Source organism: Vulpes vulpes, chromosome 9, assembly GCF_048418805.1.
Source record: "Vulpes vulpes isolate BD-2025 chromosome 9, VulVul3, whole genome shotgun sequence".
Classification (NCBI taxonomy): Eukaryota; Metazoa; Chordata; class Mammalia; order Carnivora; family Canidae; genus Vulpes; species Vulpes vulpes.
In genome coordinates, this window is record NC_132788.1 from 46,097,341 (window position 1) to 46,169,429 (window position 72,089).

The window sequence follows — 72,089 nt, forward strand, 5'->3', positions numbered from 1 at the left end:
TCAGTCAGGGCTTACCTTTAATTATAGTAGCCTCTAGGCATTTGTGAATTTACCATTTGCCATTATGGTTTTGACCTCAAAGGTTGATGACATGTGGAAATTTGCATACCTTATCCCTGAGGTTTGTGTATGGGAATGTGTCACTTGGCTCCTGCGTGCACCTCACATTGGCCTGGCAACCACATTTTTGGTTTCTGATTCTCTGCTCTTATGAAATGACAAACTCTCTTCCTTTGTGAAAAAAAAAGAGAGAGACTACAGGAAAGCGAACTGCTAGTCCTAGATGTGAAAGTAGAAAAAAAGGAAGCTTTATTTACAATTTATGTTTTGCATAAAATACAGAGTGGAATGTTGAGCTCAGTGTTGGCTCAGTTCTGTTGCAGAAAGCAAGTGTCCACTAGTATCCTGTACAAATAAAAACAAGAAATAAATATGATATTTATTTTATAAGCAGGAACATTTTAAGTGCTATATAAATCACTTCAGTGCTGACTGGTCATTTCAATATTTCGGTTGTATTTCACTTTATTTTATGCTATAGTGGTATTTACACATTTGTGTCTTTAAACATATTTTGCTTAAATGTCACAACCCTACTATATGTAATTTTGTAGTTTGTTTCATTCTTATTGTATTTTTCTTGCATCCATGTTTATTTAAATTTAAAAAATCAGAATATAAAAGAAGTTTTAAAATTCCTCAGAAGGTGGATCATGGAGGTGAAGAGATGAGCTCATGAAATTATTGAGGATGTAAGAAATAATAAGCAGCTGTCTCCTGCAATACATTTTACTTTTGATATTACACTATCAAGTTAGAGTTTGGATACCTACCTCAACAAGTTTCTCAAAAGAAGCATTCATTTTAGCTCAATAACCCCTGATGTATTTTTATATTTTGAAAGATACAGTGAATTGGCAGCCAAATGCAAGCCAGGAAGAGAGGCCTCACCAGAAACTAACCCTGAAGTCACCTTAATCTTGGACTTCTAGCCTCCAGAAGTGTGAGGAAACATATTTCTGTTGTTTAAACCACTTGGTTTGTGGCGGTTCTTATGGCAGCCCTAGCAGACCCATGTAGCAATGACAACACCATGTTTGTTTTCTTATACCTTTCACATATCTTACATTGCTCTTCAAAATTAAAAAAGCAATTCAAGCTCTGAAAGGACAAAGCAAGGGAAGAGGGTAAAAGAGGAAGAACAACTGGCAGTCTTCCAACAATATGTTACAGTTAATGATTTCATTTTCTATTCTGTCACTGTTAGTAATTTCTCAAAAAAAGGTCTTACATTTACTGGACCTATAGATTTGCAGATACAAATTATTAATTATTTAAGGTATCTATCAAGTCAATGGCTGAGCAAAGAGAAGAAAAGCAAAATGAAAGAATTTTCCCTTTCTTTGCATACTCAATGTGACAATGAATAGGGGTAAAAAATGATATCTGAATAAAATGTCTATGTAGACTATCTGTAAATTTTACCTTACTATCTCTAATTTATACGCTAATTTATAAGCTAATATTTAACATTAGCATGATTATTTCCAATTAAAATATCTTCTTAGCATTCCTAGCTCCAATCTCTCGCTAAATCTAATTTTAATTTTTTTTTTCACACATAATATAGATAGTAGTTTGGCAGTGTGTTTGGTAGAATTTTAAAGACGTTCTTTTGAGATTCCCATCCCCTGGTTATCCAATCAAAGACTAATCTAGGTACTTCTGTAAAGGAACTTTTGTAGATATAATTAAGGTGACTCATCAGCTAAGCTGCAATAAAGATATTGTTTGGGATTATCTTGGTGAGCACCATCTGATCATGTGAACTCTTAATAAGTAGAATAGAAAGATGTAAGCATCAGAGAAATGCAGCAGAAGAGGCAGACAAGAGAAATTAGGCAAAAGGACACAGAGACCTTGAGAAGGACTCAACTGCCATTGCTGGCTGTGAAGGGAGCCAGACTCAGGGGTGTGCAGGTAGCCATGAGAACAATTCCCACTGACAGTCAAACAGTAACCAGGGCTTGAGTCCTACACCCATAAGGAACTGTATACTACCAACACCCTGAATGAAACTGAAAGTGGATTCATCTTCAGAACTTCCAGAAAGGAACGCAGCCCTATTAATTCCTTGATATTGATTGGTCCTTTAAAACTAGAAGCAGAGAACCACCTGAGCTGTATGAGACCAGATTTCTGATATACAGAACTATGGGATAATAAATAGGTGTCATCTTAGGCTACTCCATTTGAATGATTTGTTACAACAGCTATATAAAACTAGTATAGGCAGTTACAATTATAGAACTTTCTTCAGTTTCATAATGGCATAATTTTTACCTATTTAATATTTAGCAGTATATATTATTGCAAATTATAATCTCAGTCTCTCAACATACATAATTCAGGAATATGACAAGAAGAAAAAAAACAAACAAAAGATCAGCAATATAATAAGAAAAAGAAAAGGAAACTGTTCTACCTTTTGAAAATTACCATTAACAAAATGAAAAGGCGAGCCACATATTGGAAGAAAACACATACAACACATCTATTTCACAAAGGACTGTATCCACAATATATGAAGAATTCTTACAATTCAATAAAATAAATCAACTCAATTAAAAATGAGCAAAAGATTTGAATAGACCCTTCACAAAGATATGTGAATGGTCAATAAGCACATGAGAAAAATGCTTAATATCACTAGTCATAGGAAAAACAAAACTTAAAACTCCAGTGAGATCCCACTTTTACCCCCATGATTAAAAACAAACACACAAATAGATATGATGCCAAATGTTGGCAAAGATAGGAGCACCTGGGACACTTACACATTTCTGGTGGGAATGTAAAATGTTACATAGAATTCCACACTGGAAAGCTATTTGGCAGTTTCTGGTAAAGTTGAATATACACTTAACTTTATGTGAGCGATTTTACTCAGACATTACTCAAGACAAATGAAAACAGATGTCTGCTAAAGGTTTGTACCTCAATGTAATGTCTTTATTCATATTAACAAAAAAATTGGAAACAACCCAAATGTCCATCAAAAGGTATATAGATAAATTGTGTTATATCCCTCTAATGGAATGTTTCTCAGCTAGTAAAAGTAAAAACTATTGAGGCATGGAGCAGTTCAGATGAATCTCCAAGTATTATGCTAAAAGGAAAAAGTCAGACACAAAAGGCCACTTACTGATTCCATTTATATAAGCCTCTAGGAAGGACAAATCTATAGTGATTGAAACAAACCATGGTTCTTAGAACTGAGGATGGGGATGGGAATGGAATGGGAAGGATCACAAGTGAACTGTTCGGTGATAGCAATATTTCATTTCTTCATGTGAGGCGTTTACACAGATGTTACAATTTGTCAGTATGGACCTATAAACATTTTATGATATATAAATTATATCTCAATATAGTTGCTTTTTTGGAAAGAAAAATGGGAACCAAAAAATAATAGTAATAGTGACCCCTGAATTGATACTGAATAGAATTCAAAGCTTGACTTCCAAGTAAAATAAAAATCTGACCATAACTTTAAGGCAGGTATCTTGCTGCATTGTTCTATTCAGGCAACCTTTGTACAGTATGGAGAGATTGTGGTAATAAATTAGAAAGCCTTTCTTTGCTTCTTTACCAGAAATTAGGCTCTTTTAAATCCTCTTCTTCTCTCCAAACTTTTCTAGATTGACCCCTACAACCCTTAGATTTGGTATTATGAAACTGTGTGATGATTGTGGGTCACATAAAGGGAATGATGTCAGGTTGGAGCAAAGATTCCCCAGGATTTCAGTTTAGACTCTTACCTGGAGCTATTTGCTGTTGAGATCCTGCTGCTGTCATACCCAGAATCAATAGAATAAAACTGTATCTGGGCACAGGACCACAGGCGTGGGTCTGGAATGCTCCCAATTAGTTTCTGGCCATACATCTAAGATGGTTTCTGGCCCTATGCACCAGCTCTATGTTGAGTCATCAGCTTGGAAATAAGTTTTCTGGCTTCAAATCTTGTCCTGAAGCTGACACCATTTCTTTTTCCTTTAGATTGCTTGTACTTAGTGTGAGCATGGATAGATCTGGCCTTGCTAATACAATGTCAGCCACTCTAGCAGTATTAAAAGTACCTTGTACCTTTTCATCCGTTAGCCTCAATTCTAGTATCATCTCCTTAGGGAGGGCTTCTAGGACTGCATTAGCTAAAAGAGACATCCCTCACCCCATGCCACAATGTGACACACGGTCACATTACCCAGCACTATTGTATTCATTACACGCATCAATGTCTGAAATTATACTGGTGCTTATTTTTTATCTGTCTCTTCCCACTGGAATGATCCCAATGAAAAAAAGGACCTGGTCAGCCTGTTCATGGACTCCTTAAAACAGTGCTCAGCTTAAAGCAGGCACTCAATGAATATTTTGGAGTGAATTTATACAACAGAGGGGGAAATATTTAAAAAGTTACATAGAATCCACATTTAATTTCTCTCAAACATTTCTATTCATACTCTTGATGAGTAAAAATTATTTAAAATAGAAAATTATATTGCATGCTACTTGCCACCTACTGATGAGAGATCTATAAACAAAAGTTGCCAAAATCCAAATTGCTTTTCTTTAAACTTTAATTCCCTTTAATAGATCTTTTAAATACTTAAAGTAAAAGTAAAGTTTAGTCTCAATGGATGTATTTAATACTATTTAGCTATGAAGCAGATATACACTTTTACTTATGTAAGCATCAAAGAACTTTAGTTGATTTTTTGCCCTTTTTACGGTTCAAAGGTTCCTATTTCAAAACTATAAATAAAAGTTAACGGAAATATGGAAATATACAGAGTAAAGTCACCTAGTGAATAAAATTGCAATATAGAGAGAAAAAGTTGTGCAAGCAAGGTAGGCAGCATTCTGTCTTGATTTATTGCTATAAGGGAAAGAAAGAAAGTAATGATGACCCAACAATTCCAAAAACCTTTATCATTTTAAGCTAATGAAAAAACACATTTTTATAGCAGAAAAATGCAACATGTAGAAAAATATAAAAACAGGACTGTCTCCATCAGCTTAAAAAAGAAATGTGAATAAAATACTCCAAGATCATTTATTTTCAGTAGACTTTCCTTTTAGGTTTGTGGGTTAGATCCATCAACCCAAATTTGGATCTCATGGTTTCTGCCACCCCTTGACATCACAGAAGCTTGGTGTTCTACTTGTGGCAGTTGTTACAGTGGATAGAATTCTGTCCTTCCTAATTATGTCCATGTCTTATCTCCCAGTACTGGTGAATATGACCTTATTTGGAAATAGGGTCTTTATACATAAAATTAAGTTACAGATCTCAAGATGAGAGAATACTGGTTTGGGGGTGAGCCTCCAATCCAATGATGAGTGTTCCAATAAGAAAATGCAGGAGGTTTGAGACAACCAGACACAAAGAACCAGAGGGAAGATATGTGAAGACTGAGGCAGAAACTGGAATGATGTGTCTGCAAATCAAGGAAGACAAAGGATTATGGGCAAACTAGGAAAAGAGTAGCTAGGTGAAAGCCATGGAATGAATTCTCCCTCTGAGCCTCCAGAAAGTACCAGCCTTGCAGACAATTAGATCTCAGACTTCTGGCCTCCAGAACTATGAGTGAATACATTTCTGTTGCTTTAAGCCATCAAATTTGGGTAAACTGTTATGGAAATAACAGGAAACAAACAGTTGTTTAATGTTTGAAATAGTTTTTATTTTTTGATTGTAATTGACATATGCTTGACATATAATATTAAATTAGTTTCAGGTGTACAGTGTAATAATTCAATATTTATTATATAAATAATTCATGATATATGTATTACAATATTATTGACTATTACTCCCTATGCTGTGCTTTCCATCCCCGTGACTTATTTAATAGGCTTTTGTGTTTAAAAGTTCGACAAACACAATGTCTTGTTACTTTGCAGATCACTGTGGGGCACTATAATCTGTGTCTTTGGGAAGCAAACTTTTAATGGTCTTTAATTCAAGCTTTCATAGGTACTGCAGCAACAGAAAATTTACTTTGGGGAACTACAGTGACAAGTTCAAGACTAGGCTAAAAGAATCTCAGACACCCTGGGGCCAATTGAAAACTCTGATTTTTCATTTTGTAACAGTTAACATTCTTGAGGAAAAATAATCATTTAGTAACTAGGTCCCTTGGAAGTGATAGCAAATTTTCTTTGAAGTGGTTGCTTAGCAGAGCTGTTCTTCACTCAGCTATTCTGTAATATTTTGATTTTAATATGCTGTAGGAAAATTTATTCTTCTAATTACTAATAAGACAAGTAAACAGAGGAGAGGCAAGGGTGAAAATGTGTTATTTAAGTGTTTAAACCATTCACTAAGGGCTTGGACTATAATATTAAATTTATAATATACTAAGTAAAAATTTAGGAAGAATTCAATATATTTAAAATGAATTTGAGGGGTACCTGCATGGCTCAGTTAAGCATCCAACTCTAGATTTCGACTCAAGTCATGATCTTTAGGGTCGTGAGATCAAGCCTCACATCAGGCTCCACACTTGGGTGGAGCCTGCTTTAGAGTCTCTCTCCCTCTCCCTCTACCCCTTTCCCCTAAGTAATTTTACTTGGTTAATTAATTAAAATGCATTTGACCTTTCACAACTTGAGAAATAACTTTAATAGTACTCAGTCATGTAAACAAGGATTTTAGAAACATTTTAGAAACATTCTGGCGACTATGTCTCTCCACCCCATCCTCCCATTCTCTTCTAAATACCTTCTCAATATCCCACCTTAATGCCACTCTTAGAAGAGGCTCTCATCTTTCCAGGACTAGACTTTGACAGTATGTTTCTTACTGGTCTCCTAGTTTTCCTTGTCTATCTGTTCCAGTCTGCCATCCATGCTGCTTCTAGGGTTACATGTCTATTTTAAAGAAATCACATGAATTAAATCACATGTGAATGCAAATTTCTCAGCATGATACAGAAGACCTTTCCTTATCTGGCACTTGCCTAGTTTCCCTTCATTTCTCCCCACTCCCTAATCCTCACACTATGCTTGATTTGGCAGATGCTGGTAGTTGCCTAATGAAAATCTAATCTCTCATTTTTCCTATTCTTAGATCACCAGTTTATTCCAAGGCATAAATATTCCCAGTTTAAAACATACACACATACACACACACGACATTTCTCATCTTTGTTTTAGCCAGGAATCATCATCTGACAAAATTCTGGCCAGAGAGACCTAAGCAATTGCATGTGGGAAAGCTATGGGAAGAGTTCAGTTTCTTGAAATAGTACCTGCTCTGCTTGTCTAGGGGTAGGGGATTTTGTTCAATTTCCTGGGTCCACAGTACCCCCTTCTTCTATTTACTGGTTGTTTTTTTTTTTTTTTCTTCTTTCTGTCTAAGTGGATTGAAGCTTGGAGGTAGAACAGCTTACCCCCACCACCACCACCATGAGGCAAATAAGGATGGTGGCTACCAGCTAAAGATGGTAGTATGGAGAAGAAAGGAGCTTGGGATGTGGGGGACAGCATGATGTTGCTGCACCAGGCCTGGGTTGCCTGCCTCTGGTCTTTTTTTGTGAGAAAAATCAATCTTTGTTTGGTTATGCCACTAATTCAGATCACATTGACATGTAACCAAATCCAATCCTAGCAGATACAACCATAGACAATATATCATTCATCTTTTCTTGAATAAATCTTTGTTATCAAGCCTCTCTTCCTCAGTAGATTTCTCTCCTGGCCCAGAAAAATTCCTATTCATCATTTAGCATCCAACTCAAGTGGTACCACCTTAAAGATGCATTTCACAATTTCCATCCTAATTACTTAATATTCTACATCAGTCCCCCTACCTTTTGGGGGCATACCCTAAAATGAGCAGGCAATACTCAGGCATCGTTCTGAGAGACATGCCACTTCCCTTGTAGTACTGCCTGGAATATAAACCTTACTTGAAATTGTAAGTGGGTCCATCTGATTTCAGTGCTCTTCTCTCAACAAAATCTGAAAAAAACTTGTAACTGATAGCTTATAAGGTCAAAGAAAGAAAATAATTTTTTCAAAAAGTGCTTTTATACCAAGAAATTACTATAATATATACAGTTAAAGGGAGCACAAACATATATATCGATTAATGCACATGAATATACACACATATGTACACATAGTATATGTGGTGTGTATGCATAAGTACATACAATATGCCACTCTGCACACAAGAAATATAAATTCTATATAAATAGAACAATAATTCTGAATTAATATAAGATATTTTAATTGAGGTATAGGTTAGTGTTTCTCAAACTTGTATATGAAAATTCCCTGGGGCTCTCCCTGAAGTATAGACTAGGAGCACCAGTGTGGGGCTTGTGAGTCTGCACTTCTAACAAATTTCCCAGATATTATAGATTGCTGCAGGTTCAGGTACCACCCCTTTAAGTAGCAAGGACAGAGGGAAGACTTAAGCTACTTGTATCTTAGGAGAAAGCCTCTATCTTAAAACAGGTATGGCCCTCTTTTGTTTCCTTTTTTTTTTTTTTTTAGGATTATGCAATTTATGCACAGTAACAAAGATTTGGTGAGGCCAGTTGGCTATGTGCTCTTTAAGCCCCTTTTTTCTTATACTGGAACATACAGCTGGGCTATTATTCCCAGCTTTCATTTGAGTTAGATATGGCTATATCACGAAGTCTAGTCAATGCGATGTGCTATATCCTACTTCCAGTTCTGGCTCTGACACACTTTCATATGTGATTCTACATGCTCTTTACCTTTCCACTGGCTTGATTCAGACAAACATGGTGACCTTGGAAGCCAGCTGGTGAAAATAGCAAAGACTAAAGATTGAAGGAACTTGTGATCCTGTAATGCTTTTTGGAAGAGCCACCTGCTTGTCCTAGGATCACTCATTTTTGACCTTACATAATTGAGAAATAAAGTTGTAAGATTTTTGAGCAAAAAATTTTTGAGCAATCTTTTTGGGGGGTCTGTTTTTACAGTAAACTTCCTACCCTACTTAAAGCAGTAGTAACTTTGTAATCTGGTGGAAACATACCATGATATTAGTGCAAATTGATATTGTTTGGGACTGGCTAAGGTTTATAAATATAAATTACTGTTAAACTTGGCTTCTTTTTATTTATATACCTGTGGTCACAGGTGGATGATGAAGCTAATTGAATGTCATAAACACCATGCTTTTTTTTTTAATACATATTTAAGTTTTCTCAGCTTCATCTCCTCACTTAAAACATTTTCTTTCTTTCTTTCTTTCTTTCTTTCTTTCTTTCTTTCTTTCTTTCTTTCTTTCTTTCTTTCTTTCTTTTTGAGAGAGAGGCAGAGACACAGGCAGAGGGAGAAGCAAACTCTATGCAGGGAGCCTGACATGGGATTCGATCCCGGGTCTCCAGGATCATATACTAGGCTGGAGGTGATGCTAAACCGCTGAGCCACCCGGGCTGTCCTAAAAACCATGTTCTAATTTGAATAGTAGCTGTTTCATTTAGAATTAAAAAAAAAAAAAGACACATTATTTAGGATGTGTCCAGTTTCACCAGTGAAAGCACAGAAATTACATGAACAATTTTTTTATAATAGTAACAAAATTATAAGCAAGTTCAATATATTAGTGACTCTTAGGAAAATAATTAAAAATATATATGCCCTTAAAGCCATGAATAAACAGAACTGCTTTTTGAAACTCTGTTTCTAATGAGTAGTATTCAAAAGCACCATAGAAAAGGACCTAAAAATTCAAAATTCCCTTCATAGTAAGTAGTTCCTACAAAATCATTCCTAAATTTGAAGGTAGGAGAGATAAGGAATTTAGCAGAATATTTGGCAAGAAAGCATCAGAGACATAAAAAATGTGTGAGAAATATAAGGAAAATCAATAGGGTTCTATTAGAAGTCATTACTAATCCTTTGCATTTTTACTTGTATAATCAGTTGTTCATAATAAAAGCTGTTTATATTTCATAGGATTATAGCTATTGGCTATAACATATATTGTCCATCGCCTAAAATAAATGAAACTAAAGAGATTTCTGAGCCTTTTCATTCCAGAAATGAGACAGCAAATTGATTTCTATATAGCAGATTATTGTGTAAATAAATTACTAAATGGTCAGATGGGCTTTGCTTTCCATCTCTGAGCATGATTTGTGGACAAGCTGTTATTTGTAGGAAACTGTGATTAGTCTTCAAATGTGGAGAATGTAAATAAATGTATTTTCTTATACACATGTTTATGAAAGCAAGCAAGCAAATCTCCTTTAATGTGTTAAGCCAGAGTAGTAGCCTTCCAGATGACAGTTTATCAGCTGCTGTCAATTCACAGTATTAACAAGCAGGAATGTTTGCATAATGGCAATCAGAATGGAGTCTTCCCTTCACTTTTAAGTCAACTGTTCCAGCTTTGGCCTGCCCACAGGTTTCCCTACAGTCTCAAACAATGGGTAATAAATCAAGGGGGAATAAATCAAATACTGCTTAATTTGAGTTTTGGTTCTTTCTGGAAGATTTGAGCAAAATGTTACAAGGTCTAAGCAAAGTTTGCAAGGCAAAGAGTGCAGGCTGAATCTGGCCTGCAGATGTGCTCTGTAGTAGGCCTCAACAATGTCATCATTTTTCTCAGGAGATTAGAAAAAATGTCTGAACCAGGGCTTTTCTCAAAACATATGAAATTCTATCACCAATGGGCTGGGATCTTGTTTGGAGGGATCAAGTGAAGCTGAGGGGCTTTTGATAAGGACAGACTTTCTGTGTTCTCTTTCTGTTTTGCTCTCCCAAAGCCTGGATCATGTAAATGCCTGTCTGGCCCCTGTTGGCGTTTCTATTTGTAACTTCTATGTAGAGGAATGGGGGTGGGGTGATAGTGATATGTAGAAACAATAACAAAGAGCAAGTTTTCAAAACTCCATACTTAGATCTTTATTCAAAAAAAAAAAAAGGGAATTGATGGTGCTAGAACCACTTCAAAACAAATGCATTAGAATGGACTGGATCATTAGAGCAGCTGAACAAAAATACTTAAAAAAGAAACTTTTTAGTTTGCTGAGATTCCTTGACATACCTGTATTTTTTGGGTTTTCTTTTAAAACGAGCTAGATAAAATACTGAAACAAAGAAATAACAACTGTTAATTTATTATAAATGTACTTGCTTTTCTTTCTATACACACTATGTGTGGAGGTCTTCCTGTCTTGTTCAATCAATAATATACAAATTGAAAAAAGTATACCTCCATCTTTAATGAATTTGAAGTTTTCATGATGAATCTCTAAATTCTTTTTGTATGTGTGTGGTGGGGGCGGGGGGCACAGCAGCAGAGACACAGAGAGAGAATCTTAAACAGGCTCTACAGCCAGCACAGAGCCTGACACAGAGCTCATTCTTACAATCCTGAGATCATGATCTGAGCTGAAATCAGAAGTCAGACACTTAACCCACTGAGACAGCCAGGTGCCCCCTGTGATGAATCTTTAAATATTTATTAAAATATAGAAATCTTAAGTGAATAACAGATTTATGATCTCTCTAAACTCTTTGTAATATCTTACAGTCAAAATAGCTCTGCCTTTAGATTTACATTTCACATATTTTGAATCATTTAAGCTGTCTTCTTCTATCTTTCTGTTTTTGTTAATGGCACTATGCCTAGTGCTTCTTAAAATGATAGTGTAGCAGCCCCAAGTGGAATAAAAATAAAGTCTTTCAAATGAAAGCTAAGGTGTGGATACAGAATACGTAGGTATTGCATATTTCATGTTCTTTTCTTAACTATGATAATCTAAGAACAACTGGGAATTCTTAAAGGAAATTTTCAACTACTAATGTTTGTCGGCTCTGCTCCTAGGCTCCCAGGGAAGCTGTGCTCTAACACTTACCAAGGTCAAAATTACTGCAAAATCTCAAAGCAAGGGGCTCTATTTCTGCCCCAAGCACACATTGTACATCTGCTTCATTAAAAAAATAAATTACCAAAAAGGACCATTCTGAAGATAGAGGATGAGAAAAAGTAAGAAACTTCTCTGGTTCCCATAAGATTAAAATCATACAGCCCTGCATGTAATAGAAACTTAAGGTTTGCTACTTTCTGAAATGTTCTTTGTCTAATAATTTGTAATTTTTTAATGTAAAAAATGTACAATACCTTACACCAAATGTTCCCTTTCTGGAGCACTTTCTTTCTTATGAAGATTGTGTATCCCAGGCTGTCCTAATCTGGGCTCAAATAAAACTCTCTTCCTTTTTTTTTTTTTTTTTTTTTTTTGAAATTCTGAAAGGTTTGTTCATTTTTTGTCAATAGAATCATAGCACCTTAAAAAAGCAACAATGGTTTTTTGTATGGCAGGACAAAAGAGATTAGCCTTTAAGTCACACTGTTAAATACAAAAAAGCAGGACAATATCATCTTTTATAAATTTCTTTGCTTTTTCTACTTAGTTTTTCCTTCTCTTTCGTCTTACCATTAGTGGATTTCAAAAGAAAAAACAGAACCCAAAACAGTGCAAAACAGCAACAACAACAACTTTCTCCAGTGTGGCTTATCCAGCCATAGACTCTTTGGGGTTCTAGTCAGGGCCTGCTTATGGCTGGTTTTCAGAGAAGATTTGATTTGATTAGAGGAAATTTCAGACTACTGTAGCCTTAAAAACGCCGCATCCGGAGAACAGCTGTTGCCAATAGAAGTAATGATTCTCTCCCATTTTTGAAGAAAGAGCTCTTAAATGAGCCACCCTCTTGACCCTTCAAAGTGTTTGCTCCTGTTGTTTGCTGTTTTGTTTCGAAATTGCCAATGTGTGGATTATTTGTGTATTTATTTATAAACACTCTGCCATATTCCAAAAGATTTCAAGTGGTTAGACATGTAACTTTTAGCAAAATAAATCTTAAAGGAGGTGAAAAATTAGGCACCAAAAGTAGGAATATAAGAACAGAGAGCATATACAATATGCATATCAAAAGCTTTGATGGGCAGGCAAGAGGTGGGCTGCTCACTCTTCTCTACTACCCATGGGGATGTAGATAGCTGTGGAACTCACCGCCCCTGTTCATTGCTACAGACAGAGGTACTACCAAGAGGGGCAGGAAATGGAACAAAACCTTAATGATTTAAATATTGCTACCTTTAAGGCGGAGGTTGAAAGGAAGGATTAAAAAGAGGCCCTGGTTTATTGCCACCTTTCAATTATTCTCCTTAACTCCGCAGCAACCCCCTGAAGTTTATTTATTTATTTATTTATTTATTTATTTATTTATTTATTTATTTTCCCCCTGAAGTTTAAAAGGTGAATCAATACTGCTCAACACAGCTGCTCTAGAGTCCAGGACAGAGTCCTTTTCAGCCTGAATAAAGCCTAGCTTTGTGTTTCCTGCATCAAGTTTCTAGAGGATCCAAAATGAGGCCTTTTCCCTCTCTAGGGTGAGCTGCATTGCCGTGTGGGGTCTTCCCCCGAGGAGAAATGTGACACGAAATCTCACCCTATTAACATTAATACATTAATGACGTTAACTCGAAATGCTCAAATGCCACTGGATTGCTTCCAAGAACTAAAATGTTTTACAGAGTTCCTTTTTTACACCCCACATTCCTAGCTATTGTAGAGCTTGAAATGTGTTATATCTTATGTTGGTGATAAGCTGTTATCAAGACAAAGCTAAGCTGGTGAGATCTGAGTTGCCAGGTGTCAGGGTCACCCATTAGGACAGTAAGCCAAAAGGAAAGTAAGCATCGAGGTTTTGATCATTGTGGTAGCATAGGTAAGAAACTAACTAGAAGAAAGCTCTGTACTTCCTTTCCTTACCCACAATGTTCCCTTTTCCCCTGTGGAATGCTGCTGGGTGGGAGTCAGGTGGAGCAGGCAGGTGAGGGGATTGCCTCGTTGCCAGGGGAGTCCCATACAAGAGGCTCCCGCTGCAGGTGATATATGGAAACCAGAAAAATCATCAAACAAATGGGGTAATGAGCTGCCATGATTACAGGAAAAGCTTAGAATGTCGCTAAAATTATCTAGGTGATAAAAATGTGTATAATGATGATAAATTTCTAAGAAGAAAGAACTATTTTTGAAAACAATGTTGCAACGAAGTGATCTAATAATAGGCTGACCTGAAGATCATCCTAGATCATCATTTCTGCATCCCATTTCCTAAACCAACACCCACTGATACTGTTATTCGACTTTGTAGAAACATCTCAAAAAACGGAAGCTGAGGAATTGCTAAATATCACATCAAAAAGAGGAGTTTCACACAAAAGTGTGAATACTTGGAAGAACTAAGTGCTCTTCCTTCTGGCAAAAGCAAAGAGGAGTGCAAGGAGCTACAGTGTTGGGGCTTGCAGGGCACGTAGAGGTTGTTACCCCCAGGCAGCCTTTCACTTTGTGGATGAGTCCATTCAGGCCTGGAGGCGGTGACCTGCCCGAAGTGAAACAAGAAGGCAGAGACAACTCAGGGCCAGGCTGAGCTGTGTGGGGACTCCCAGCAGAGAGCTGTCCATCAACAAGCAAAATCCCTGGGAAAACAACTCAGGGTTTTAGAACTGCAGAATGTTGCACTTGGAAAGAACCAACTTAATTTTGTTATAGACCGCTGAGGTAATTAGAGGAAACTTAGGATATAGACCAAAAAATCCTTATTAAAAAGCACAAGGGTCGCCAAATAGACTCTTCATTGGCCTGTCCTGCTGTTTGTCCTGGCTCTCTCCTTCATGTTTATGCCTCTCCCACCTACAGGTTTTTCAGTAGGAGCCCTGAAACTTGCCCATTCAGGGCCTATGCAAGTTTTGGTCCTTTATCCTGAAATACACTCTCCTCCCTTTCTGGCTGATTCCAACTATAGCTTCATTCTAAGTGTTACTCTTCCAAAGAAACCTTTCCCAAATGACCTGTTTGGGTGGCCCTCCCTAGAAAGCCTGCTGCTTTGTTGTTGTTGTTTTTTTTTAATTAATTAATTGCACGAGTGGAGGGAGGCGGGGAGAGGCAGAGAGAGAAGGATAGAGAGACTCTCAGACTGCGCTGAGCATCCATGCTGATGCAGACTCGATCTCACAATGCTGAGATCATGACCTGAGCCAAAATCAAGAGTCAGACACTTAATCTGCTAAGCTACCCAGGTGCCTCTAGAAAGCCTGTTTAAAGTTAGTATTGATATAAACAATTTAATATGTGTTGCAGTAGAGGCCAGTATATTCTTTGGGCTCACTTTGTATTAATCATTGTATTTTTTACTTAACTTTTACTTTTATCCAAGGACATAGTAAGAAAAGTCAGAAGGTTCCTCACAGTTTGATATGAAAAGTGGTACCTGCTACCCCTGTTCTCTGCCCCACCAACTGATTTCTGCTTCCTGGAGGAAACACTTTCAATTCTTTTAGTGTGTGTGTGTGTATGCACATGTGTGTGTGTTTGTGTGTTGGTGAGTGCATGTGTGTCCATGTGTATGTATTAGTATTAACTCCATATTGTTTGATAACATACTCATCCTGCTCTTTTTTTTTTATTTTGAAAAGTTAGTTATTGATTTCCTGCTATGGAAAATGAGGTCTATCTCTCTTCCATCTGTTTTTTCTCACATACTTCCTAGTGCATTTATATCATAATTTCTGGTTAGGTAAATATATGGTGTTTATATTATTTTGATTCCATTTAAGCTATTTATAGTTCAGCCGCAAGCTATATTATAACATTTCCTTTCTTAGACACTACATATTCCTTTATTCAATTTTATCTTTCTTACTGTTAGTAACTGTCTTGTTATCTCTTTGGCTTAATTTTTAATGTATCTATTGCTAATTTACCCCGAAATTCTCTTGTATATGTGTAAACTTCATTTCAGTATTTGTGAGCACATCAGGTGTTAATTTCATCTTCTTAAGACAGTTGTCCTTCCGCTTTAGCCTAAAACATTCATTTTCCAAGCTTGTCTGTCACTGTTGCCTGGACCTTTCTTGCACTGGAGCCCTGGAATGTCCTCTTGCTCTGCCCCACTGTGGGATCTCCTGTTTTGAGGTCCCTCTCTCAGAGGTCACAGATTGATCATTTTTGAAACATCAAGATGAAGTAATACCAGTGACAATAGCCACAGGACCTCAAAGGACTAAAGGCTCTTTCTTATGTTATATTAGACATTTAATCACATTTTGTGTTTTTAAGTTTGGTTTCTGATGCCATTTCATGTAAAATAAATTCTCCCTTTTAACATCTATGTGTGACTATTTTTGCTTTTAATATATTACCTTTCAAGAAGGTAGCAAGGGCAATTGAAGAAGTATTAAATATATACAACAGTTAAATCATGTAGAAAAAAGTGCTTTTTCACTTTGCATTTTTTGCTGCTTATATAAAGGCTTGAGTAAAATGGGGTGATGGGTTTGTAATGTGCTCAGGTGGAAAAAATATATTTTGTGATTTCTAAGACCAAGAAGATGGAATCCACAATGTTCAAATATAGACTTAAATGCTTGTAACCAGTAATCCCCAAAAGAATCCTAACCAATATTTTTTGTGAAATTGACAAGCTGATTCTAAAATTTATATAAAAATGCAGAAGAAAAAAACTGGCAAAAGCAACCTTGGGTAAGAAGAACAAAAAGAGGGATGCCTGGGTGGCTCACTGGTTGAGTGCCTGCCTTCAGCTAAGGGCGTGATCCCAGAGTCTGGGATCGAGTCCCACATCGGGTTCCTTGTGGGGAGCCTGCTTTTCCCTCTGCCTGTGACTCTGCTTCTCTCTCTCTCTCTGTCTCTCATGAATAAATAAATAAAATCTTTAAAAAATAAAAAGAAGAACAAAAAGAGTGCAACTACCAGAAACCAATACCGATTATAAAAGTATAGTAATCAAAACAGTGTGGTATCTGTACCTAGATAGACAAATAGACAAATGGAACAGAATACAGACTTCAGAAACAAATCCACACATATATTGTCACCTGGTTTATGACAAGGTGATCCTACAGTAGAGTGGAAAAAGTTCTTTTCAACAAATAATGCTGGTTTGGGGCACCCAGGTGGCTCAGTTAGGCATCCAAATCTTGATTTCGGCTCAGGTCATGATCTCAGGGTCATGAGATAGAACTCCGAATCAGGCTCTGTGCTCAGCAGAGAGCATGCTTGAAATTCTCCCTCTCCTTCTGCCCTCCCCCCTCTCAAATAAATAAATCTTTGAAAAAAAATAGTTCTGGTATAACTGAATATGTACATGGGGAAAATGTATCTCTATACTTACATCATACACCATACAAAAAAAATTTCAGTGGATTTAAAATCTATATGTGAGAATGAAACAGTAAAGCCTTAAAAAAACCCCATAGGGGAACATTTTCATGACTTTGGAGTAGGTAAAGTTTTTAAAAAATGTATGCACTGGACTGTATTAAAATTAAAGAATTTCTTTTCATCAAAATAAACCATCAAGAGAGTTTAAAGGCAAACCACACATAGAAAAGAGATATTTACAATACATATGCTTAAAAAACAAATCAATAAGAGACCCAAAAATTGGCAAAAAGATTTGAATAGGCATTTTACAAGAGAATATTCTAATCACCAATCCAACATGATAAGATTCTCAACATCATTAATCATTAGGGTAATTATTTTTTTTAAATGAAGGTTTTATTTTGTTTTTATTTATTCATTCATGAGAGATACAGAGAGAGAGAGAGAGAGAGAGAGAGGCAGAGACACAGAGGGAGAGGCATGCTCCCTGCAAGGAGCCCGACATGGGACCCGATCCCCATGGGATCATACCCTGAGCCAAAGGCAGACGCTCAACCACTGAGCCATTCCAGCATCCCTCATTAGGGTAATTAAATCATGTTTCTCTACAAACCCACCAGAATGGCTAAAAATAAAAGGCTTGCTGGTTAGTGAGAAACTATAACCTTTGTGCATTGTTGGTGGTAATGTATAATTGTGCAGTACCATAGAGAACAGGTGTTTTCTGTTGTTACTCAAAAAAATCAAACATAGAATTACCATGTAATACAATTACATATGTGAGTATATAACCCAAAGAAGTGAAAGCAGGAGCTTAAGCAGATATTTGTATACAAATGTTCCTTGCAGCATTATTCACAAAAGCCAAAAGATGGAAACAACCCAAGTATCTATTGATGGATAAATGGAGGAACAAAGTATGATATAAACTTACAATGGACTATTATTCAGCCTTAAAAAAGAATAAGACTATTACATGCAACAAAACAGATGAAAGTTGAAGACAATATGGTGAGTGAAATAAGCCAGACACAAAAGGACAAATATATAATTACACTTCCATAAGGTACCTAGAATTGTCAAATTCACAGAGAAGAGAAGTAGAAGGGTGGTTTCCAGGGCCTGGGGGTTACCACCATGGGAAATTACTATTTAATAGGTGCAGAGCTCTAGTTTGGCAGGATGGAAAAGTTCTGGAGATGGATGGTGATGATGGTTGCACACCAATGTGAGTGTGCTTAATGATAATGAACTGTAGACTTAAAAATGGCTCAAATGATACATGTTTTGAATATTTTACCACAATAAAAAAAGAAACTTGTTGAGGAGGATGTGAAACATCTGTCTTTTAGTTTTTGCTGATGGGTATGTAAAATGGTACAAGTGTTTTGGAAACTTTTGTCAGTGTTTACTAAAGCTAAATATATGCCTGTCCTTATTACCAAGGAATTTCACTCCTAGATGTATACATCCAATGGAAGTTAGTACATATCTCAAAAATATATGCAAGAATACTCAACAAAATTATTCTTATTAGAAAAAAACATGAAGTACCCCCAAATATCCATCAATAGTACAACAGATAGTAAATTAAGCTATCTTGATCAGGTCTGTTTACACAATTTACAGGGCAATTTTACAGTGCAAAATGAAAATGCAGGTTCCTTGTTAAGAAATTATTAAGAATTTCAAGATGTCAGCAGCAGAGCATTAAAGCAAACAGGAGCCTACGTGGCACTGCACATGTGACATTCCTATGAAGCCTGTCCTGATAATGGTACAATGGAATACTACACAGCAATAAAAGATAAACAACTTATTACTACTACATATAACAAATGGATGAATTTTGAAGACATACAATGAGCAAAACAGCCCAAGCACAAAAGAAAATATACTATATGATTTCATTTATATGAGGATTAAGAACAGAGAAAATAATATATGATGATAGAATTCAGAATTGTGGCCACTCTGGGGGCTATATTGAACGGGAAGAGGCATGAGAGAGCCTTCTAGAGTGGGGGAAATGTTCTGTATCTTGATATAGATTGTAGATACACAGATTTAAATGTGTATAAAAACATAAGTACCAATACTTGTCAGAGTGAATATAAAAGCACCACATGGTATCAGCTGCCCCTATGCTCAGCTCCCTTTCACCTAGCACAGATATGAATCTTGTGCTCTGACTCTTGTTTAGTTGAGTGGTGTTATAGGGTCATATAACTCAGATAATAATGGATAAAGATGCTTCATGCTCTTTGATTCATGGCAGACATTTCCATTGTCCACAACTAACACCTGCCATCCTGAGATGCTCCTCAGAGCCAGGAGTGCCAGTTCACACCCAACAGACACAGAAGTCTACCTGGGATACTTAGGTCATGAGCAAAAGTGCTACATATGACCAAAAAAACCCTATGTTATAGTGCACCATGATTGTACTTTGCCTTCGCTATTAAACATTATTTCAGATACTCTTTTCATTACAATGTAATTTTTAGATTTATCACATGAAAAATACATATTTAGAAGAGAAACAATTTTCATATTAAAAACAAAATAAAATTAGAACAAAATTACTCTAGTAATAGAGGTCATTAAGTAAACACGTATTCTTGACTGGTGAAAATTGGCTGAAGAAGCCCTTGAATATAAAATGGACCTATAGAGTTTGAATTCCTAGATTTCCTTTTTGAAGCAATGCATGTGCCAACTGCAAAGGGGCATAGGGGCACCAGACAAAGAATTTTCTGCCTCCCTATTCAACTTCTGAATGCCTGGCATTTTAATGAGGGATTGCTTTTTATGTGAAAAATATTTATCTGCTATGCATCAATCTCTCTGATAAATTGAAGCTATTATTTATATTTTAATTATCTTTACAAAAATTGTCTTTATTATCCTGGGATATTTTGATACTGTGTGGAAATTTAATATGAAAAGTATAAAACCTGTATTACCTGTTTTCTTGGGCAATGGGAAAATAAACGCATGAGGAGATGGATAATGGGAAAGAACAATTGGTAGGATTGATGGACTTTGATGATGAGCACCAGCAGGATTCTGCTAGGTACACAGGCCCACTGCCACAGAAATGTGAGTATGTTGGAGATTATCATCTTCAAGGAGCCCCTTCAACCAACAGAGTATGGGAGCTGGGAGAGGAATATTTCTTCCCATCCCTCCCTTCCCAGACAACTGAAAAAAATCTGCACACTTCTCAGAAAGTGAGTAAGCCTCAGTTTCCCACAGAGATGACCTTTATAATACCTCCTCCTTGCATTGGTTTTACTTCCTTCCCTCTTTCACTCTCCTCAGTTCATCCCTGCTGCTCCCTGTAATTACATCCCAAATAAAGCACCTGCTTCGCTTTGGGCAGTATGGAGAGCAATGGGGCTAACACACAGGGACCCAAGCAAATTCCCTCCATCTAGGGCTCCAACTGTCTCCTAAAGAGCCCTCCGCTGGATTCTCTGTATTAAAGGGGCCAGTAAGTGGAAAAGGTGAGAAGGAGCAGCCAGGAGTTCAAATGGGACAGGAGCAGAAATGGTGCCCATCATTGCAGCTACTTGCCATTGGCCCGAATTGAGTCACATGATTCCACTAACTATGGAGGAAGCTCCAAAAAGCACTCCTGTACCCAGGAAAATCAGGAGATTTGGTGAACACAGAGCATTGGCTCTGCCACAATTTTAAAATGAATTTTAAACTATTCATCTTTGGGAGTTTTAAACTATTGTTTTCAAGTTCTTTGCAGCAAAACTTATGGTTACTTATTTCAGAAAGATACATTTCATATTATTGCCACAAATAAATGTGACATGTGAAGTTCCTGTGAAAAGCCTCTGTTCAAAATTCTTTCCAACTTACTATTTAATGCTATTTCTAAAGTGCAGAGACAGATCTGCCCACTGTCCCTTCCCCAAATGGAGAACCAGAATTAAACTGGACACTAACACTGACAATTTCAAAGAATAAACTATAAGAAAAAAATGTCCAGGACATTCTCTCACTTTAAAATCGAAGCAAGGCTGCTGGATATGCTCTCTTAAGAGGAAGGTCCAAATCTTAGATGTATGAAAGAGAAATCTCACAAATATTTGTGAAGCCAAAGTTGTAATATTTTTTTAGAGGAAGTAAAATTACACATACTCCTCGGCTAGTCTCTAGGCTTCTTGAGATCATTACATATCTGCTTCATTACTTCTCTTTAAAGAAGCAAATTAGATCCAGCCTATAGAAAGACCTTACTCCTGATTCTGACAAGAACCAATTACAGGGGATGCCTGGGTGGCTCAGCAGTTGATCTTCTGCCTTTGGCTCAGGGTGTGATCCCGGAATCCTGGGATCGAATCCCACATCGGGCTCCCTGGATGGAGCCTGCTTCTCTTCCCTCTCCCTGTGTCTCACCTCTCTCTCCCTCTCTTTTTCTCTCTCTGTCGAATAAAGAAATAAAATCTTAAAAAAAAAAAAAAAAAGAACTGATTACGGGTTTGCCCCAGAGAGGTACATTGAGATAAACTGCCAGAGTTAGGAGCAGAAAAGCCCAGGTTTTCTGGGCTCAATCCTCAATCTTGAAGGTTTTTAGAAATTAAGGTTGGCTAGGCCTAACCCTTGGTTACAGGTAGAAGATGACAGCTTTAACATTTTTGTTTGGATGAGCTCAGTGCAAATTTAACCTTAGTGTGTTCTTAACCATCTATATATTCATGCCCACTCATCTTGTATCCCTGTGAATATGTTTTTTTCTCAATAGAACATAACCACTAATTATTAAGTACCTTCTATGTGGTTGCTGCTTATATTACCTTACTTAATCCTCAAATGAACTATGGAAAGCAGGTTTCATCAACTCCATTTTAGGGCCAAGGAAGCAGAGTCATTGAGTGATTGGAGCTATTGTTTGCTGGCCACTGCTTAATATGCATAGCCACTACTTTCACTTCTTTCATTTCCTGACTCTCCTCTGAGGATCCTATTTCCTCTGAAGTCATATCTCAATTCTCATATTTGTAAGTCTGGAGTGGGATTACCAGATAAAATACAGGACACCCAATTAGATTGCAATTTCAGGTAAACAATGAATATTTTTTTAAAGTATGCCCATGCAATATTTGCAGTAATATTTAGTAATAATAAAAAGTAATCCAAAACTTAAGTAGACTTCCTATATTTTTACTCATGGAATCTGATAGCCCTATGTGAGTTAAGTGTCTTTCTCATCTGTTGGTGTTCCTTCTGCAACATTTCTCCTTCCCTGGAACCTGTGGCAACTTTGAAACACATGTCTACATATCTTCAGACTCCTCTCTCTATTACCTTTCATAGTAGGAAGTTGTCTGTCATGCTCAGCGTCATTGTCAATTCATTGATCATTTTAGCACCTGGTTTACTTCCTTCCTCTGAATAATTATTTCCATTATTTTTTTTCAAGATTCCATTACCCACATAGATGAGAATTCAACACCTTTGCTTCTGATTTCCTTTACCTTCTATTTTCAAACATTTCCCCCCCACCCCCATCCCAATTCAACAGGGGAATAGCATAGGGAATGTGGAAGGTTTTGTAGTGTTAAGTAGGGCTGGGAAGCCTCACTGAAGAGATGACTTTGAGCAAACACCCTGAAAGAAGTGAGAGACCCACCTCTATTGACACTTGAACAAAAGTGGTCCAGGAAAAGAAAATAGAAGTGCCAAGGTCCTGAGGTAGAAGCCCCCAAAGCTTGTTTCAGAAGGTTTCTTAGAATAGGGAATATATCTTATAGTTCTTGGTGCTGTTGATGGTGCTGAATAACATCATGCCTGTAGGAATAATTCAGTAAATATGATGACTCATAGAGCACAGTAAATTCTAGTTTAATAAATGAATGAGACGGGGTAGTTCGACAGGTCATTTTTATGATCAGGTATTTTGTGATCATTGCCTGTCCTGTAAGAACTTGAGATTGAATGACAGGCTTCTGAACAATGTGTAAAATAAGACCATAATGTAAATAAGGAATTAATTTCATGTACAATTAGAAAAATGCATTGAGATGTGAAGTTTGGAGGCACAATGAGAGTTTTATATGGGTTTTATATGCAGAATATTTCCCCAAGGGTTTCACATTAGTCTCATTTTAATCAGAAGGGTGTTCAAACACTTTGGATTTAGCACAGCATACTAATCTCTTATCGTGTCTCCTACAGGCCACATTTCTGTAGTTTTTCATGACGTTTTTATTCCTTTGCTTTCAACTCAGTAAGACTCTTGAAGAATGGAAGGAAAGACAGGGAAGATTGGATTTTATTTTTAGCAATTTATTTTTAAAAAGCTTTACTGAGAGTCTGCCCAGTAAGAAATGCCCCAAGTCGTATATATCCTAGTGCCAAGAACCGAGCTCAACACAGTAGATATTTTGCAGGTTTCTGTAGAGCGAATGAGTGAGTGAATGAATGAATGAATGAATGAAATGAATCGAGGAACATGGCTTCTCTGAGGTATCTGCTTTGAAGCCGGGAGTATCAGAGCCAAATTTCCAGCTTTGTTTAGTAATTTCTGGACTACCGTAGAGGGTGAGAACAACAAAAATAATCACAGAAACAAGGAACATCAACGACTAGGCTGATGCTCACCAACACCAACACGGCGGCTAATACTGTCCCCACTCGGCTTCCGTAGTCTTTAGTCCCTAACTGGCCTGCGCGACCAGGGCCGGTAGTGACGTCACGAGATTTGGAATTCGCGAGAGAACTCCGCGTCCCGGCGGAGAGAGATCCCCGCGCGCGGGATTTTCAAGCGTCGGACCCCGGGAGTTGGAGCTGGCATGAGCCTCTGGGTGGACAAATACCGGCCCTGCTCCTTGGGGCGGCTTGACTATCACAAGGAGCAGGCTGCCCAGCTGCGCAACCTGGTGAGTCCGCGGGCCGGGCCGGGGCGGGCGGGGCGGGCGGGGAGGGGCGGGTAGGCCCCAGCTCTGTGGGGCTCGGAAGGGGCTGAGGGAAGGCGGGTGGGCGGCGGTTGTGCTGGTAAACGGGGAAGGCCTGCCTGAGAACTGTCCTCTGAGCTAGGACCTCAAGGGGGAAAACCTTCAACAGAGAAAGAACAGCAAGTGCAAGTTCCTTGGCAGGAGTGTGCCCGGCCTGTAGAGGAACCTCAAGGAGGCCGGTGTAGCTGGGTAATAGTAGGCCAGCGGGAAGAGAGGTAGGAAATGGGGCGGGGGAGGCGGGTGTGTGCAGACCCAGGAGATCCTTGTAGGGTGACACAGGGAGCCTTTGGAAGGCTTTGAGCAGAGAGGTGACATCATCTAACTACCTTTTAACAAACGGCTTACTTAAAATTTCTTGGTGATATTGCCCTTTTTTACGAAAAGGAAGGTACTTACTAATTTCGGAGGTCATTTCCAATCCTTTTTTTAAAAAGTATTATTTATTTATTTATTCATGAGATTCACAGAGAGAGGCAGAGAGAAGCAGGCTTCCTGCAGGGAGCCCGATGTGGGATTCGACCCCGGGTCCCCAGGATCACGCCCTGGGCAAAAGCAGATGCTCGTCCGCTGAGCCGCCCAGTGTCCCGGTCATTTCTAATTCTAAAAGAGGTGGTGTTGAGTCGTCGAGTTTAAATTCCTTATGGAGGATTTTTTTTCCCCCTCCAACTTTATGTGTGTATTTTCGTGTTGTAGTTGGTAGAAATGTCTAGTGGCAGTGTTTTCTGAAAAGCAAACTGAATCTTTTAGGAGCTGGAGTGGGAAGAAGGGTCTAGAGAAAAATATAGTATCTGTGGAAGCTATTTATTCACTGCTTTTAAGAATCCGATAGTACCATATGCTGATGGAAGTGTTGCTCAGCTCTCCCGTTCTTCAAAACTCACCTTTTTTCAGAGTTACAGGTACAACTTGTTAAGTACTTTTAAAAAGTGAGAAATAATTGAAAAAGAAAAACAACTCCATCCGTATATGAAAGTCATTAGAAAAGTTGGTAGTGCTGTGAGATTGAGGGTTTTTTCCTTCTTTTTTAGTGGTATTCCATCAATACCATTAGAATAAATCTGTTACAGCTGTATATAATTTCTAGACAAATTGTGTTTTCTCAAAATAGCTTTCACTTTGATTTTCCTAGCCATAGGATACATTTTCTTTTCTGTGGCTCTCTTTTTGTTGTGCAGAGTTTGCAATAAATATTTTGAACAAAAATTGGGTGTTGTTTGTTAATTTGTTTTTAAAAATGTTCACTTGTTTTACTGTTGAATCTACAACTTAGTGAAATTGTGAAACCTAGCATACCCTTCGTTTTGACTAGATCGAGTCTAAAAAGCAAAGGCAAGGTATTTGTGAAGCACCTGCTGTTTTCTATGCATGGGTGAATAGTTCTTTTCCTTGAAACTTTTTCAGTGCCAGTTTACAAAGTATTAAAATGCACCGCAATAATCATTTCTGTTAAGATTTATTTCATTTTTAGTGTAATGCTTATGTAGAAACTTATGCTTCACAAGGTTTTATGCCCTTGAGGTTAAGGTTTGTTTTCTCATCTAGAAACTTATGCTTCACAAGGTTTTATGCCCTTGAGGTTAAGGTTTGTTTTCTCATCATTTTTATAGCCTTTATAGCACTCATTGCCAAACCTGACTGATCATCAGTCATCTGGGAAGCTTTGTAAATGGACACAGTCTTGTACTCTTTTGCAGTATTGTCAGTGCCTTCCTCCATCCCTTAGCTCTTGATTTTTAGGTGCATGCAGACTGACTTCTATGTTTCTGTATGTGCACTTTCTGAAGGTTTTCTTTTGCTGACACCTCTAAGCAGACTTAAAATGCCTGGGAATTAATGCCCTCCCTTAATCCCAGCCACTTTCCCAAGCAGGCTTCATCAAAGGACTGATGAAAAATAATAGCATATCATACTCCAGTTTCCCCACCTTCTTGGGTAGGTTTTTTTGGGGGTTGTTTGTTTGCTTGTTTGTTTGTTTATTTTAATACTGGCTTCAAGAGTATCCCCAGCAGAATTAAACTCCAGATGCCTAGAATGATAAACGGCTAATACACTCATTGGCTGCCTTCCTCTCCTTTGCTTCCTCATTGCCTTACAAAGTTTTCCTTTACCTCTCAAACCAAATACACTCAGTTCTTATCAAACGGACTATAGAAGCCCAAACTAAGAAAGGCATCAATCTCAGTTTTTGAATCATAATCTCATGGATGGAGTCTAGTAATCAGTCTTTTATTTTAAAACGTTCTCTAGGAGATTGTGACAGACTCAGTTTGAAAGTTCTTGCATTCTAATTCTAGCACAGGGTGTTGTATCCTGTGTGTATTATACTAAGTATATGATTATATAAAATTAATGCCAGGGAATAAGTAACATTTCAGAGTTAATTTTAAAAGTTCTCTGTTTATATACACATTCACTCATACATATTTCTAATGAGTCTCATAAGTGGAGATATGAAATATTTGATACCTAAAAAGTAGTTTAATTCTACCTAGAGTCGTTTGGGAAAAAAAATGCCTCCTTGTTTATTGCAGGTGCAGTGTGGTGATTTTCCTCATCTCTTAGTGTATGGACCATCAGGGGCTGGAAAAAAGACAAGAATTATGTGTATTCTACGTGAACTTTATGGTGTTGGAGTGGAAAAATTAAGAATTGAACATCAGACCATCACAGTAAGCATTTTACTTTGAGGCCTCCCAAATATTTAAAGCAGGGATTTTCTGTCCTCATCATGCATATTCCTGTGGCCTCAGCCATCAATGTGTGTTTAAGTAAGAATTTCATGTATAACTCAGGTGCACAGGATTGAGAGCTACTGATGTATAGATCTAACTATTAAAACCAGATCAAAGTCAGTTGTGTTAGGAAATAAGAGTAACAAGAGATTTTGGGTGAAATATAGGTGGTGGGATTCATTTTAGATTATCAGTGAATCAGTACTACCTTGGCTGGAACTGGAACTCAGGTCTCTGAAGTTCATTGTCCAGAGAGCAATCATGGGATTTGAAAAGAAAAGGAATGATTTTGAGAAAAAGTTTAAAGGAATCAGGCAACTTGGAAGAGATTGGGCAGCTGACTAATTAGAAAAGGAAGCATGAACTCTGGGACGTTCAGATCATTCCCATGATCTTGCCTTTGGCTGAGTTTCCAGCCTCATGACATGCAGTGCATTTCCATACTCTCCTTACAGACAGTGTTGAAGATTTAGTTGAAATACTTCCTCTTGTTGTGCCCTCCAGTCCCATTAGCATTAATTTTTCCTTTTACCTCTCATATATTTTTAGAGAACTTTGCCCTTGATGATAGTTTTTCATTTTTTTATCTTGACAAAATTGTATTTGTTTGAAGTTATGTAGGGAACATGTCCTGTTCATTTTTGTATCCTTCATAGGCCATGGTGTAACATCTTATATGTATATATATATATATAATACTATATTAGGCACTCAAATATATATAACATATATATATTAGGCACTGAAAAAAATGTATGCTGAATGACTGGATGGTAAGTAGTGATATTAATAGAATCTTTAGGAAAGATAAATGGATTTTAGGCTAATGTTGACGAGCTTATGTTTAGACACATTGAGTTTGAGGTGCTGGTGGTATACCCCGGTGAGAATTCTTACAAAGTATGCGAGAACAAATTTAACAAGAAAGGTGTGAGATCCGTAGGGAGAAAACTGTAATATTTTATAAAAGGACTAAAAACAAGAGCTGATCAAATAGAAAGTTGCAACAAGTTCTTAAAGGCTTACTACTTGAAAATGTTCTACCCAAGTTATAGCATAAATTTAAATGAAATTACAATTAAAAATCCAAGTTTTTTTTAATTGTATGAAATGCTCTTAAAGTCCATATGAGGGACGCTTGGGTGGCTTGGTGGTTGAGCGTCTGCCTATGGCTCGGGTTGTGGTCCCGGGGTCCTGGGGTCAGGTCCCGCGTCGGGCTTTCTGTGTGGAGCCGGCTTCTCCCTCTGCCTGTGACTCTGCCTCTCTCTCTCTCATGAGTAAATAAATAATATATTTTAAAAAAAAGTACATATGAAAGAATACATTTTTGAAACTAAAGTAATTTTGAAAAAGATTTGTGAGGTGGGACTGGTGTTATGAGATATTAAATCCTATTGTAAGGCTCCTGTAATCAAAACAATGTTATATTGGCATGGGAAGAGTGAATTCAATCAGTGAAACTTATTAGAGAGCCCCCAAATCTGTTGGTATCTATTTCAAATAAGTATTAAGAGCATGAGTCAGAAAGATGTGCTAGCGTAACTAGTTACTCTGAAGAAAAGAAAGTCGAATCCCTATGATTCAATAATTGATAAAATTGAATTCCATATGAATTAAAGACTTAAGTGTTAAAATGAAAATACTAAATTTCTTAGATTATATGAACAGTCTATAGTAGTCAGGAATACCTTTTTTTTTGGAATACCTTTTATAAAAACATGTAAGTGATAAAGTATGTACTTGTATTATATGAAACTTACAAGTTTGTATGACAGAAGATAACATAAAATCAGCAGGAAAAAATAGCCGAAAAGTATGTGAAAGGAACGGGTTAGATAAAAGATTTTACAAATTGACAGTGGAGACAACTTAGAAAACTGAATGAAAGTCTCAAGAGAAATATAAGAAGCTAATAAACATATGTAAATACGTTTGACATTTGTGATAGTTGAAGAGAAGCAGTGAGTCTGATCAAATTGGTGGAAATTGAAGGCATGACATAAAACCTGCAGAAAGGGAATGTTGGGGAAGAGTGTTTCTTGCCAGTGGATAAATGAATTGTTAGATATATATATATATATAAATTTTTATTTTTGGAAAACAGGCTGGTTATACATATACATAAAAGTTTAGAAAACATTTCCTTCAATCCAGCAAATCCTTTATTGGGAATCTGTTACATAGAAATGAAGTCAGTACATTAGACATGTGGAAGGATGTTAATTGTGGGATTGTTAGAGGTGTCAAAAAGCAAGGAACAAAATGGCCCATCAGTATGACTGATGGGGCCCATCAGTATGACTATGGGGACATCCAAGTGACAGGTTGATATGCAACTTTCCTATATTAGTGTTTGCGGGTAATTGCTGAGATATATTGTTAACTAGGAATAGTAAAACACAGAAAAATTGATATGATTGCCACTTGTTTTATAACTCTTTTTACAAGAAACATTGACACAATAGAAATATATAAATATATTTAAATATACATGTGTGTGTGATGGTAAAGTCCATGCAGACTGTTTACAGTGATGAGGTGCTCATAATGGAATGGTTTGTAGATTCTGGTGGTAGAGGTAAAAAAATAATAAAAACAGGATGTGTGATATGACCCAATTTATATGGAAACATGTTTATTTGCACATAGAAAAGACAAGGGGGTTAATGAGGTCGAAATATTAGTGGTTATTACCTAAAATGTTTTTTATTAAGCATAAATTGTTTATTTTTTAAAAAACTATGAAATACAGAAAAGAGGAGAAATGGCCAATAAATCAGTGTTTAAAACATCTATCTTTGTCCACAGACTCCGTCTAAGAAGAAAATTGAAATTAGCACGATTGCAAGCAATTATCACCTTGAAGTTAATCCCAGGTAAATTTCTACTATATAGAAATAAAGCCTTTTAAAAAAAAATTTTTAAGAGTAGCGCCCATTCTTGAAATAGAATCATATATGGAGGCACGATATATATACACATAAAAGCAAAGCTGCTCAGTGTGAAATAGGGAGCCTAGAACCTTTCCACTTCCCCTTTTCTCTTTGACCCCTGGATCAAATAATTTTAGTATTTAAATTTTCTTGCTCTATAGAGCTCAGTGTTTTATACAGAGTACATTTCATAGTCATTAAATTTTTGTTCTATTGACTGATTCAGAACTGATGGCAAAGTATGTCTAAAAAGCTTGTAATGTCTGGAGTGAGCATTTCAGAACGTGAATTTGGGTTACCAGATCTTTTTTTGCTACTCCTTTGTTTCAGTTTCTTGGTTAGAATGTGTGTAACAGTCCATCAATCAATGTGTATTTTTTTAAATCACAATTTAATAAGATTAGGATCATCTTTGGGGGCACACTGAAAATTTATACCAGGACAGTTATGTACTACTTAATAGTGTAGAAGTGATTGTTTTAAGAGCAAAGTTAGGTAAAGCTTCAGGCTTGTCTGGGGCCTGATATGTTCTTGAAAGGAATACAGAATCAAGGACATCTTCAGGCGAAGGCAGCCTCTTCTGGCGGTGATGCAGAGAGGAGGAGGAACTGAATGGATCAGGACAAATATAGTTACAAGCTAGTAAGTGTTCAGTAGCAGATGCTGTATGAGAAGCTTCACGTGGATTATTTAGTCCTTAAAACAACCCTAACAGACAGGTGTTAGCACTCTCCTCAGGTATGTCTAAGAAAATTAAGAGAATTAAGATTGGTGGGATAAGGGGATCCCTGGGTGGCTCAGCGGTTTGGCGCCTGCCTTCAGCCTGGGGCATGATCCTGGAGTCCCAGGATCGAGTCCCGCATCGGGCTCCCTGCATGGAGCCTGCTTTTCCCTCTGCCTGTGTCTCTGCCTCCCTCTCTCTCTGTCTCTCATGAATAAATAAATAAAATCTTTAAAAAAAAAAAAAAGATTGCTGGGAAAGGGTCTTACTAGAAAACTAGAAGAAAGTGTTAATTCCATAGATAGAAGGTAAATGTTTTGGATTCTTGACTAAGAAATTATCATAAAAGAGACTTTCCAGGTATATTGATCTAATAATAGTAAATTGAGAAAGACGTGATGGCTGTTGGGAAAGTAAACTAAAAGATGATGGCTTTGCCCTGTTTCTCATTGTGAGTTCTCTGTGGCAAGAATAGTCAGAGGGTGAGCTGATTGTTTTTCAGGTGTTTGAAATTGACAGCCTAAGTTAACCGGGTGACTCATGTGATTTGTGAGGTGCATGACTTAAGTGCCACAGCAATAATGTGGGTATAAGTGACAGATGATGCTTATAATAAGTCAATAGCTTACACAGCTCTATCTTAAATTCCATTTGCTTATCCTGTCCTCTTGCTAAGACCCTGTATCAGCTCCATGCTAGTGTTGGGAACTGACTTGTTTAGGCTTGTTCTCTCAGACCTTTATGATTTGGGGGATGGAGTAGAGGAATGGAGATGAAATTTCTGTGTCAGTTATTTTTACATTTTGAGTAACTACAAATAAGAAACTTAAGGATTAGTTATTGCTCTTTTTAAGTTACAGTAAACTTAATATTAGAACAACTATTTTTAGTGATACTTATTAAATTATAATTGAACATCAGAATATTGTATTTTAATTACCCTAAAATATTTCACTTACAGAATTTTGTGAATGCAATTAGGTGTCAATAATTTTGATTAAAATTTTAATAAGATCTTCAATGTTTTTCTTACAGTAACAGATTAAGAATAAGGGTATAGTATCTTCTAAATATTTACATCAATATTTACCATTATTTTCATTTTATATAGTGATGCTGGAAATAGTGACCGAGTAGTAATTCAGGAGATGTTGAAAACAGTGGCACAATCACAGCAACTTGAAACAAACTCCCAAAGAGATTTTAAAGGTATGTGATAAACAGATTTCTTTTAAGTCAGACACTGAAATTGTATGCAGTGAGTATAAGAGAAAATACAGTGGAAAATGTAAATTCTATTTAGCAAGTATTTGTCAACTTCCTGTTCTATGCCAAGCACATTATGCTCCCTTATTTTTGGATATAAAAGTGAATAGGAGGCATGATCTTTGTGCTCATGGAAGTATATAGCCTAATGGAATTGAATTTTGATGGAAAGAAGACTGTACCACCTGTTTGTTATTTTAGAACTAAATGAATTCAAAACACTTTATTTAAAACAAGAAATAACATTTTAAAATAACTGTTCCTAGGACCAAAGTTCTATGTTCATTTTCAAATATTTAAATTAAAAAATCAGCTTTAATTTTGCCATCCAGACACAGTTACTGTTAACGTTTTTGTCACTACCTTCCAGTATTATTTATGTGCACATATGTGTACATTCTTGTAGAAGATTTTGTGATGAAAAAAAGCATTTAATGCTTTTGATAGATTTTGCCAAATTCTTTATCTGTAAGGTAGACTTAAGCTGCCACCAGAAGTATTTGGGAGTTCTCATTATTCCGTGACATTTATCACCACTGTAGTTACTTAATTTTAATCTTTGTCAGTTTGAGTGGAGAAAATAGTTTGTACTTTATTTAGTGTGGTAATTTTTTCTTTTTTCCTTGCTCATTTTACTGTTTTGTGAATTGCCTGTGTATATTTCATCCTATTTCTTGTCTTTCCTCCTTAGTTCACTGTATTTCAGAATATAATTTATTTATTTATTTATTTATTTATTTATTTATTTATTTATTTATTTGAGAGAGAGACAGAGAGAGAGAGAGAGACAGTTTAGGGTGGGGCAGAGGGAGTGAATTTCCCAAGTCGACTCCTAGGTGAGCCTGGAGCCTCAGTGTGGAGCCTGACCTTAGGGCTCAGTCCCATGATCCTGAGATCATGACCTGAGCCAAAATCAAGAGTTGGCTGCTTAACTGATTGAGCCACTCAGGCACTGTTTTCTGTTTATTTTTTGCTACTGTAAATGGGGTTGTCTTATATTTTCTAATTTTTTTTTACATATGTGACATCTATTGATGTTTGTGTCTTAATTTTATCTTACTATATTTTTACATTTTTCTGTTGTTTGCCTTTCCATTGTTTCTTTTGAGTTTTCAGTTATATATATATTTATGTCATCTATCAATAGAGATTTTTCCCCTTCTTTCTAATTTGTATGGCTTTAAGCACTTTCTCTAACCTAATTATATTTGCCAACACCTCTAATAATACAGTGTTTAATAGTACTAAAGATAGTGGACATCTTTGTCATGACTCAAAGGAGAGCTTTAGGGATTTCCCATTTATTTAGTTTTTGGCTTTGGCCTGAGGGTATCTATTTGATCATAAGAAGAAAGCAAACATCAATTCATACTTTTGAGTGTTTCTTTTTTTTCTTTTTTTTAAGATTTTATTTATTTATGATATACATAGAGAGAGAGGCAAAGACACAGGCAGAGGGAGAGGCAGGCTCCATGCAGGGAGCCCAACGTGGGACTCGATCCCGGGGCTCCAGGATCGCGCCCTGGGCCAAAGGCAGGCGCCAAACCCCTGAGCCACCCAGGGATCCCTGAGTGTTTCTAACATAAATGATTGTTAAATGTTTTCAAATGCTGCTTCTGCATCCATGAGTGTGGTTTTATGATTTTTCTTAGCTGTTTTTCTTACCTAATTTTGTAGCTTATATTGGGTCTTCTAGTGAAACTGCTTTGTGTTTCTACAGCAAGCCTCACTTGGTCATGTGTTAATTTTTAAAATATGCTGCTATTTTCTGCCTACCAAAGAATTTCTTTTTTTGGGGGTTATCCATTGGTTTGTAGTACTTTAAGTTCTATCTTTGTTAGATTTTGGGATCAGTCTCCTTGTTTCTATTTTTCCTGTTCCATTTGAATTTCTACTCATTGTGAAGGATTGTTTTGGAAAGGAGCTTCATTTTGTTATTTTCAGTTTACTGCTCTGTCACACATTGTTGCATCCAGGTTCCTTTGCTCTGACCTGTAAATTGAACCCCGTAGGTGCCGTTATCAAATTGGCCCATTATACTTTACAGTGTGCTCCTGTGGTTAAACTTCATTTAACCTGCTGTTTCTTAGGTTTGTTTGATTGGAATTTTTAAAAATAAAAATAAATTATTCTCGCCATACCTGTGACTTTTATATGTCCTTGCTAAATGAAAGAGTAGTATTATATCAGACTTATTATTTAGGATTTCACTCTAAATAATGAAGAAGAGAAAGAGATATTCAAGTTAGTTTGTTTTGTTTCTCTTTGACTAGTGGTATTATTGACAGAGGTTGACAAACTCACCAAAGATGCTCAACATGCCTTGCGTAGAACCATGGAAAAGTATATGTCTACTTGCAGATTGATCTTGTGTTGCAATTCTACATCTAAAGTAATACCACCCATTCGTAGTAGGTGCCTGGCAGTTCGTGTGCCTGCTCCCAGCATCGAGGATGTAAGTCAAATGAAACTTTTCAGAAATATTTCAGGTTCTGTGAGCAGTGTGTGCATTTCCCTGTCCTGTTTGTTTTGTAAAAACATAGTGAAGTATTTAGTAATTTAGGAACATATATGGCCTGGGGCCCAACCAGTAGTGGATGGATAAACCAATATATATGGTAGTAAATGCCAGTTACCACTATATAGAAGGTGTGATGGTAAGCTCTGTTAAGAATAATACTGTGTATATGCCATCAGTATTTAGCAAGTTCTTCTCTTTAAGTCATTTTTTACCTTAAATAAGTAGATAATGAATTTTACTAAACTAGGTAAGGGGTAGTTATGTAATAAGGCTTCGACCTCAAGCTGATTGAATTGGTTTTGGAAAAGACTTGAGGCTGGAGGATACAGATTTTGCAAGGAGATAATGTGGCAATTCCTAGGTCCTAGTTAGGGGACCAAAATTAGTCTGAAACAACATAATACATTTTTTCCCTTTATCCTTGTTAATACTTAGAAATAAAAATGCACATTTTTCAAATAAGCAGCTTTCCTGCCATGTATAGATTTTGGGTGATTTTATGCAAAGTAGGGATAATAATGTGACCTGTTAGTCGCACAGTGGCAAAGTACCTTCATTAAAACTATCACTTGTAAAAAAAAAAAAAAGTTATAAAAGTTCTTACATAGTTAAAAATAGTTTGATATAGTTAAAATCTAATATAGTTAAAAAGGCAGGACTACCCGGTTACAGCGCTCCTATGGGCACTGTTGGCGTCTTGATGCATGCAAATAATGCTGCCTGAGTCATGCAGAATTCAGCCTATGCAGCTCTACTTGGCAGTCCTTTGAGTGATGTCCTTGTAAAAGACCTGAGGCCCTGTGTGTTTTTCTCAACGTTCCTCTAAGGTGGCTGGCAGACTTGTAATTTAAACCAGGTCTGTCTTCAGTTGCAGGGCCAGTTGCTGCCTCTTTCTAACAGCTAGACTAGACCTCTGGCTTTCTGCTAAAGGAACATGTGACTTAGAGTAGGGAGTGACAAATAAATACAATAACAAGGGTCTATAAAGATGTTTATCAACAATTACTTTCATGTGCTATTTGACAGATTGCCTAATTTTGTTAATAATGTTTTGTTTGTAGATTTGTCATGTATTATCTACTGTGTGCAAGAAGGAAGGTCTGAATCTTCCTTCACAACTGGCTCATAGACTTGCAGAGAAGTCCTGCAGGAATCTCCGAAAAGCCCTACTTATGTGTGAAGCCTGCAGAGTACAACAGTGAGTGAAAGGGACATTTACCACAGGAAACATTTTGGGACACAAGCACACTTTGATTTAATTTATTGTGTATTCTTTTTAATCATGTAGATATCCTTTTACTGCTGATCAAGAAATCCCTGAAACAGATTGGGAGGTGTATCTGAGGGAGACTGCCAATGCTATTGTCAGTCAGCAGACTCCACAAAGGTAAATAGTATCCAAGATGACCGTAAAAATTTCATCATGGAAATAGTACAGATGATCTGAATTTTGATTTAGCTGTTTTATACTACCAACATGCCATTTAGAATTACAATTAAATCTTGTATCTGAATACTAAACTTTTGAAGAAAAGATAATGATTTAATATTAGAAATTTAGTGGTTCAGAATAATTGGTATGTAGTATAACTTTTACTAAGCTGTCGACAGGTAAATATAAAATTTATACATAAATTAAATCTTGGAAGTTTGAGTTTTTCTCTCAGAATCTCAGATGACTTAATATTAGTATGTAGCATAATGTTCTTAGTTTTCTAATATTGAAAAGAATAATAACTTTGTAATTGATGGATCACATCCTAGAAAAACACCAGCTTATGAATCAGACTTCTACTGACTTTTAGCTAAGATTCTTGAGGTAACTTCATATTAGAGTTTCAGTTTTTTCTCTTATGTTTTTTGATCTTAAAGAAGAAAACTTGGTGGTAGTAGTAGTAGAACTTTTCTAATTTTAAGAGAGCTAGGTAGGTACAGATGTTGTCGTATTTGGTAATTGCTAGTTGTGTTTTTAAGATTTTAGTTGATTATTGCTTTGCTTAATTCTTCTAGCTGCTGCTACTTCTTCAGTTGTCCAAACAAACTTGGGAGGCTCACAAATGAGTTTAAGAAGAGGTGCTGTTATTTCCTGTGTAGACTAATAGTTGTGGGAATGGATTCCATTGTGTTACATAAAAAGAATTTCAATTCCAGAAAGCTTTCAGGAAATACTGAGAGGGCTAGTGTCATTCTGATTGTTGGCCCACATACTACCAAATGATTGTTTCTTATTCTTGACCCCTTAGTCTTGATTTTTGTTTGATTTGTTTTAGAAGAATCATAGTTTTCTAATTTGGATAGCAGCTAGTATTTAGTGTGCTGTTAGTATGTTGGTTCTTAAACTGTGGTATCTCATTTAAAACAGTCCAGTGAAGGAAAGTATTATTAGTCTTCATTTTGTAGATAAGAAACTGCTGTTTTCAGAGATTGTTGCTTATTCATGGATACTCATTTAGAATCAGTTCTGTAATACCATGTTTCTCTGACAGAAGAATTTGCGCTTCTTATCACTTGTAATCCCCGAGAAATAATGACACAAACATAAAAAATATATAATATATTCATTTTTAAGAAACTGAGTCATATTAGAAATGAACTCAGACTAAGCCAAGATGCATGTAACATGCATGAGATGAACACACCAGAGTTATAAGCACAGTTGTTTAGGCGAATATGTCCTGAATTAACTTTTCAGAAATAAACTATATGCATAATTATGAAAATTTCATATCATCTGTCATTTAGTGTCTGTTTTTAATAATCAGGGTTGCCTTTTTGTTTTTTTTTTGTTTTTTTTTTTTGAGATCTACTACCATGTCTAAGAAGGATCAAGGGCTTTGAAGTCAGACTTGAATTAAAATTCTGACTCAATTGACTCAACTACATGGGTTTTAATGGACACAAACCTCTCTGAACTTCAGTTCTTTTCAGTAAAAGGGTGGTGTTGTGAGGTATAAACAGCATACTGCAGTGAGCCTCTTATAGAGGAAAGGGTTAAATAAATGCTTTGACAGACATTGGAAGGGTATAGATTTGAGAGTAAGGCAGATCTGTTCTTAAATCATGGTTCTTCTCTAGTCAGCTTTGTGAGGTTACTTAAACTATCTGAGCCTTGGTTTTTTCATCTAAAAAAATGGAGAAAATGTCCCCACTCAGAGCTAAGGTGAGACTAAGTTAAATTATTTGTTACAGTGTCTTGCCTATAGCAGGGGCTCAAAAGATGCTAGTTTCTTTTTCATTTTATTCGCTTTTATTGTCTGCATCTTCCTACTCTTAAGAGTCCCTGGAAAAGGGTTTGACTTCCACTTTTAAGGATGAATCACTTCTCTGATTGGTCTGAATATGGAACAACCGTGATATTATTTTAGTGAAGATTCAGAAAAATATTTTCAAGATAATTGTTTTATGTGTATTTATAACTTGTCACTTTCTTCTCTTGTTTTAAAATGTCATATGTATATTTTCCTCCTTTATCCTTTACCCCTTACCCTCCTGAAACTATTATGAAAAGGGCCTAGAATTAAGAACTCAGAGGTTGGAATGTTCATATATTCACTAGGCAGCCTGATTCTGTGCTTAACCAATAATCTCTTGAACTGCCCTTTATGTGACAGCATAGCTTTGTTTACCGGCCATACTGCCTTTTTACTTAGCAGTTGAGATAATAACCTATGTTACATATCATGCTTCTGTTCTCTTTTCTTATAGTAATTAGTGATTGTTTCTTTTCATGACCATTTTCTGGATGTCTGAGGTATCTATCTGAAGGAAAAAATAAACATTACTTGATGGTTATTAGAATATGTTGAAATGCATAGTGTGGGTAAGATCAACCCTCACTATTCATAAAGTCTTAAGTTTTATGTTACTTTCATGGCATTTTTATGTAACTAATAACTGAATATAAATGTCTGACTTGAAAAGTTCTGAACTTTTTTTGAAAAATAAGCTGAAATTAGGAAAGGCTTAAATGTATGTCTTTTTAAGATTTCATTTATTTTTGAGAAAGAACATGCATGAGAGCGAGCATGGTAGGGGCGGGAGGGGCAGAGGGAGAAGCAGACTCCCCACTGAGCAGGGATCTTGATGCCGGGCTTGATCCCAGGACCCTGGGATCATGATGTGAGCCGAAGGCAATGCTTAACTGACTGAACCACCCAGATACCCTTAAATGTGTATCTTAAGTATATTAAGCCATTTAAGAAAATGTCTTGGATTGTTTAACTCAGAAAGTTAAAACAGCACAGTAGGTACTTGAAAAAATTATGTCTTATTTTCATTACAAAATATCTTGTTTTATATAGGCTCCTTGAAGTTCGTGGAAGACTTTATGAGCTTCTAACTCATTGTATTCCTCCTGAAATAATAATGAAGGTAATCTGATTTTAGATCTTGAACCATTTATAAACCATAAAATTCGGACTTTGGTTATGTGATCACAGGGATTTTTCAGTACTAAGATACATTGACATTTCTTTCTATCCAGCTCATTAATTCAACAAATATGAGCCTCTCCTGTGTGCCAAGACACCAGTTAGGGGAGTGTTGAAAAAGACCGGGGAGGGTCTGCTTTCAGACAGTTTACCTTTTAGCAGGGTAAAATGGGATATAAGAAGCAAAAGGGTTTCGGAATGTTCTATGTGCTAAAAGGAAGTACAAGATGAAATGATAGTAATGGAAGGTGGGCTGTGGAAGGAAGGCCAGTGATGGCTTCTATGAGGAAGGCATGTTTAAACAGTCTCGGAGGGTTAAAAGAAGAGAACCATGTAAATAGTTGGGGAACAAGTACATCCTGCATAGTTGGAAATCTTCATATAACTTAACTACCCCCCAATTTAACTACTAATAGTCTACTATTGACCAGAGGCCTTACAGATAAGCAGTTGATTAACACATTGTGTATATATATTACATACTGTATTGTTACAATACAGTAAGGTAGAGAAAAGAAAATTTGTTAAGGAAATCGTAAGGAAAATACAATAGTGTACTTAGCAAAAAAAAATCCACTTATAAGTGGACCCTCACAATCGAAACTTGTGTTGTTTAAGGGTCAGCTGTATTTCAGACAGCAATGTTTAGTGCACATGGGGAATGACATTAAAGAAGTTGGCAGAGTCTGGACTATGTAAACTATTGTGAGGCATGGCTTTAGTTTGGTCTTTCAGCTACCTAGCCAGCTGTGTTGATTGACTTAGATGTTAGAGGATGCAGGGTTTTTGTTTGTATTTATTAAAATTACATGGTAATACTTACATGAAAAAATTCAAATTATACCAAATTTAGAAGAAAAAGTGAAGGTCTCCTCTTCCATTTCCACTTTTAACAGGCCTGTATTCTAGTCACACATGTACAGCTGTGTGTGTGTAGTTTCACAAAACTTCACTATGTTCTGCCATGTGTTTTTTTTCTTTATTCAGCGGTGTAGAGTGGATGATACTTTGTGAGAGTATTGATTTATCCTTTCTAGTGGATGAATGGAATGACATTGTAGGACTATATCATCATTTTTTGAATATGACTGTTGGAACTTTTAGGTTGTCTACAGATTATTGTTATAACTAATAATGCTACAATAAGCATCTTTGTAATTATATCTCTGCACCTTCAATTTGGCATTAGGAATATGATTGATAACTACCACATTTTTACATTATAGACTGGGTATGCAATTTTTTTTTGTATGAAGACTACCATTCCATATCAAAGAATTTAAGATTTTGGAAAGCTTTTTTTTTTTTTTTTTTTTAATGTCTACTTTTTTAATTATTATCTTTTTTCAGGGCCTTCTTTCAGAACTTTTGCATAATTGTGATGGACAGCTGAAAGGGGAAGTGGCCCAGATGGCAGCTTACTATGAACATCGTCTACAGCTGGGTAGCAAAGCCATTTATCATTTGGAAGCATTTGTGGCCAAATTTATGGCACTTTATAAGAAGTTCATGGAGGATGGATTAGAAGGCATGATGTTTTGACATCTTGATGTCCATCTACCCTTAATTCTTCCTAATATTTCTCAGTATCAGCATTTACGTTCAGTTTATATTGGAAGAGCTGCAGGTAAAATAAACTAACTTTACTTAGTAATGTCTTGTGTTTTTTTTTTTTTTTTTTTGTAGTAATTCTTCTGTGAATTATTATACTCAAGTTAATAATTGCTCCCTTATACTAGTGAAGTATATGGAAAGGACACAACTTAGAAACTATAGAATCCAGGGACATGATTTTACTGTACTTCTGAAATTTGTTATCCAAGTATTGCAGTGTTGGTCCTCCCATTTTCCATTTATTTTCTCATCTGCTAGAGGAAATTTACCACATACAATAGCAGAGGTTATTTTCTGTCCTCCAAGGGACCATTTTCAGCCATAGGCATATAAATCTTTGCTTGGTAGGTCATTACCTTTAATCATATTTTCCCTCAATCAAGAATTGTATTTTTGCAGGAAATACAATGATTAGTTTTGAAATAGAATAACATGAGTATGAAGAAAATTGTTGGTACCATTTCTGTTGAAACTACAGAAATCCAACTTTTATTTCAATGATTCAGATTTGGTATATGGTTGGCTACTGAGAAATATGTGTTTTCATCAAATGTTGAGATTTCTGAAGAACACGCATCATGTGGTTAACAGCAGAGGTATATTGGTATAGAAATTACTCTGAACAAGTGCATTTTTCTGTCATTGATCCTATCCTTTGGAACATTTTTACTTTAGAAATTTGGTTCATGGAACAAAGTTTGCTTGACAGATTTGTATGACAGACTCTGAACAGTTTTTTTTTAATTTGGAGTAACAGAAACATTACTCAAAAACAAGCTAAACCAACAAGATGAAATAAAAGATTTTAAGTTTAAATAAGTTAAATTACCTCTGTAAGTGTATCAAGGGGACCTGTGCTAGCAGTTAGGGTTAGACAGGAAGTGTTTAATTGATGGACACAGCTACACACATAGAATATGTGTTTTTTAGGCTTATGGGAAACTCTCAAGGTCAAGAGAGATGAAGATTGCCTTTTTGTGTTTTTTTTTTGTTTAGGGATTAGGCCCCAGTTGGCAGCCCTAGTCAATAGAGGTTTACATGCTAGGAAGGATTTTGACATTGTAACAAAAGAACTGGGAAAGAGGTATGAGAGAGCTAAAACTATTTTAATTTGGAAAAAAGGAAACTAAAAATAGGGTGACTTTTCTAATGTTTAGAATGATGCACTTGGAGGCATGAGTGGTCTTAGAATTTGTATTTCTTGGAACACCTGGTTGAGTGTCTGCCTTCGTCTCAGGGCGTGATCCCAGGATCCAGGATCGAGTCCCACATCGGGCTCCCAGTGAGGAGACTGCTTCTTCCTCTGCCTGTGTCTCTGCCTTAGTCTCTCTGGCTCTCATGAATAAATAAATCCATAAAAAAAAAAGAAAAGAATTTGTATTTCTCTAGAGCAATGCTTCTCAGAGTAGAATTCCTGGACCACCACCAGTATCACCTGGGAATTGAGAAACACTCCATTTTCATTCCACATCTGAATTTAGCAACTATGGGAATGGGCTTCAGCAATCTTTGTGTTGCACCACCACTTCAGGGAATTCTGATGTATGCTTAAGTTGAAAACCACTGATCTAAAGAATGTATAATTAGGATCAGTGAACATAGATAAAAAGAAACAGTTGCAGGTGAAGAATAACTTTCTAACAGCAGCTTTGTGATTGTATGGCAAGCTTGAGAGCTCCTTATAAGCAGAAAGTGGTCAATGGACAATTGATGGAGAATTCAGTGGTTCTATATGCTAGGTATTACACTGGGAACTTTGTATTATTATAATTTTACATCTCTAGGAGGTAGATATTCTATAAAAATAAAGGGGCTGAGATTTAGAGAAATGTATAATTTGTATAATAAAATAGCCATTTTAAGTCTGTGTTTGATTTTTGGCAAACATATTCAGAGTAGCCACCATCCTAATCAGGATACAGATTTCATCACCCTAAAAGTTTCTTCTGCATTCCTTTGCAGTCTACCTCTACCCTGGCCCAAGTGATCACTGATGTGCTTGCTGTCATTATAGATTAGTTTTGCCTGTTCAAAAATTTAGAATCAAATACTGTATAATCTTTTTGTCAAATTATATTGTCTCAGAAATATAATTGAAATATTTCTCAATTTCTCATATGTTTCACTAATTCCAAATTTTATTGATCAGCATATGTTTTTATGTTTTGAACCTATTTACTTATTGATAGACCTTTGGGTGTCCAGGTTTTGATTATTATAAGCAAACTTGCTCTGAATATTTCTGTAGAAGTCTTTGTGGACACACTTTTCATTGTCTTAAGTAAATTCGTAGGAGTGAAATGACTGGACATAAGATAAACGTAAGTTTAACTTTTAAGAAGTTGCCAAACAAGCTTCCCAATGAGGTTGTACTATTTTTGCATTCCTATCAACAAAATATGAGAGTTCTAGTTGTACCTATAAAATTGGTTTCATTGATTTTATGTACTGTTTTGTATTTTATTGATTACCTTTTTATTTCTTACTAAATTCAGATCTTTGATTTTAGACCGTTTTTTCTAATATTTAAAATTAAAATTTTCATCTTCCATGGTGATTTAGCTTCCTTTATAAACTTTGATATCTTGTATTTTCATTTCCATTAGTTTAAATTATTTTTTAATTTCACCTGTGATTTTTTTTTTCTTAGACTGAATTACTACTTGGAAATGTGTTAGTTTCCAAATAAGATTTTCCAGATACATTTTTAGATCTTCTTTATTCTTATTGATTACCCTATTATTTGCTGAAAGGGATATTGGAAGTTCCAACCATAATTATGGATTTACCTAATTCAGTTCTTTTGGGTTTTACTTCATGCATTTTTTAAGAAGATTTTATTTTGAGAGTGAGAGAATGAACGAGGGGGAGGAACAGAGGGAGAAGGAGAAGCAGACTTCCTGCTGAGCAAGGAGCCCGATGCAGGGGTCGTTCCAGGACCCTGGGATCATGACCTGAGCCGAAGACAGAGGCTTAAATTACTGAGCCACCCAGGTGCCCAATTAGCTCCATTATCTCCCACATTTTGAAGCTCATTATTAGGTGCAGAGATGTTTAGGATTATTATGTCTTGCTGATGAATAGACACCTTTGTCTATAAAATGTGTCTATTTCTGATATTTCTTGCACTAAATCTACTTTAGTATTATGATAGCCTCTCTGGCTTTCTTTTGATGAGAGTTTGCATGGTAGACATATATTTCTTATAGTTAAGTCTGCTGACCATGAACTCTCAGTTTTGTTTATTTGGAATGTATCTTTTTAAATCTTCATTTGTAGAATTCTTGGCTGATTTTACTTTTATTTTTTCCACACAGCACTTTAAATATTTCATCCTACTGCCTTCTATTATTTCTGCTGAGAAGTTAGCCAATAACCTTATCATTGTTCCCTTTTAAATATTCATCACTTCTTGATGTTTTCAGTATTTTCATTTTTTCTTTGGCTTTTTAGCACTGTAACCAAGATGTCTCTAATTGTAGTTCTCTTTGTGTTTATCTTGGACTTTAGTTTCTTGGACCAGACTATTAGCAGCAGCAGCAGCAGCAGCAGCAGCAGCAGCAGCAGCAGCAGCAGTAGTAGTAGTAGTACAGTATCAGTTTGGGGAATTTTTGACCATTCAAATCTTTTCTCTGATCTTTTCTCTCATCTCCTTGGAGAATCTCATTACTTACATGCTGGAATGCTTGCTGTCCCAAAGATTTCTGATGCTTTGTTCATTTTTCTTCAGTCTTTTGTCTCTGCTCACTGGATTAGATAATTTCATTGATCTTTAAGTTCATAGATTCCTTGTTATGCAATTTCATATCTGATATCTTAATTTATTTTTCATCTTAATGTTTGTGCATTTTAATTCTAGAGTTTCATTTTGTTCTTTTATATAGCTTTACTTTTTCCATTGTAATTCCCTCTTACCTCCTTGTTACCATGTTTTCCTTTAGTACTTTGAATATATTTATAACAGTTACTTTGAAGTCTTTGCTAAATCCAACATCTGATCCTACTTGGTATCATACTTCTCTCCCTCCCGTACCCCATGTGTGGTAATCTGTGGCTGAATATATTTGATAATATATTTTAGCAGCTTCATGGATTGTTTTTTTTTTTTTTTTCCCGATTTTTTGTTTCTTTGTTTCATGGCTTACCTAGACTTATACTGTGTTGTCTATCTTCCTCATTGTGCAGCCTCATGTTTCTGCTCAGTTATTTTCATTTTAGCCTTGCATCATCTTTCTGTCTTCATAGTTTAGTGGCCAGTCATTTGGGCAGTTTGAACGCAGACATCTTAAAGTTGAGACTTGAAGTCAATTGAGCTACATGTGGTTTGAGGAACACATTCAACATTGCAATCAGTTCTCAGTATCCTTTGTTTTCACTTCCCCAGTTGAGCAATCAGTTGGATATGTGTCAGTCAAGATTGTATCTTAGCTGCTATATGGCTCTTTCATTTCCAGGATCTCTCAATTTAATAACTTGATTGGTCTCTCAATGGTCATGAACTGGAATTGTAACCTTGGGCGAGCAAATTTACTGATTTTCTCCATCCTTTACCGAACTTGCAAACTTGGGCTAGCAAAGCTATAGATTTTCCCCATCCTTTTTGAACTATGTCTGCCACTTTAATCCAGCAAAGCCTTAGGTTTTCCTCAGTTTACATCCAAAATTGAGTCCACTAACTCTGGCTGTAATCACCCTTGAACTTAAAAGGCCACAATTTTTTTTTTAAGGCCACAATTTTTACCAAGTGACAGGTGTGTTGTAGCAACACCAGATAGAGAAGGCCATAGAGTTGTTACCATTTTTATGTAAAGTTAAATATTATATATTTATTTTTTAAAAAAAATATTATATATATTTTTTTCATGGTAAAGACTGCTTTACTAGTGGCAGTATTAAGTCAATAAATATTGAATTTATCGATTACTGGTCCATCGAGAGCTGAATGAAACAGAACCAACTGCCTGCTGAGATGAACTGAAGTTAATCCTGCTTCTTGGGAAAAGAAGCCACAGCTACCTGATACGTGGCATATGCTGTTCCACCAACTGTAAGAATCATAGTGGTTCTATACAGGAGGGCATCAGCTACTCCACCCTTTAGATGCACTGGAATTCCATTATCCTCAGATAATTAATTTTATTTAATATTTAACTTTATATAAAATAAAGCAGTAAACATTTTTTCAGCAGTAAACATTTTTTAATTTGTCTAGTTCAGATCAGTTTTCAGCATCCAGATTGGTTGTTTCTGACAATTTTATCCACTTACTTTCAATACTTCTCTGCAGAGGGAGGTTTCCCAATTTCCCCTGTTTAACTTAGTATAAATGGCCTTTCACTGATAAATTTCTCCATTGCTTTTTGTAGATCTAAATTTCAATCTGATATAATTTTCTTTTAGTCTAAAATCTTTTTATTTTATTTTATTTTATTTTTTTAGCTTTTCTTGTAGGGTCGGTCTGCTGATGAGTTCTCTCAGGGTTTTGGTGGGTTTTTTTGGAGGGGAGGGGTTGATGGGGCCTAAAATGTCTTTATAATGCAGTTTTTCTTGAAAAGCATTTGTAATGGATATAGAATTATGGTTTAACAGGTGTTTTTCTGTCTGGGCTGTAAAGATACTGTTCTGTCTTTTGGTTTGTGGTGTTTCTGAACAGAGATCTACATCTACTAATTTACATCTACTAACCTTTTTCCCTGTGTGTTGTTTCTTTTATTTTACTTCCTATGACTACTTGTGAGATTTACAACTTCATTTTATAACTTTTCCAGCAGTTTGATTAAGATGTGTCAGGGTCATCTGGGTGGCCCAGTTAGTTAAACATATGACTCTTGACTTTGGCTCAGGTCATGATTTCAGGGCCATGGAATAGAGCCCTGTGTCGGACTCTGTGCTCATTACAGAGTCTGCTTGTCCCTCTCCCTCTGCTCTTCCTCTGCTTGCTCTCTCTCAAATAAATAAAATCTTTAAAATGTGTCTTGACAATATTTTTCTTAGTATTTTCCTGTTTATATTGCTTCACATTTGTTACGATTCTTGGATTTGTGGGTTTATGTATTTTATCAAGTTTGGAAGAATTTAGCTCTTTTCTTTAAATATTTTTCTTCCTAATCTTGATACTCTAGTTTTCTATCTCTGACTTCCTGATAGTATCCTATAGAATTTCTTTTTTTTCAGGCCTTTTCTCACTGTCCTTTCAGTTTGAATAGGTTCTGTTGCCTTCAAGTTCACTAATGTTTTGCACAGTTTAATCTGCTTTTAAGACCATGTAGTGAAGTTGTCATTTTAAATAATGAATTTCTCCACTCTGGAAGTTAAATTTCATTTGGTTTCTTTTTATATTTTACATTTCCATTGTGTTCATGATTTTTAAAAAATTTCTTAAATATATTAATAACCCTTTTGAAGTCTTTGATGATTTCATCATATCAGTCATTTCTAGATCTCTTTCTATTGACTGATACTTTTCCTGGTCATAGGTCATGTATCCTGCCTTTTTCTGCGTGTTAATTTTTATTGGACGCTGGCTATTTTGAATTTTACATTGTAATGTTACATTTTTGAATGTCTAAATTCTGTTGTCCTTAAAGGATTTTTTTTTTAAGATTTTATTTATTCATTTGAGAGAGTGAGAGCTCTAGTGGGCAGTGAGGCAGAGGGAGAGGGAGAAGCTGACTCCTCGCTGAGCAGGGAGCCTGACGCAGGACTCAATCCCAGGACCTGGAGATCATGACCTCAGCCTAAGACAGAAGTTTTAACTGACTGAGCCACCCAGGCACCTCTAAAGAGTTTTTTTTTTTTTTTTTAAGATTTTATTTATTAGAGTATGTAACATGAATGAATGTGGGGGAAGGGGAAGACTGAGAGTGGAGGGAGAGAGAGAGAATCCCAAGTAGAGCACAGAGCCACAGGTGGACCTTGGTCTCATGACCTTGAGGTCATGACCTGATCCAAAACCAGGAGCCTGACACTGAACCAACTGAACCACCCGAACCACCCAGGCGCCCCTAAACAGTTCTGAACTTTGTTTTAGCAGTGGTTACTTGAATAGCAGCTTGATCCCTTTTCCTCCTTGTTTTTCACCTTTTTTTAGAGTATTTTTTTTCCCTAGTTGAGCTTTACAACTGAGGCATGATTTTTTTTAAATTTTTTTTTAATTTTTATTTATTTATGATAGTCACAGAGAGAGAGAGAGAGATGCAGAGACATAGGCAGAGGGAGAAGCAGGCTCCATGCACCGGGAGCCTGATGTGGGATTCGATCCCGGGTCTCCAGGATCGCGCCCTGGGCCAAAGGCAAGCGCCAAACCACTGTGCCACCCAGGGATCCCATGAGGCATGATTTTTGAAGTGTTCTGCTAAATGTCCTGGAGATCATTAAGGTGTCTGTATCTTGGGTCACCCGAAATCAAATGTCTTCCAGCTCTGGATGAGCTCTGGTAATTTTTCAGCTTACAGTTTCCAGCAGATCTTTTCCCAGCAGTTTTTTGCTTGTGTGTTTTACTGTTGGTCTGGGTTTGTGGAGTCATACTCAATGCATATGTGGCTTAGTAATCAGCCAAAGATGCAAGGAAACCATTCTGCAGGATTTTGCATGCTTTTCTGTGTGACTCTTCCGGATTGCTGCTTTGCATATGCAGCCACCTCAGCTTCTGAATTCTGCTCTTTCCTCTAGCTTATCATTATTACAGTTGTCTGCCTGGATTTGCTTTTCATACCTGCAGGAAAGTGCTCAAACTCAGGGGTGATTTTAGTTTCCCTCATTGGTTTTTCTCTTATGCATCTCAGTCTTGCACTGCCTACTGTCCAGTGTCCATTATAGAGATGCTGTATATATTTTGTCTAGTTGTTTTCAATGGGAGGGCAAGTATAGGATCAGTTACTCCTTTATAATTGGTAGTGAAAGTCTTGAATTAAGGATTTTACTGAAAGTCCTGACGTCTGCATGTGGATCTTATACAGTTCTTTAAAAATCTATAATTTATGTATTTTTCCCCAGGGTATTGAGATACAACACTGTATCAGTTGTATGTTGTGCATGTTGTTATGATACACATAATTGCCAAAGGATTATCACCAGAGCCTTAGCTAACACCTCTATCACATCATAAAATTACCATTTCATTTTTATGGTGAGAACATAAGATCTCAGCAACTTTCAAGTATATAATACAGTATTATTAATTATCATCACCATGCTGTACATTAGATCCCCAGAAGTTACTCATCTTAAAACCTGAAGTTGTACTCTGACCAATATCTTCTCATTTCCCCACTTGATAACCATAATTTTGCTATCTGGTTCTATGAGCTTGGATTTTTAAAATTCCACATAAGTTATGTCATAAATTATGTATCTTTGTCTTTTTCACTAGCATAATGCCCTCAAGGCCCATCCATGTTGTCACGAATGGCAGTATTTCCTTCTCATGGCTGAATAATAATTCCAGTGAAAACAGTATACGTATATATATTTATACCACATTTTTATGCATTCATCTGTTGAGAGACACTTAGGTTACTTCCATGTCTTGGCTGTTCTGAATAATGCCACAGTGAACACGGGAGTGCATTTCCCATTTCCTTTCCTTTGAATATATACCCAAGTGAGATTGCTGGATCATATGGGTAGTTATCTTAATTTTTTGAGGAACCTTCATACTGTTTTCCATGGTGGCTGTACCAATTTACATTCCCACAAATAGTATGCAAAGGTTCTCCATATCCTTACCAGAATTATTTCTTGTCTTTTTGATAATAGCCATTCTAATAGGTATGAGATGATAGTTCATTATGGTTTGATTGGCATTTTCCTGATGAGTGGTGATACTGAGCATCTTTTCTTGTACCGGTTAGCTATCTGTATGTCTTCTCTAGAAAAATGTCTATTCAGATCTGCTTATTTTTTATTTGGATTGTGTTTTGCTTTTGAAATTATGTATTTTGGGTATTTGGATATATATTTTGGATATTGGATATTATCAGATTTATGGTCTGCAAATATTTTCTCTCATCCAGTAGATTGCCTTTTCATTGTATTGTTGATTTCCATGGCTGTGGAGAAGCTGTTTAGTTTGATATAGATCCACTTACTTGCTTTTGTTGCTTTTGCTTTTGTTATCAGACTCAAGATCTGTGTCAAGGAGCTTACTATCTATATTTTCTTCTAGGAGCTTTATGGTTTCTGGTCTTATGTTCAGATACTTAATCCATTTTGAGTTAATTTTTGTGTGTGGTATAAGATAGTGGTTGAATATGATTAGTTTTTCATGTGGCTGTCCAGTTTTCCCAACATCGTTTATTGAAGAGCCTGTCCTTTGTCTTCACTCTTTTGTCATAAATTAATCGACCATATACACATGGGTTTATTTCTGAGCTCTTTATTCTGTTCCATAGACCTATGTGTTTGTTTTTATGCCGATACCATATTGTTTTATTTACTATAACTTTGTGGGGTTTTAAAATTTTTTTTTTATTTTTTAAAAGATTTTATTTATTCATGAGAATACACAGATAGGAGAGAGAGAGGGGCAGAGACACAAGCAGGCTCCATGCAGGGAGCCCGACGTGGGACTCTATCCAGGGTCTCCAGGATCAGGCCCTGGGCCAAAGGCGGCACTAAACTGCTGAGCCACTCGGGCTGCCCTAAAGTTATAGTAATAACTTTGTAATATGGTTTGAAACCAGGGAGCACAATGCTTCTGGCTTTTCTTCTTAAGATTTCCTTAGCTATTTGTGGTTATTTTGTGGTTCCATAAAAATTTTAGTACTTTATTTCTGTGAAAAATGCCACTGGAATTTTGATACCAATTGCATTGAATCTGTATATTTCTTTGGGTAATATGGATGTTTTAACAGTATTCTTCAAATTCATAAGCACAAATTATCTTTTGTATTTATCTTCTTCAATTTCTTTCATTAATGTAGTTTTCTATATACAGGTCTTTAACCTCTTGGTTAAATTTATTCCTGCTTGTTCTTTTTGATATAAAGGGATTGTTTTCTTTATTTCTCTTTCTGGTAGTTTGTTATTAATGTATAGAAATGCAACATTTTTGTGTATTGATTTTTGTATCCTGAAACTTCCCTGAGTTAGTTTTAATACTTTTTTGATGGAGTCCCTAGGGTTTTCTATATATAATATCAGCTAATCTGTAAACAGTGACAGTTTTGTTTTTTCCAGTTTGGATGCTTTTTATGTCTTTTTCTTGCCTGATCGCTCTGGCTAGGATTTCTAATACTATGTTGAATAGAAATGGTAAAAGTGGATATCCTTCTCTTGTTTCTGGTCTTAGAGGAAAGGTTTTCAGCTTTTTACTATTGATTATGACATTAGCCCTGGGCTTGTCATATATGGCCCTTATGTTGAGATACTTTCTCTCTCTACCCATTTTGTTGAGAGTTTTTATCCTAAGTCAGTGTGGAATTTTTTCAGATGTTTTTTTCTGAATCTGTTGAGATGATCATATGATTTTTATCCTTTATTTTAGTAAATGTGATGTATCACATTGACTGGTTTGCAGATTTTGTACCATCCCTTCATCCCTAGAATAAATTGTACTTGATTATGATGTATGATCCTTTTAATGCACTTTAAATTTGTTTTGTTAATAATTTATTGAGGATTTTTACATCTATGCTCATTAGGGATATTGGCCTGTAATTTTCTCTTCTTGTGGTATCCTTGTCTGGTTTTGAAATCAGAGTAATGCTGGCCTCATAGAATGAATTTGGAAGAGTTTCCTCATCTTCATTTTTTTGGAAGAATTTGAGAATTATTGGTATTCATTCTTTGAATGTTTGATATAATTCAGTGAAGCCTTCTGGTCCTGAATTTTATTTGTTTGTTAAGAGTTTTTAATTACCAATTAAATCTCCTTACTACTAATTGGTCTGTTCAGAGTCTTCATTTCATCGTGATTCAATCTTGGTAGATTGTATGATTCTAGGAATTTGTCCATTTTTTATAGGTTGCCTAAATTCTTTATTGGGTTAATCACAGATCTGTTTGTCTTTAGGTTTTGTTACTAGAAGATGATTGTGATCCTTTGGTGGAATCATGTTACCTTGATTTTCTAAGTACTTTCAAGTTTTGCATTACTTTTCTCCCTTCTGAAGTAGCAGTCACCTCCTCTGGGCTACACTAACTGTTTTTGGGGGAGAGATACCTCCATCAGCCATGATATAGATTCTAAAGCTATCTCAGATCTCTTTTAGGTCCAACTGTTGCTTCTTGTCCCCCCAAATGGCGGAGTTCTTAAGCTTTAAGCTTTCTCTGCATCTTATAATGGAGTAGGCCAAATGCTGACAGTTTCTCTTTTGTTCCCCAAAGGTGGTGCTAAAGTTTACCTGCAGATTTGGCCAGCTTACTTGCATGTTCACTACTACTCTCTTCAAAGCTCACTCTAGCTGCTGCCCTTCGGAGCACAAACAGGTAGCTACAGTATATGGAGGTTTATACGTGAGATACAGAGTGCTAGGGGTTTCTGTGGACCATTTGGGGTGATCCACAAGTAAAATGTGCCCATAAGCTCACAGGCAGATGTTTGATGGAATCTGTGATGCAGTTAGGATCTGAGTCCCTTACTATCCTCCTGTAGTTATAGTTGCACCTCTCCTTGTCTCTTCCTGCCCCTCCACTCCAGTCATAAAGCTCCTGATTCTGTACTCTGATGAGGTAATAGAGAAAGGAGCTTTTTTGGCAGTATCAGGTACAGCTGGTGAAGTCACATGCTCACTCACACTCCTTTCCCACTGGGATAGATATCCTGAAGGAAGTCAAACTGTTACTGTTACCACTACAATGGCATTGAAACTCCTGTTTTTTTTTTTTTTTTTTTCTCCAGTGGAGTGCTGGAACTTCTTGGAAACTTGGATTTCCACAAAGATTCTCTCCTCTTTAAGTGATTCTCCTAAGTTAGTATTTTCCAGGGGACTGTTTGGGGAGACCTTGGAGCCAGTTTGCAGGTCACTGCAGGTTCAACAACTGGGACCAAGGACTATCTGTCAATCCATGCACAGGTGTGTGAGGCTCCTCTGCATCCCTTGACATATGCAGCTGAACCCCACAGCTTTCTCAAAGGCAGTTTTGCCATGGCTGCTGAAGTTTTGTTGTGGGTGAGTGACAACAGCAGAGGGATCTTATGCTGCAATGATGCTAGTATCACTCCTTTCATTTTATGTTTTTATAATATAAATTAAAATTTTGTTCCTAAGATTTGAAGTTGTACAACATACATCACAACAACAAAAAAGTCCTGCTGTGGTTTAAGTTCTGTTTTATATCAAGATATATTGAGCTGAGTAATAGGAATTTAAGTATTATTTCCAAATTATAGCACTCCAAATTGTAAAACACAGCTCTTAAAAATTAAAAAAAAGTCAACTCTTTGGCAGCAATTTTCCTTGTACCTAGTTTCAAGAAAAACATAATCGTTTCATATTTTTCAAATTGAACTAGATTTCACTAGCTATTTGCCCCAGTTTCTTTCCTGTTTATAATTCCTATGGAAATTTGGAACATTATCACAAGATGCTCTTTATCAGTTTGATTGTGATGTATAAGACTTAAATTACTTGCCACTCAGTAGCTTTGCAAAAATAGTGGTCCCTATAACCCTTAGCTAAAGTCTAAATTGCAGCCTAACACTAGGTATAAACACTGTATAGTACCTTTGTGGCTTGGTACCTTCTGTGCCTGTTGCAGCTCTTTTGATTAGCTGATAGCCTACTGAAGTTACCATTTCTTTAATATAGCAGCATAAGAAACCTGAGCAACTTCCTGAAAGAGCAGCTGTACAAAATAATTGCTAGTAGTAGGCATATAAAGAACTTCACATAGCCTTTCCAGAATAACACAAAGTACCTTTGTGTGAGGCACTGTGCTAGGTTATTCATAGGGATCCTCTCATTTAGGTCTCCTAACAGTCTCAGTGCTAGGTATTGTTATCCTGTTTTGCAAGTGAGGAAATGACTTAGGCAGCTGAGCACAGGTTCCAGTCTAATAAATTCAAAGCCACCAAGAAACATTCAATATTGTTTAATGAATTTACATTTCTCTAATCAAGTTTCCACAGTGCCTCTTTCAAAACTTACCCCCTTATCAGCCAGCTAACAAAACCAAATATGTATTCATCCTATACTAATATACGTTCATTTGTATGCATTGTATATATTCTATACACATTCAAATTTTTGGATATAAAATGAAGTTGCTTATCTCCTTTAAGCCTAATCTTCGTCAATTTTAGCCTGTCTTTAAAAAACCTGACAATGTCCTCTGTCCTTTCACTCTCTTGTATTTTCAGTCCTCTCAGAAGAAGATAACTAGCTTTGGTTTTGATTTTCCTAATATTGTAGTAAAATTTCCAATATACAGAAAACTGGAAAAAATTGACAGTAGTCATACCAATATTTTACAATGAAATTTAACTATATTTGCTTTATCATATATCTATCCCTCCACCCCTCTTATGGTTTTGCTGCATTTCAAAGCAAGTTATAGACATCAGTACATTTTCTCCCAAGCCTGTTAGCATGCATATATATATATATATATATATATATATATATATATATATATATATGTATATAATTAATAAGCTAGTTTAATAAAGGAAGAAAAATATATAACAGGCAAAAGCAAATAAAAGGATGGAAGAAAATTATTTGTATTATACAAAATGATTGTTTTCCTAGGAAAACTCTAAATAACAATTTCTTTAACAAATAAGTGAATTTAGTAAGATGACAAGACATAAAATTAATGTATAGAAATAAATTCATTTTTATTTAGTAGGAGTAAACTATTGGAAAATAAAGTTTAAATAATTGATTCAATTTATAATATATCAGAAAACCCCCAAATAATATGTAATAAGTTTAATAAACCATATGCAAGACCTATATATTGAAAATAAATTAAGAGAAATTAAAGAACACCATATAAATGGAGGATTTTGTCTTGGATTTGAAGACCCCAATATCAAGATGTCAATTATTTCTAAAGTGATCTATGGTTTATGTTCATATGTTACACTACAACCTTGTGAAACTTATAGTACAATATTATTTTTGCTTTAAAAACACTTCCAAGTACATTCAAAAAATTAAAAATGGGCTGCCTGGGCGGCTCAATCAGTTAAGCATCTGATTCTTGATTTCAGGTCATGATCTCAGGGTTGTGAGACCAAGTTCCACATTGGACATGGTGCTGGGCATGTTTCATGCTTAAGATTCTCTTTCTCTCTTTCTGCCTCTCCCCAACCCCCTCCCTTTCTAAAAAAAATAATAATAATAATAGGAAAAATAGATTAAACATTTACTATTTACCTTTTCTGAAACTTTATTTTTTTTCTTGTTATCCAGGATTCAGTCCATTTTGCTTTTCATTGAGCCTGAATAATTTTATGTAGCATTTACTGTAGGCAGATTCTCTTAGCATTTATTTTGTCTTAATCTTTTGAATGACATTTTCACTAGATGTGAAATTCTAGATTGACAGATTTTTCTATCACTATAAAGTTGTTGCTCTGCTATTTGATGATGATGATGATGATGATGATGCTTCTCTTACTAGCTTATCATTCAGTTCGGGAGGTCAGAAGTCCAAAATAGGTTTCACTGGGATAAAATCAAGGTGTTTGCAGGGCTGTGTTCCTTCTGGAGGTTCTAGGAGAGAAACAATTCCTTGCTTTTCCAGATTTTAGAGGTTTTTTGAATTGTTTGGCTCATGCCTTTTTCCTTCATCTTCAAAGCCAACAATTGTAGCTTTTCATCTTCAAATTTTTCTTTGCTTCCATCCTTACATTTTTTTCTCTCTGATCCTTACATTTTTTTCTGATTATCTCTCTGGGGTTATTGAGATATAACTGACATATAACATTGTTAGTGTAGAAAATGATGACTAGATACACATATATATTGCTAATTGATTACCACAATAAAATTTGTTAATACATCTATCACCTACTTTTTTTTTTTTTTTTTTTTGGTAGTAAGAACATTTAATATCTACTCTCTTGGCAACTTCCAAGTGTATGATACATTGTTAACTATAATCACCATACTGTATATTAGATCCCTAGCACTTACTAGGAGGTTTGTAACTGGAGGTTTGTAACTTTTGATCTTCATTATTTTTGTTAAGTCCTCGGTCATACATGTCCTTGTCCTCATATGTGGAATTTCAGTTTTCTTTGCCTGCTTTCAAGACTTTTCCTTTTAAAAATTTTTTATTATTTTTAATTGTGGTAAAATATACATAAAATTTTCCATCTTAACCATTTTTAACTATACAGTTTAGTGGTGGTAAGTACATTCCACATTGTTGCAACCATCACCACCATCCATCTCCGGAACTCTTTTCATGCAGGAAAACAGGAACTCTGTACCCACAACAACTCCCCATTCCCCGTTCTTAGCCTCTCGCATCTACCATTCTACTTCCTGTGTTTATGAATTTGACTACTTTAGGTGCTTGATGTAAGTAGAGTCAGACAGTATTTGTCTTTTTGTGACTGACTGCTGGGCGTAATGTACTCAAATATTTTCTTAACTTTGGATTTCAGCATTTAACTATGATATGCTTGATGTTGTTTTCTTTGTAATCATCTTGCTTACTTTTCATTGTATTTCTTAAATCTGTAAATTTATGTTTTGTACCAAATTTTGGATAATTTTCAGCCATTATTTTATGAAAAAGTTTTTTCCCACTCATTTTCTTAAACCTCTCCTATCAGGAATCCAATTACACATATGTTTGACTTGTTGCTGTTGTCTTACAGATCCCTGTGTCTTCATTTTTAAAAACATTATCATCTCTTTGTTTTTCAGATTGGATGATTTCTATAAAATCTTTCTTCAAGTTCTCCAGCTCCTTTGTCATTCATCTTCATTCTCCCATCAAGACCATCCAGTACATTTTTAAGACTACTGTATATTTTATTTTTTAAAATTAATTAATTAATTATTTTTATGATAGTCACACAGAGAGTGAGAGAGAGGCAGAGACATAGGCAGAGGGAGAAGCAGGCTCCATGCACCAGGAGCCTGACGTGGGACTCGATCCCGGGTCTCCAGGATCGTGCCCTGGGCCAAAGGCAGGTGCCAAACCACTGTGCCACCCAGGGATCTTGGCACTGTATATTTTAGTTCTAGAATTTCTGTTTGTTCTTATTAACAATGTGTATTTCACTACTGGTATTTTCTCTTTTTACTCATTATAAGCGTATTTTCCTTTATATTCTAGAGCTGGGTATATATGCACTCCATAGAGTTCCTTTTCTGTGAATTATGTGTATTTCACTACTAGTATTTTCTCTTTTTACTCATAAGCGTATTTTCCTTTATATCCTAGAGCTGGATATATTCATTCCATTGAGTTCCTATTCTGTGAATTTTGCAGTTTGGATCCTTAAGAGGCTGTTCTGTGTGGGCCTTCTTTTCTCTTGATAATAAGTTCTGTTTTCCTACTTCTTTGTATATTTAGTAATTCTGAATTGTACCAGAGGTTCTGAATGATTCAAGCATTAGTGAGAGTGTATAAACAGAATTGGAGCACAGGCTCTCTTGTTCTTTCTTTTCTGAGATTGTCTTTATACCCTAGTCTTCTAGTTCTTCAATCCAGTTAAACTAGGGTTTCTATTACATATTAGATCCCCATCTTAATGCAGACCAGGGCCTACTCTTAGTAAAAGCCCTAAAAAATGGGAAACTGCCAGTGCTTTACCCATATCCCAATTGTTGACTCCCTTCCAGTTTCTGCTTATTTTTCTTTGCCAGGCAACTGCTTTTTATATTTTGTTCAACATTTATCATTGTTATCTACTGAAAGGTTGATCTGATAGGAATAATCAGCCAATGAAAAGCAGAAATTCCTTCCCATTGTTTGTAAATATATTCAAGTGTCTCCTATTAAAAAAAAAAAAAAGGTACTTAATATACCCCATCTTTCAGACATTTTTACTACTCTTTACCAAAACAATGTTTTCTGTTCTGATTGCCACAATTTTCTCACTTGTCAACCCATTTCAACCTATTTTTCCCTCTCAAAACTTCAAAAACCCATTTAGTCTAAAAACAGGTATGTGTATGTATCTCCATCCAGCGAATTTCTGCTCTATATCCCATGAACTCTTTTTATTTTACGTCAGCAATATTGTTACTCTTTTTTGAACTCCTCTTTTTTTATGGCTTCCCTGAGACAAATGCTCCCTTGTATTTTTTGCCTATTTCTTGGCTGCAGTTTACAGGCTATTCTTACTGAACTATCAAATGTAGAATATGGCTTTATCTTTCACTCTTTTGCTCATAAAACTTCCGTGAGTGACCTTATCCAAGCTTAGGGCTTGAAACACCACTTCTTAGCCAATGATTTCATCTATACAAGCTCAGACTTTTTCTGAATTTCAGACTTCTACATCCAAACTTCTGCATCTACTTATTCACAAATACTTCGGAAACATCTCAACTTTAACACGTCCCAAATGAGGATGCCTGGATGGCTCAGCAGTTAAGCTCTGCTTTCAGCTCAGGGCGTGATACTGGAGTTCAGGAATCAAGTCCCACATCAGGCTCCCTGAGAAGAGTCTGCTTCTCTCTGTGAGTAAATAAATGAAGTCTTAAAAAAATAATAATAATAACATGGTCCCAAATGAAGCTTTTGATCTTCCCAGCTCCCAACTCGATCTTTTCCAGTATTCCTTTGCTCAGAGTCATGTTTTCTGATTGTTTTCCTTGTTCGGCAAGTGTTGGAATTTCCTTTAGTTCCATCCAATTTTCTTTATTCAGTGACCAGTTTAGTATCTGTGTCTGTGTTCCCTGAGACAACTCAGTTTGGGGTTTATAAATAATGCATCTGCTAATACTTCCCATGTTTAGGCATTTAATGTATTTCCTGATATAATCTTCACTAACTTTAGCTTATCAAAACAAACAAACAATTCTTCAGCTTTTCTGTTAAACCAACTACTCCTTTTAGCTTCTTGTTTGTATCAGGATACCACTTTTTTCCCAGGTACCTCATATAAAACTGTGGAATAAATTGACCTTTCCCTTTATTTTAAAACAGCCAGTTGTCAAGTTCCGGTCATTTTCTCTGATATGTGTTATTTTCATCCTTCTACACTTGCACCATTTGGTGTATGCAGTTGTACCTGCCACTAAGTTGAGGGTAACAGACCGTGTGGACTCATGGTTAGGCTAGTTGTGATGGCACAACAGATTTCTAGAAAGCATAGATATAATGTAAAACATAGTTATATGTTAAAAAATTATAATTCTTCATATTCAGCAATGTAAGTGATCTAACAATTTCTATGCAAGAAAGAGATACATATAAGTATAAATATTTAGATCCAGACCACTAAGTGGCAACTTCTATTCATTCATTAGTTCAGGAAAATATTTATTGAGCACCTTCTGTGTGCCATGGTATTTTCTTTAAGACAATGGGGATAAAGCAGGACAAATTAGATATGTCCCTTTGTGAAGTTTATATTATACTACAAAGAGATGAATAATAGATGATGGATAATATACTGTGTATCAGGTGTTCTGTGGATATGGGGGAGTGATTCGTTGTTTTACATAGGATGATCATGGACAAGCCTCTTTAATAAGGAAACTAAGCAAGGATAGGAGAATTCCAAGCAGAATAAACAGTGTATGCAAGATCCAATGCAGGAATGAATGTGCCGCTGGAGTGGGTAAGACATGTCAGAGACGTCTCTCTCTCTATGTGTCTCCCATGAATAAATAAAATCTTTAAAACAAAACAAAACAAAAAAACAGCTGGATCCTTGGAAAAATTAATAAAAATCCCTGATTTGCACTGTTTGCCAATTTCTCTGGTATAAATATTCCTGCCATGGCCAATTTCAAGCTACCAGTAGGAGATCAACTAGCTCTCTCTTTTTTTTTTAAGATTTTATTTATTTATGCATGACACACACACACACACACACACACACACACACACACACACACACACACAGAGAGAGAGAGAGAGGGAGAGAGAGTGAGAGAGAGGCAGAGACACAGGCAGAGAGAGAAGCAGACTCCATGCAGGAAGCCTGATGTGGGACTCGATCCCTGGTCTCCAGGATCAGGCCCTGGACTGAAGTCAGCGCTAAACCGCTGAGCCACCCGGGCTGCCCAGCTCTCAAAAATTCCTTAAAAATTAATAGATCTTGTGAGCTGGTATGTCTTCTCTGGTATACCAGTGGTGTAGTCTTATAAACCATAATGAAGTTTTCTCTATTTTTTCCTTCCTTCTTTCTCTTCCTTCATTTTTTCTTCCCTCCCTCCCTCCGCCCTCCCTCTCTTCCTTCCTTTCCTCCTTTCCCTTCATTTCCCTTCCCTCCTCTCCCTCTTCCTCCTATCCCTTCCCTTCCCCTCTCCTTCCTTTCTTTCCTTTCTTTCAAGAAAGGAAGCCAGTGAAAGGTTTAAGAGGGATGACATGATAAGGTTTATGTTTTAACAATCAATTTAAGCTACTGGGCTGTTTATATGTTTTCATATAAACATTTGGCTGCAAATTTGGTTTACACAGTTTGGCTTACACATTGCTTTAAAATATTTTATTATCAATTTTTAATTTTTTTATTCTTTAAACTTTTTAAAAAAGATTTTATTTATTTATTCATGAGAGACACAGAGAGACAGAGACACAGGCAGAGCAAGAAGCAGGCTTTATGCAAGGAGCCCAACGTGGGACTCGATCCTGGGACTCTGGGATCACACCCCGAGCCGAAGGCAGACGCTCAACTGCTGAGCCACCCAGGCATCCCTTATTATCCATTTTTAAAATCTAAAAGTGTCCTATAAAGAATGAATTTCTCAGTTTTTTTAAAGAAAATCAGAAGATTGGCATTCCTTCCTAGAATTTAGTTCATTGGAGCTGAGATATGCTAGTTTTGAGTCTCTTTAGAGTATTCGTTCTCCATTTTGGCACAGTTCTTATGTCTCTGAAGTTGAATTTTAGTTGTCAGCCTTTGCTGGGTTGTTGTTGTTTTTAATTGCTGAGATGAGGAAAATGAACTATTTCTTGTCAAATAAAAGTGTCAAAATGAGAAGTAAAAGAGCTATATAATTTGAGAAAATTGAGCAAGCATATTTATTTGCAGATGTAAAGATTATTTCTGTGTATAATAAAGCAGGTCTTTTTTGAAGTACCATACTTATATCCTTACGAAATGAACCATGGTAGGAACTATGGCTAGGTACGGGCTAAGATAAATATTACTTCTGCAGTAGTTGATATTAATTTTGAAAAATTTCCCCCATGAAATAAATTCATGGATATAGAACTAATGTTTATTCTTTGCCTAATTTTCTTTGTGAAGACAAACCAAACCCTTCATGGAATGAGAAATTAACACCATGTACTAGACACACTCTTAACACTTGAACCATAGATAGTATAATGCTTTGTTGATAAATTGAGTACATAATATAGGTGTATCTGTTTTTACACAGACATTAGGTGAAAATTATTTTCAATTGTTAAAAGAATCAACTATGTATATATAATCTAAGGGAAAATTTACTTCTGATTTTTCCACACCTCCTACCTCCTGCTTTGCAAAGATTGGATTCTTTAGTTGGTAACACATTATGTAAACAGTGAATATTTTTGTGATAAATTATTCTTAGACCATTGCACACATTTATGTTCTGATACACTTATTTCTACTACAGTTGGACTCTGGGAAATTATTTGGCAGGGAATAATCTGGCTTAATGATTGTATGGGAAATCCATTTCCAGACATCTAAATGACAGACTAACTATGAATACATTCCTAAATTGTCGAGCTGAAGACTAAATTCTAAAAAGTACTTTCTGATATCAAATTTTATGAAAGTGAATTAATGTTGATATTGTGAAACATTGATATTCCATGAGTAGGATATATTAAATCGCAGTTCAGTATAGTACTGAAAACTAAATATGAGAATATTACACCATCAAAATTGTACAAACATCTTGAGAAAAGTTACTGTTAGTATAAAAGCCAATAAGCAAGGATTGTAACTGTGTATGCAAATATTGTTAGCTGGGAATAATTCTTCCCCATTCTTGATGTTTCCTTCCTGGGAAGTGGGCTCTATTAATCTAACTCCAGGCCTCTCTTCATCCTTTATTTAATCTGTTCCTCGAGAGATGAAGTGTTTTGAGTGTTAGCATTGAGAAGAGTACATGAACCTACTTGACTTTGCTCCAACATTTTTCCTGTGGGGAATGAGCCTCTGTGTTCTAAGTTGTAAATCTTAACTAGTCAGGCTGCCTACATATGGAGAGGCCTACCCGAGTCCGGCACTGCCCCATCGAACAAACCATGTCCTGAAGTCTGCTCTCTGTCAGTACCATGTGATATTTTGACCTCTCCTACTTTTCTGTTTGGTTGTATTTCTCAACTTGTTCTAAACTGGGTATGATAAAAGTGCTATTTACTGGGGAGGGGCTCTCAGAGATTTGGTTTATTCACAAGGAACATTGAGAAATAAAAGAAATTTTCTCCCCTTGAGTGAGAAAATTTAGGGAAAAAATATTTGTGCTTGCTTGGTTTCAGAGTCTTATTTTAGGCTAAACATGTTTTTATACTTTTGCTCATGGCTTTGAACTTCTATAGCCTGGGAAAGAAGCTCTAGCTGTCATGAGGTATTTTGAACTTGGCAGGTGACTGCAACTTATGACTTATGCAACTTACATGAGAAAATAAAACACAATGCGTTATCTGTGTGGGGGCTTCAGGTGGAGGCTGCTTTAGCTACTGCTCAGGCTAGCTTTTCTTCAGCTAAGGTGAAGATGCCAATGGAGAGAAGAGTTCTATAAGCATTTTAGACATTAGCTGACACAAGAATATTTGCTACTTTTAAACTGAAGCTGAATTCTGCATGTATCATAGAACACTACAGATGCCCTAGCTTTATGCAGTTAGTACCAAACCTAGTTAGGTAACCAAATAGGTATTCCAGGTTCTCTCCTCATTTAGGACTAAGGAGGGCACCGTGGAGAGACTGACCTTGACTTCATGCAGTATTCCTTCCTATTTTTATGACTCACTGTCCCATCATAGAACCTCACATTGGCTCTGATTATGCTGATATAAGTTGTAACTCTGGCTTCACCATAAACTTGTGTTAGATTTAATGAACAGGTAAGAGATGTGAGCCCTTATTAGAAAATGCCATCCTCTTAAGATAGAAAATCAACTAAATGACACTGTTATAAATGCAGTCTTAGAAGGAAACAAAAATGTTCTATGCTTGGAACTGTTTGCCTCTAATAGTCCCATTTGCTTAGGAAAACAAGGAGAAACTAGCGTGGTTTGAAAAGGGTACTTCAGTTTTACTATCAAACCCAGGAGCACATAAAGATTAAGAAAATAAAGGAACATAGGCTAATTAAACTGCAGGAAGAGATTTTTTATTTATTCATTCATTCAAGAGTAAAAGAGAAAAAGGGCACCCTGAATGACAAATACACAATTGAGGGGGAAAGGTACCCAGATTCTAATTGCCCTTAAGAAGGAAAGATCTTTTTGTTGTTACCAGATCAGAAATGGTGACTGGGTGGGGCTGGGTGGCTCAGTCAGTTAAGTGTCTGCCTTTGGCTCAAGTCATGATCCTAGATCCTGGGGGCCAGCCCCACATAGGGCTTCTTGCTCAGCTGGGAGTCTACCTCTCTCTTCCTCTTCTCCTCCCCCTTGCTCATGCTCTCACTCTCTGTTTCTCAAATAAATAAAATCTTTAAAAAACATGTGACTGGGATCCAAACAAATCTAACAGAGAGCAAGCTTGAGTGATTCCCCCTTAAGAAAGGCCACATCACGGAGAGATTATTTCTGAAAGCCACAGGCCCTCAGAGCAATTGGAGAACCACTTCTTAAAGATTAGGACAGCTACTGGGGTAGCTTTTTGGTGACAAAGAAATCAGGGCAGAATTGAGAAAGGAAATGCATGTGAAATAGGCAGTGTTTTTTTTAATTCAAGTATAATAATCATAGAGTGTTATGTTAGTGTCAGGTGAACAATATAATGATTCAATAATTTTACACATTAATCACTACAATGGCAATGCCTTTTTCTCCATTTGGTATAGTTCACACAGAAGCTCACCTAAAAAATACTTTTGGGAGGGAACTTAATGACTTTAGCCAATAAATTAATGAAGTGAGGACCCTAAAGGAAAGTAGAGGAAAGATGTAAAGAAATCTAGATGTGGTAATCAGAGAACAAATCTAGGCTTTGGCTAAATGTCTGATGGAAGAACATCTCCAGGAAGGTGGGGATTATCCATATCATTGAGAGTAAAGTACACAAAATTTGAACAGTAAATCTAGAACTTGTTGATTTCTTCTCTATTATTATTATTAATGCAGAATAGTTATAAAAATAACCATCTGAGCTAGAAAGTAAAGATAAACAAAAAGAGACACTCAATTCCAGCAAGCAGTATTAACTCTTAATGTAGATTAGGGAAGGAAAGGGGCCATTTTAAGAATTAGATTAAATTGTTAAGAAACTCAGCTTCCTGAAAGCTGTCAAGTAATAGCAGAGGGAAATTAAATACCAGTGGTATGTCTTAGTATTTCAGAAAAAGGCATAGCAGGAAAAAAAATAGCTTCTCAGACCCTGGGACATTTAACACTGCTTTTCCTCAGGGCACAAGCTTCAGAAGCTTCAAAGTCTCTTAGTGCAGGAATCTGTTGAGGATGATTCTTCAGCTAAAACAAATTGGGAATGAAGAACACTTCTATAGGGGGTGGGTCTTGCAGCCTGAGCAATCCCAAAGGTAGAGGCAGTGAAAGCCTCCATGACACAGTACAGAAAATACATGCTCCCAGGGGATGGTTCAGTTGTTACCAGACAGAGCCTGTCTTCAGGGTAGTGTTAGGGGCCCAAGGCTCCATGGGAAAGGAATTAAGAAACACTGGATATGCTGGGATAAGAGATGGTTCAGTTGTTACCAGACAGAGCCTGTCTTCAGGGTAGTGTTAGGGGCCCAAGGCTCCATGGGAAAGGAATTAAGAAACACTGGATATGCTGGGATAACACTGGGTGGGAAGAAAGCGCCTGAAGTGAGCCCCACTGGGGGGCCACCCCCATTGCAGCTGTTTGCAAGAAGACAGAAATGGATCACATGATACTTTATGTGAGGATGCAGGAATCAGAGACGGATTTATTTTCTTCATGAAAATGTAAGTGTAAAGAAATGTAAATGAAAATGCTAAATGTGTAGCCTCAACTTCTTGTTGGAAGAATTTTCCTGGTTTGGCTTAAGTAAACAGGTCATGGAATCCAGACAGTTGGTCTGGAATGACACACTTCCTGCTGCGATTGAGGCCAAGAATATTTTCCTTTCCTCTCAGTTATCATTGAATTACTCTTGGGGTCGTGGCAGCCCTGGTTCTGGGAATGTAATTTTGCCTGTACTAACTGATTTAATGGCAGGAGAATAGCTTTCTATATTAGGTAGCTCTGGAAAAGGCCTGTGATAATTCTATGTGGACTGTTAACTCTTTGGAGTTTTGGAAGTGAGGCTTCTGAGAAACCAGGTCTTGAATTACTATAACTTCTGAGGCTTTTAAAGCTCTATAACCCATCCCAGGGAGAGATTGCTGCAGTTGCTGAAGAGACCCTCTAAATGAGCCTGTGTAGAATAAGGAATTGAGGGATGAGTTTTGTTTTGCAGCTCAACTTTGTACTTTGAACTTTAACACACAGAACAAGAGAATTTGATTTTAGACTTTAGTTCTTTTGGATTTTAATGTCTTTAGCTTAAACTTGTAAAGGAATGTAATCTTGGGACTTTAATTCCTTTCTTGGAATTTAATAAAAGAAGGGAAATTGTGTTCAAATATGAAGCAACCCTTTAAAGACATTTTATTATTGAAGTATCTTTAAGATAGCATTCAATCTCAGCAGAACCTTTGTCATGCTACACTGGACAGCATGCCAGTGTATGTCGGACATAATTTTGGACAGAAAAGAGACTAGGAAATACATTTTCAGCTTTTGGCATGGAGAGGACTCAAAGTTTATATATATATATTTAAGGACTTTATTTATTTGAGAGAGAATGAGTACAAGTGGGTGGGCGTGAGAGGGAGAGGGCGAAGTAGTCCCATTAAGCTGGGATCCTGATGCAGAGCTCCATCCCAGGACCTGGAATCATGATCTGAACTGAAGGCAGACGCTTAACTGTGCCACCCAGGTGCCCCTCAAAGTTAATAAATTGAATGTTTTGTTCTGACCCATTGCAGATTATTCTGGGGTTATTTATTTATTTATTTATTTATTTATTTATTTATTTTCTAAGATCTTACTTATTCATGAGAGACATACAGAGAGAGGCAGAGACATAGGCAGAGGGAGAAGCAGGCTTCATGCAGGGAGTCTGATGTGGGACTCTCGATCCCAGGACTTTGGGATCATGCCTTGAGGCAAAGGCAGATGCTCAACCGCTGAGCCACCCAGGCATACCAAAATATTTAAACATTTAAAAGCTTCAGCTTTGCCACTGGACCCAGGAGGAAACCCCCCCCCAAAAACAGAGATTGGTGTAGAATGTGGTCTCATGAAGTTTGGGGGGGCAAAGTTCTCCTGAGGGAGAGAGCCACAACTCTTGCTAACCAAAGCTTTCATGCTTAAGTCCAGAGAGTGAAAAGCTGGGAGATGTGGGCAGGGTTCACCTCTTGCCCACTCCTGATGCTGTGTTCTTATGAAAGAAGCTCAATTTGTTACAACTCTGGGCTACCCTCTACCCTGATAATCACTCTGCCTCTGAGGAGATTCTTAGCCTCTGAGTCCAGTTAGTAGGGCTTGCTCAGCTCAGGTCCCAATTTCCTCTTTTCAGAAGTAAATATCCATTTCCCTCTGTTTGCACACATGGGACCCTTACCCTGTTCCAGTGCTACCTTGCTGGTCCAGTAAGTCTGCCCGATTCTGGAGTTCAGTGTTAGTGGATGTCAACATATAAGCCAAAACCCCCAACTTGACCTCTACTTGATATAAAAATGGTATTTTGGCTTATCTTTTCCCTTCTGTTTTGATATAAACCTTGGGTCTCTGCTGTTACAACCTAGTTTGATTAGTTTTTCAGTTCTTAATTTTCTAATTTGAAATGCCAGTCAATTCAACAAGTAGTTATTCAGCACCTACTATATGTCATTGTGCTGGGCCCTCCCTGGGAATTCAGAATAAACAATATCTCATTAGATGGTAACTATTTACATGCTTATGTATAACATTAGAAAAATATGTACATTATAAAGATAACAAAAGGGAGGAAGTGATCAGCCTGCCTGATAATTTGAAGGTAGGCAGATTTCATGAAGAAGGAAATTTTTGAGCAAAATGGCAAAGCGGGGAAGCATTTTTTTGATGGAGAAAATAGTACATAATAAACACATGTGGTTATGACATTCATATCAGGATACTAAAAATAGTTGACAATTCCTGAGCATAATTTCTTTCTATTTGTTCCTTTTTTTAAAGCATAATTTTTATATTAGGAAGCAAGTAGAAAGGATCAGATCATACCATTCAGGAAACTTTTTTTTTTTAATTTTTTTTTTAAACTTTTATTTATGATAGTCACAGAGAGAGAGAGAGAGGCAGAGACATAGGCAGAGGGAGAAGCAGGCTCCATGCACCGGGAGCCTGATGTGGGATTCGATCCTGGGCCAAAGGCAGGCGCCAAACTGCTGCGCCACTCAGGGATCCCACCATTCAGGAAACTTAAGCATTATCTTACCAATGTAGAAAATGAACAGTCTCAACCTAAAGAGGCATATGGTCAGGTTAACAAAATTAAGCAGTTGGACAAAATGACTTCTGCATTTCTTTTTTTTTAAGATTTACTTATTTAATTATTTATTCATGATAGATGTAGAGAGAAGAGAGAGGCAGAGACACAGGAAGAGGGAGAAGAAGCAGGCTCCATGCTGGGAGCCTGACGTGGTATTTGATCCCGGGACTCCAGGATCCATGCCCTGGGCCAAAGGCAGGCTCTAAACCGCTGAGCCACCCAGGGATCCCCGACTTCTGCATTTCTTTTGAGCTTTACAGTTTTCTGATTATTGTTTTGGGCCTTTGACATATATTTAGAATATTTCTCAGTTATGCTAAATCAGCTCCTTACCACACTGTATTAGATAGGATTAGGCTTGGCTACATATAGGATATCCCTGATAAATAATAACATGACTAAAACATGAGATAAGTTTATTCCTTTCATATAAAATCAATTTGGTAAACTAGTCTGGTAATTTTTACAAAACCATTGGTAACCAAATCCTTCTTACTCTTCACTCTATAAACCTGAGAGTATGAATTTGTCTTCATGTTTCAGGAAGGCAGCTGGAGATCCAGGCATCATGCTTGCATTCTAGGATGGCAGCAGAAAGAAGGAAATTTAAAATTTCCTGCAGGTACTTCCTATACTTTACCTATATCTGGATGGCCCAGAATTTATTTTCCTGGTCACATCTGAAACTGGAGAAAAGCTGAGCATATCACTATATTGAATAAAATCCTTTTTTAGGGATCCCTGGGTGGCGCAGCGGTTTGGCGCCTGCCTTTGGCCCAGGGCGCGATCCTGGAGACCCGGGATCGAATCCCACATCAGGCTCCCAGCGCATGGAGCCTGCTTCTCCCTCTGCCTGTGTCTCTGCCTCTCTCTTTCTCTCTGTATGACTATCATAAATAAATAAAATTAAAAAAAAAATCCTTTTTTAAAAATCAGAGGAAAAATAGAAAATTAATATTGAGGTAGGAAGTTATCTATCCCTGTTCTAGTCATGGAAAAATGAAGTATGTATTTACTGACTCAAGTGAAAATAAAAGTTATAGGCTCTCGAATACAGAGGATGTATTTTTCACAGAATTTATTTTTCTAATTCTAGCTCTTAGTCCTGCCATTTCTCCCAAACTATAGCATTATGGTCCTTGAAACTCCATTTATAACACACATAACACACATCCTCAAATGCTAAGTGCATACTTGGTAATGTATGGCCCTATCATTCTTCTCTTTCTGACTCCTGACATTTTGGATAAGTTTTCTTCCAAAGGATACTAGGATACTCTTCTCGATTTTATGTATACTAATTATTTGGGGTTCTGTGTCACTGATGTTTTGCCTAGAAGGCTAGGTTGGGACCCCTCCCTTGTCAAAATGGCCACATTACTTTGTTATAATAACTTCTCTATTGTCAGTCTTCCGAACTAGAAGTCAGTGAAAACAGAGAGGATCTACATCTGTTTGTTCCATGCTCTAACCTTAATGTCTAGTATAGTGCCTAGGAAATAGGTGCTCAAAAAGTTGGTTGAAGGAGTAAATGAGTATAAAGGTGAATGACTACACCCAGATGAAAAGGCATTCAAGTTCTGATTGCTGCCAAGCAATGAGTGGTTAAGTGTGGTGCTCAGTAGCAGAGGTGTCAGATTTGGGGTGTGCAAAAATGTAGTAATTTTTATCCAACTGAAATTAACATTGATGTTGAGCCCCTTGTTCTACTTGGATATTTAATCTTAGGCAATTCAAGATAGACTTCATCAAGTTACGGTTTTCTCAGTAATTCCAGGATTCACCCTTCTGATTTTGCATCTCAATTGTGAGGAAGTTAAAATACATCAAGGCAGGAGGAAGAGACTGCACCTGGGCTGCTCTCTGCCCCAGCTGGCATCTGCTGAGATGCACTATTCTAACTGATCCTTTGGTTCTGTGACTTTTCCAGTGTGGCATCTACTGAGGCATCTGGGTGGCCATTGGTGTTTAGTTGCTGTAGTCCCCTAGTACACCCATCAGCCATTGAGGAGTTCCAACCTAGGAGATGTGATTGAACGTGTGAGCTCTTACTTTTAACAACCCCGTGCCTCTCAAGGAGTCACAGGCAAAATTAAGCTATTTTTCTATTCCACATTGAGGCCAAAGGAAACTCTGTGGAGCTTTCCCAGACACCTGCATATAGACATTCCCAAAGCATTGTCTCTACCCACTGTTACCTTGCTGAGGTAGAGCCCTATGTAAGGTTTGCCTCTTGGCTATTCTCCAGTCAGGAAGTGGGGCACTGGTCTCCTCTTCACTCAGAGCCCAAACCTATCTAGGATCCTTTGCCCCTCACCCTCTCCCAAGAGTTTTGGCCCTGGTGATGATGGTCAGAGGGCAGGATCTCCTTTCAGAGACTCACACCATCTAACTTCACCGTTCTCCTCTCATATCTCAGACTTCTCTCTTGAAGTTTTTCTCTTCAAAATTGCTTTGGCCAATCTCACATGCTTTCAGGTTTATTGTATATGGTATAAATGTCACCAATAACATGATTTTATTTGATACTTGAAAGGCTTTTGAGGCTCAAAAATAATCTTTTGCTTCATCTTTGTTGCAAGTTTTGGAAGTCTACTTTAAAATTCAGAAGCTAAGTGTGAACTCTTTTCACTTACCCTTTGGTCCCTTCCCTGAGCAAAGCCTAAATGCCCAAAAGAGAGGTCATGGAGCAAAATGAGAATTTTGAGGGAAAAAAACCCCAGATGGCTTATTAACAGATTAACCCAACATATTTATAATAGGGATAGTCGAGAATCACTCTAAATGCCCCCAACTGGTAAAATAAATAATGTTATAATGGAGAGGTATAAAATCATTGAATATTTTAAAGCTTTTTTAATAATATAAAAATCTTTGTTTTAATAAGTGTAAAGAATGGTTTATAAAAGTGACTATGTACAAAGATCAGAGCTTTATACAAATACTCAGAAAAGTAATGAGGAAAAATATCATAATTTTAGCAGTGATTGGTTAGCAGGACAATGGGTAATTTCTATTTTCTACATATCGTAATTTTTCCTTCTAGGGAACATGAATAAATTTATGTTATATATATTATAGGTGAAATATGTGTGTATATAGTTCCAGTTTGAAATAAATAATAAAATTTCCTATAGACCAGCCAGGCAAATAGCATCCTTTATACAATGATGGATGAATAAGACTTCTGAGGGTGTTATATGTATTTCTTAAAAAGGGAAGCAATCTAGGGGATAAGCCTGAAGTAGTGAAGCCCCCACAAGGATATCAAGGGAATAATACGCAGGTGGAGGCAGAAGTTCATGGCTTGCAGTTAGGGCGGGTTGCTGCCTTCAAATGCTTGCTCAGATGTGGGTAGATTTTGCTCTCTGTCACTGCACAAACATATTTAAAGACATATTCTACATTATAGAGCAAGAAATTGTGGTATATAGATACAATAGAATATTTAAAAATTGTGATTATTAATTGTAAGAAGAGATCAGATCAAAAAACTCAGAAAAAAAATTGAAATTCTGCCATTTGTGACAACATGGATGGACCCCAAGGGCATTATGCTAAGAGAAATAAGTCAAACAGAGTGATTTCTCTTATATGTGCAATCTTAAAAAAATTTTTTTTCACCAAACCAAGCTCATAGATTCAAAGAACAGATTAGTAGTTGTCAGAAACAGGGGCTGGGAGGGGTGGGGTGAGAAATGGGTTAACTGTTTTTGTTTTTAGTTTAAATAATTTGAATTAAAAAAAAAAAGGAACTCCAAATATTTGAATTAGTTATTGTATTTCTCCCTAATTGTCCCCACTCCAAACTAGACATTCTCAGTTGCTGCAAACATTCATCCTGTGACTTCCAGACTCCCTGTCCTTCTGGTTGCTGGTCTCTGCATGTGTTTCTGCTTATCCCTCAGTTTCTTAAAGTGACACCAGATTCCATATGTTCCAGGCGGCTCTGAGGAGAGAGAAACTCCTTGTTCTTTCCCTCTAGGCTAAAACAAGGAGAGAAGAAAGAAAAATGAGATGTGTTTTGTTTCCATCTGCAGCATGATTCCCTTATCATGATTGGAGGAAAATCATGGGGAGATTCCTTTGGCAATAACTATTTTATGTCCCTTTAAATAACTTCCTCCTGGTTAGTGATACTTCATTTTCATAAATCAGTCCTACCATGACTTCTTAAGGTAGCCAAATCTTTCTTTCCTCTCTAATTATATAAGAAACATATTTGACTAGACCATGTAGTATTTTAAAATGTATTAATAGACCAACAAAACAGACCAGTTAAATTTAGGCTGCATGTTAATTTCAAGATTTGTTAGAGCAGTGATAATAAACTCGATTCTAATGTGGTATGGAATTGTTAATAAGAGTAAAGTCATATCTTTTTTTTAATGATTTTTTTTCTTAAGATTTTATTTATTTATTCATGAGAGACACACACAGAGAGAGGCAGAGACAGGCAGAGGAAGAAGCAGGCCCCATGCAGGGAGCCCAATGCAGGATGCGATCCCGGGACTCCAGGATCATGCCCTGGGTCCAAGGCAGGCGCTAATCCTCTGAGCCACCCAGGAATCCCATCATCTCTTTTTTAACAAGCATACTAATTGTTGCTGATTGCAGGACAACTTTGCAAGGGGAAGAATTATGACATTTTCATGTTTGAAATAACATGTAGAATCATTGCAGTTCATTGCTATAGAGGCAGTTCATCTTGTAAAGAGACACAAAACTACCTAGGAGCTCCAAAAATGATTTTTCACTTAATAATCTCTTGCCAACTCCAACTGTGCCCTACAAAAGTACTGTGACCAATTACAATTGGTGACCTTTGCAGTAAAACTA

General features: G+C 36.5%; 1 protein-coding gene across 3 annotated transcripts; it reads left to right on the top strand.

Moving 5' to 3' along the window:
• The first annotated feature begins 23,913 nt into the window (after positions 1–23,913).
• On the top strand, positions 23,914–58,502 carry RFC3 (replication factor C subunit 3). 3 transcript variants are annotated; one of them, XR_011994251.1, is made up of 10 exons: positions 23,942–24,145; positions 26,752–26,889; positions 29,761–29,828; positions 31,718–31,815; positions 34,146–34,327; positions 35,455–35,591; positions 35,682–35,780; positions 38,695–38,764; positions 40,174–40,450; positions 57,846–58,502. XR_011994251.1 is itself a non-coding variant. In XM_072719989.1 (9 exons), exons 1-9 carry the CDS (start codon positions 24,059–24,061, stop codon positions 40,363–40,365), a joined length of 1,071 nt encoding a protein of 356 aa, XP_072576090.1. In that variant the 5' UTR covers positions 23,914–24,058; the 3' UTR covers positions 40,366–40,477. The 3 variants fall into 3 exon arrangements, 2 of the variants coding, with proteins under 2 accessions (XP_072576090.1, XP_072576092.1); XM_072719989.1 differs by lacking the exon at positions 57,846–58,502 and having other exon boundaries at positions 23,914–24,145; positions 40,174–40,477; XM_072719991.1 differs by lacking the exons at positions 26,752–26,889; positions 57,846–58,502 and having other exon boundaries at positions 23,964–24,145; positions 40,174–40,477.
• The last annotated feature ends 13,587 nt before the right edge of the window (positions 58,503–72,089 follow it).

Coding starts and splice junctions, on each gene's coding strand:
- RFC3 (XM_072719989.1), top strand. CDS start 24,059: ATGAGCCTCTGGGTGGACAAATACCGGCCCTGCTCCTTGGGGCGGCTT. Junction 26,890..29,760: donor TTGAACATCAGACCATCACA/GTAAGCATTTTA, acceptor CTTTGTCCACAG/ACTCCGTCTAAGAAGAAAAT. Junction 34,328..35,454: donor CTGCTCCCAGCATCGAGGAT/GTAAGTCAAATG, acceptor TTTTGTTTGTAG/ATTTGTCATGTATTATCTAC.